The sequence below is a fragment of the Helianthus annuus genome, chromosome 17 (genome assembly GCF_002127325.2).
Source record: "Helianthus annuus cultivar XRQ/B chromosome 17, HanXRQr2.0-SUNRISE, whole genome shotgun sequence".
NCBI classification, from domain to species: Eukaryota; Viridiplantae; Streptophyta; class Magnoliopsida; order Asterales; family Asteraceae; genus Helianthus; species Helianthus annuus.
Window position 1 is genome coordinate 191,424,785 of NC_035449.2, and position 72,089 is coordinate 191,496,873.

Consider the following 72,089-nt stretch of genomic DNA (forward strand, 5'->3'; position numbering starts at 1 on the left):
GGTGGGTGGAAGATGCACAGATAGAGAGAAAGAGAGAGATGTATGTGTACTGATGTATGTATGTTAGAGATGTATGTGTAAATATGATATATATTATTATATATAATAAAAGAATAATCATTAGTAATATTATATATATATATTTTTTTAAGAATCGGATCAAAATGGCAACTGAAAAGATTTAAATTGAAAATTCCCAAAATACCCCTGGTTATAACTGGATTTTTAGATGGAGTTAGGCAAAGTGATCAAAATGGCAATAAAAGGGAAAAGTCGGGGACCCAGATGTAAAAAAAAAACTATTTGGATCGAAATGGCAAATTTGGACAAAACTCAGGGACTAAATTGGCAATTTACTCAAAAGTAAAAAACAAAAAGAGATGGTCCCCCTCGTCTTTTTCATTCTTCCTCCTCTCTCTCTCTAAGCCCACCACCACCACTCCCACCTTCAACACACCACCACCACCTCAACCGCCACCTTCTACCCTGCAACCACCACCACCACCACTTTCACAAACCACCACCATAACGCTTTTTCAGTAGACCAAGACCCGAACCCAACCATAACATACCTTCACAAACCATCACTGTATCTCTTTCGCCGGTGGACCAATGGAGATTTAACAACGGCGATTGTTCCGACCGGTGTTACTCGTTTGGAGACGGTAGGGATGATGTTGTCGCCAACTATACTCCATGTTTCGCTAGTTCGGTGTTACGTGTTTGGAATCGTAAAACCACTATAAAATATTGGGGAAAAAACAAGGGCAATGGAGCATGAACAATAGTTCAATTGCAAATGGTGGTCGGCGGTTTAAGATGATGATGTGTGGTTAATAGAGAACAAGGGCATTTGGATTTACAGGGATGCGTGGGTTTTAGTAGATGAAGACTAGGGCTGTTCATGAGCCGAGCCGAACCGAGCAGACCTTTGCTCGTGCTTGGCTCGTTTACAAACCGAACCGAGTGGAGCGGCTCATTTAAAACTGAGCATCAAATCAAGCGAGCATTTTTCGAGCAGTAAAAATTTCGAGCGAACGTCGAGCGAAGTTCGAGCGATTTGGACAACCGTGTCACCCAATTTAATTTTTGCTGAGAGAGATAGTGACAATGTTGGGTCTCAAGTTTTTATGTCTTTGAAAACATGTACATTTCATGGCATAATATTTTTCTTATGGATAACAATGTTGTGGCTGACGAGGCGATGATCATATTGCACGAACAATTAAGTTGAGAGAAGCAGACTATCGACTTAGGGTAACGACGACATGAAACATTGAGGCGATGAACAGACTGTCGTTTATTGGTTTAGGGTTTAACTTTTAGTTTTGATTTTAATTTTTATTGGCATTGTTGGGCTAGTACGTATAGATATAGCTGTAAATTTGTATATAGTTGACCAAAATATAATAGATTGGTACATATAAAACTATAAATTTAATTTATATTTAAGTATATATGTATGTGTAAGTGTGTGTATATATATATATGTATATGTGTATATATATGTATAATTTATATTTGTGTATATATATGTGTATATACATTTTTAGGGGAAGGTTCAAATGAAAACCACTAGTTATTGTGAAAACTAGAAAACTAACTAAAACCCACTAAAAAGGAGGGGGGAAAGACTTTTAATGAAGGAGGGGTAAAATTGGAACAAAAAATATATAACTTTTCAAACATTTCCCATTTCTCCATACTTTATCATTTTAAAACAAAAATGGCACCATAAGATCACAAATTTTCTTATCTTTCATTCAAGTATATTCGAGCATATTTTTTATGACATAAAAAAAGATTTATGGTGTCGTCTTGTTTTCAATACTATTATTATAGTAGTGCACATGTGCAATATAACATGTACTACAATGTGCATTACATGCTTAAAATTAGCTTTTTGATTCTAGTTTAGCTTTTAGGGTTAGTTTTTTTGGAGGTTTAGGATTAGGTTTTTGGGTGTGGGGGGGGAGGGGGGTTTAGGTTTTTGGGGGGTGGGGGTAGGGGGGTTAGGTTTTTTTCGGGTTTATGTTTAGGGTTTAGTTTTAGGGTTTCGGGAGGGTGGGGGGTGGGGGGGTTTAGGTTTTGGGGGGGGGGGTTAGTCTTTTGGTGGGAGGGTGAATTTAGGTTTTTTTTTTTGGGGGGGGGGTGGGGGGTTTAGGTTTTTGGGGGGTGTCGGTAGGGGGTGGGTTAAGTGGTTTAGGCTTTCCGTATTAGTGCACATGTGCAGTACAACCAAATATTTTTTTTTTAAATTTTTTTCCATATATAAAAAGTAGCGATTTTTCTAAAAAAAATTGTAAAAAAAAAAAAAAATTTGTATGTTTTTTAGGTTTTTTTAGGCTTTTTTAGTTAGTTTTCAAGTTTTCACAATAAAAGTGGTTTTCATTTGAACCATCCCCTACATTTTTATAGATGTATATATATATATATATTAAAATAATAATTCGAGCCGACCCGAGCCAAGCGAACCTTTGCTCATGCTTGGCTCGTTTACAAACCGAACCGAGCAGAGCGGCTCGTTTACAACCGAGCGTCAAATCGAACGAGCATTTTCCATTTTCCGAACGAGCGACGAGCGATTTGAATAACCCTAATGAAGACTATGATTTGGTTTGAAGAAGATAGTTAGATCACCCGTAGTGGTAAGAATTCTGGCGTTTTTCTCCCCCAATAACACCCAACAACGTCGAGCCCCCACCCTCGGGGCGTTTTACGACGTGTTTTTGCCAAAAAAAAAAAAAGCCACCGGTGTGATTTGAAACACGCTAGATGAATTTTGAAACCACCAGTCACAGCTATCTTTTTTAGGTTTGACCAATACCTTTTTTAGTTAGTTTTTTTATTTTATTTAATTGTTTACACCCTTTTAACATGATGCCCACATAATGCCCAATAATGCCCCTTACTGACTGTACTGCCACATGGCGAAAAACGCCCAAGGGTGGGGGCATTATTCACCATTCCACTACGCATGGTCTTAGGCATTATATGTGGGACCCATTTATTTTAGGGTTATTGGATTTTAATAATTCTAAGTTTCACCAGTTGGCTGATAATAATCCCAACTTTAAAAACTCCCTCCAATAATCTCAACTTGTAAAAGTTTGGCCGCCATTGATCCTTTTCTAACATAGGTACACTTAAATCAATTAAGGAGTCTCTAGGTGTAATTGAATCTATTGAGGAGACCAAATTCTTATATGTTTGAAAATGATCAATGGCGGCCAAACTTTTACAAGTTGGGATTATTGAAGGGAATTTTTAAAGTTGAGATTATTATCGGCCAACTAGTAAAATTTAGGATTATTAAAATCCAATAACCCTTTATTTTATTGTTTTATCTTCTAACATCAGGGGTAATATAGTCATTTCGCACACACTTAACTGATAAAATTAACAAAGGTTAGTGATAAGAACCAGCCGAGTTTAAAAATTATAACCACCGGGATCAAGTGTGTAATTATTGAACCACTAGGACCAAGTCTGCAATATTAGCAAACCATAAGGACCAACCAGACATTTAACTCTAATGTTTTATATTATGAAAGTTCATGTTTATAAACTAAAAAATGAAGTTGGAAACAAAAAACTAAAAAGTTCATGTTTATACCCATCCGGATTTTTTTTAATACCCGTCCGGGTTTTTTTTCATACCCGGATATAGAAAACCCGACTCCAAACCCTACCCGAACCCGAGAACACTAGGTATGGTTTCCCTGGCTAATACCCTGACCCGAACCCGACAGGGGTATTGGAAATACCTGGAAAACCAATACCCCAATCCAGATATTTAAAAAACCCAGTTTTGTGCAAGGATTCTGCGCGAGTTTGTGTAAGGATTCAATAGCCCCCTTGAATAAAAATATGTTTTCTACCTGTAATTCATTGGTAGTGGTTATCAAGGATTCGAGGGCGTGTTTGGAGCCCTGGTGTTTAAAAGTTCTTTGACGTTTAATAAGTATAATTCTTAGAGTTAATTGCCCGGGTAGTTTCTGTGGTTTCACGTTTTTTCACGTTTAGTCCCCACCTTTTGAAAATAGCAAGTAATCAGAGTAACAAAATGACAAACCATAGGGAGCATACCGGCTATTTCCAAACTAACTGACATTTACTCAGGGAACTATCCGAGTAACAAAATAAAAAACCATAGGGAGCATACCTGCTAGTTCCAAAAGGTGGGGACTAAACATGAAAAAACGTGAAACCACAGGGACCATCCGGGCAATTAACTCTAATTCTTATGTGTTTATGATGTTTGAAATTGCACTAGTAAAATAAAATCAGTACATGAAAATAATATGATACTATTGTAGAAACATGAAATGTTACGAAATAAAAGTATAATACAACTTACACATATTTCATCCTTGTCTTGGTATATTTTGCTACAAGTTTCTATATCCGGGGGGATATGTTTGTTTGGAAAAATGAAATGGATGGGATACCCTCTTTCCTGCTTTCGTGGCTCTTAGAAAAAGGAATACCAATGTGGGAGCGGTTGTGTGCAAATTATGTGATGATTATGGGGAATCGAGTGAACTCTTATTCCCTTCGTGTTATGTGGCAACACGGGTTTGGCAGTTAGTGTCGAGCTAGTATGGAGTCCCTTCCATTTTCAATTTCTCAGTGCGTGATCTTATCACGATACACACAAACGGTGAAGCCAGGTCAACAGAAAAACAAAGCTCTCCAAGGTATTATTTTCTCGGCTTGTTATGCATTTGGAAAGCAAGAAATCAAAGCTTTTCCCTAATAAAGAGGCGTGTATTGCGAAAGGCATGGAAGATACCAAATCGCTTGGCTTTCTTTGGTAAATAAAAACACATCATCGTACAGATCGTTGTTACGAAGAGTTTAGTGTAACTTTTCTTTGTAATTTGTGTCGTTAGTTCGCTCTAGTACCCTTCTAGTGTCGTTTTCTAATGTATGAAAAAAAACTAAAATTAACTATTTAACTCTTTATTTAAGCAGAAATAAAAAGAAAATATTATTGGTTATTAATAAAATAACATCAATAATAATTAAATATTAGCTTTAAAGTGAGGTTTTCAAGGAAACAAACTTTAACTATTTTTACCAATTTGACTTTCACCAAAATTTCCACAAAAGCCCTCTTGGTTGTTGATCCATAACATCAACAAAACAGCATCCTTAAATACAGATTTTAGCCCTGCTTTCACACTACTATTATACTAAAAACACATCACTATATAAACACCATTTTAAACCCTCCACTCCATCAACACATGAACACATACTCCACTCATTAAAAGAAAGGTGTCCAACAAGTAACTTTTTTTCTTTTAATTTAGCAGAGATTAATGTTAATCCAAGCTTCTGAGTTTCCAAGGTTGTTGTTGGTAACCTTAAATCTTTACAAACCCTTTTCTTTTTTTTTTCTTTTTTTTTTCTTGATTTTATTAAAAACCCATATTTTTTCTTGAATCAAGATCTGATTTTTCTTTTTCCTTTTCTTTTTCTTTTTGTTTGTACTTTATTATTTTTGCATTTTGTTAGCTTATATCAAGTGGGTTTCTTGTAATCACAACTAACACTTGTTTTTTTTTTTTTTTTTTTGGCTGATTGTTCATTGATAATTGATTTCATGAGCTGGGTTAGTATCAAATATTTAAATAATCAAGAGTAAACTGCCATTTTGGTCCCTGAGGTTTGGTTACTTTCGCTACTTTAGTCCAAAACTCAAACTTTTTGCATCTGGGTCCCTGTGGTTTCAGTTTTATTGCCATTTTGGTCCAAAAATGAAATCAGGTCATATTTGTCTTATAAAATCCTGTTATTTTGTCATTTTCCGCAGGAGCAAAATGATCATTTCTTTTTTATAAATAAATACCATATTTTATAAGACAAATATGACCGGATTTGCCCCTGAGGAAAATGACAAAATTGCAGGATTTTATAAGACAAGTATGACCTGATTTCATTTTTGGACCAAAATGGCAATAAAACTGAAACCACAGGGACCCAGATGCAAAAAGTTTGAGTTTTGGACTAAAGTAGCAAAAGTAACCAAACCTCAGGGACCAAAATGGCAGTTTACTCAATAATCAAATAAAAAACCCTTCTTTGCAGTCCACATTTTTTATAAAGAGTTAAATGCCATTTTAGTCCCTGTAGTTTGGGCCATTTTGCCAGTTTAGTCCAAAGGTTTCATTTTTAACCTGTGGGTCCAAAAAGGTTTCACGGTTGCCATTTTAGTCCACTTAGTTAACTTCATCCATTTTTTCTGTTAACGAGAAGGCCAATTTGGTCATTTTGTATGTAATTCTGTTAACTAAAAGGGTAATTCAGCCATATAAAATGACCGAATTGGCTTTCTTGTTAACAGAAAAAATGGATAAAGTTAACCCAGTGGACTAAAATGGCAACTGTGAAACCTTTGGACTAAACTGGCAAAATAGCCCAAACCACAGGGACTAAAATGACATTTCACTCTTTTATAAACTTATATTTTTGATCTTTCTTGAAGCTGTTCATATCTGCTAAAATGCGCCTGCTTTCATCTTCTTCACCCCCTCCTTCATCAAACACTAATCCTCATATAAATTCAAAAAATAATTCAACTTTTCTCTTTGTTAGAATTAGAACCATTGTTATTGTTATAGCAGTTATGTTCGTTATATGTGGATTACTTCATTTACTTGTGAAATATTTAATAAAAAAGAAGAGATTATTATTATTATTATCTTCTTCAAATTCCCATTTTCAAGAAAGCGGTGTTAATCAAGAAGAAGATGATGCATATGAGAGACAATTGCGACAGCTTTTTAATCTGCATGATTCGGGTTTGGATCAAGGTTTCATTGATGCATTACCGGTGTTTTCTTATGGGGAATTAATGGGATTAAAGGAGCCTTTTGATTGTGCGGTTTGCTTATGTGAATTTACACAAAAGGACAGTTTAAGATTGTTGCCGTTATGTAGTCATGCTTTTCATGTGCATTGTATTGACACTTGGTTGCTTTCAAATTCAACTTGTCCTTTGTGTAGAGGAGTACTTTTTGCGCCTGAGTTTTCTGTTGAAAATCCTGTTTTTGAGGTTAGTGATTCAAGGGAAGAAGAGGAAGAAGTTGTTGATGATAGTGGTCAGGGGTATTTTGGTCATTTCAAGCAATCTGAGGGGAGTAATGGTATTGAAAAGAGGGTGCATCCGGTTCGACTTGTTGGGAAAAGAGAAGAAAGGGAAGTAGGAGAGACAAGTAATAGTAAATTTGATGATGGTGATGACGGTCAAGGGCATTTTGGTCATTTCAATCAGTTTGACGGTAGTATTGGGAAAGAAAAGAAGGTGTATGGTCAAGGGCATTTTGGTCATTTAAATAACCATGAGGGTAGTATCGGCAAAGAAAAGAGGGTGTATGGTCAAGGGCATTCTGGTCATTTCAACCAACATGAGGGTAGTATTGGGAAAGAAAAGAGGGTGTATGGTCAAGGGCATTTTGGTCATTTTAATCAGTTTGAGGGCAGTATTGGGAAAGAAAAGAGGGTGTATGGTCAAGGGCATTCTGGTCATTTCAACCAACATGAGGGTGGTACTGGTAATGAAAAGAGGGTGTATGGTCAAGGGTATTTTGGTCATTTCAACCAACATGAGGGTGGTACTGGTAATGAAAAGAGGGTGTATCCGGTTAAACTTGGGAAATTTAGAGCTTCGAATGTCGGAAAAAGAGAAGAAAAAGGAGAGACAAGTAATAGTAATCTTGATGCAAGAAGATGTTATTCAATGGGAACTTATGAATATGTTGTGGGAAATTCAGAATTAAGAGTGGAATGTGTTCCAAGTAATAGTAGAAGGGGCAGTTTTGGTAATAAAGTGGATAGTTCAATTGATGGGGGTAATAATGGAAAGAAAATTAGTAACAGAAGTAAAGGTGAGAGCTTTTCAGTTTCTAAGATTTGGCTATGGTCAAAGAAAGATCATAATCATCAAAAAAGTCAAATCTTTTCAGGTAGCCCATATGGTTAATACATTTGTTAATGTTAGTTTACCTTTGAGTAATGCAAATAGTAGTTATTGTTGTCCATTTTTATAAGTCAATGGTTCTTTTATGAAGTTCTTTATATATTTCTTTGGGTTATTGGATTTTCATAATCTAAAGGATTTGATTTTACTCTGTAAATCGTTGTTAAAAAAAAATATACTTTTGTTAGCTTTATATACAATTTGCTTTATATGTTAAAAAGATTAGAAACTTTTTTTTTTCTGAAACTTATAGTGATAATATATTATTTTTATCTTATTCTAATTTTGAGCTAGTATGTAATAATGAAGTGTGGATCCATGAAAAAGTGACTGAAGCGTCAAGGTTATATGATAAATAATCATAAAGGTTGACAAGATTAATGCCCCTGGGCTTGTTGTCCATATATGAATTCAATAATTTGTTTAGCTACCAGCTTCTATTTTGCCCCCATAATTTTATATGTTATTATTTTGTCATTTCCCTCTTGTTATGCACCTTGAAAACAATTACAACACATGAAACAAAACCAAATTTCAATATTTAAGTTTTTTTAATTTAGAATATCACCATCATAACATTTATCATATAACATAATATATTATTTATGTGAAACTTTGATAATTTTAATCATACATTACTCTCTTTACTACTAAATAAATGATATTGGGATGCTAATTTATTGATAAAAGGCAAATTGGAAAATAATAATCCCAACATTGTGAAATTGGCCAATAATAATCCCAAGTCAGGAATTAGCCAATAATAATCCCACCTCGTCCATTTTTGGAAAATAATACTCCAAATGCTGACGTGGCACTTTTGTCGTTTAGTGACTGTGGATTATTATTTTCCAAAAATGGACGAGGTGGGATTATTATTGGCTAATTCCTGACTTGGGATTATTATTGGCCAATTTCACAATGGTGGGATTATTATTTTCCAATTTGCCTAGTATATATTTTTTTAGAGTTAAATGTCATTTTAGGACCTGTGGTTTGCGCTATTTTGTCAGTTTAGTCCAAAGGTTTCATTTTTCGCTTGTGGTTCCAAAAAGGTTTCAGCGTTGCCATTTTAGTCCATTGGGTTAACTTCATCCATTTTTTCTGTTAACGAGAAGGACAATTCGGTCATTTTATATGTAATTTTGTTAACTAGAAGGACAATCCGGCCATATAAAATAACCAAGTTGCCTTTCTCGTTAACAGAAATAATGGATGAAGTTAACCAAGTTGACTAAAATGGCAATAGTGAAACCTTTTTGAAGCCACATACGAAAATAAAACATTTGGACTAAACTGTCAAAATTGCTCAAACCACAACATGGACTAAAATGGCATTTTACTCAAGTTTTTTAGTAAGCAAATCCCTGAAACCTTTGTGATTTGTCACCAAAAGAAATAAAGAATCAAATTGTTTCGTAACTGGTAGACATATAAAGACAAATAGAAAGCAGCCCTTTTTGTATTAACGAAAGACCAAAATGTCTCACTCTCGCATAGTCACATTCAAAAAAACTACAATAAACTAATTTTTAATGCATTTAAAGTATGTTACAGGATATAAAGTGTATACGTGACGGTGGATTCTTGTATTTTTTATTGATTGTAAAGATATATGTGTTGTGATTTTTCTGTATTTTTCATCACACCCAAAAAAAAATATACTTTGATGATTTTCTGTATTTATAGCACTTGAGATTTGAAAAAGAAAATCAAAATATGGATATTTATATTCATATACTATTAATTTGTAACATGTGCATCTTTGGTTGTAAATTATGTTTAAATGTGTGTACCTTTAATCAAATAGTATGCATCTTTGATTGTAAATTATGCTTAAATGTTTATACCTTAATCATATAAATTTGTATGCATATTAGGTTGTAAATTGTGCTTAAGTGGGTGTACCTTAATCAAATAATGGTTTCATTACCTTACCAAATTCATTCAATTTTGTATGCATGTATGGTTGTAAATTGTGCTTAAGTAGTTGTGCCCTAATAATGGTTTCATTATCTTACCATATTTAATCCGTTTGATCCATTCAAATTTGTGTTGTTTTATTTGTAAATTATTATTATTATTTATAATAATCTGATTAATTTAGCCAAAATCTTATATAAATATAATTTGCAACATATTGATGCAATGATTGTTGTAATATATGTATTATGGTTTGTATAGTGGTAATGATATATAATATATATAGATTACGATGAACCTGTCAAATCGGAAAAATAGACGCGGGTTAACGCGCGAGTCCTAGATCAACTTAGTTATTTTATTCTATGTTTTACGTTTCGGTTTAATTTCATTGCAGTAACACGCCCTAACTTCAGTGTCGGTGGTCGCTAGCAGTAGTGTGGCATTAGTGCTCGCCCCCGCCGCAACGCCGGGGTGCTTAATACTAGTTAGATTTAAATAACCTCAACTTTCATCAATTGGTCGATAGCAATCCTAATATTTTATTTGTACTACACACTATCAACTTTCAACTTGCTGGCCGATGGCATCATCAAACTAATTGAACCCTAACCCAGTTAGTTTTTTGCTGATGTGACACTTGTGTGGTGACGTGGGATTTTTGATGACGTGGCATCTGACTTGGTTTTTTGATGATGTGGCAACTGACGTGCCATCTGCCTTGGTTTTTTATGACGTGGCAATGGTTTGGTGACGTGGCAGCTAATGTCAGCAAACTGAGTTAGTGTTGAGTTAGTTTGAGAATGTTATCTGGGAATAAGTTGAAAGTTAGGAGTGATATGATACAATCAAAAGTTAGGAGTGTTATGGACTAATTTGTATCTTTGAAAATATACATATAGCAATTGGGATTGAACAAGAAAATCACAAATATACATGTACATTTTTTTACGTATATGACTATTGAATACTTAAATGAATTTTCATGCATGATGCATCTACTTAATTTGTATGAATCGACATATTCCAGTATCATATCTTAAGCACTTGTTAGTTTCTACGCTAACTTTTTAAAGTCACATGCATATATTTCTTCTTTTGCTTATTTATTTATGTAATAAACTATTTGTTTTATATTTAATATGGAACAAACTAACGTGCTAAATTCACGAAAAAGCCGTTGTCAAGTCTAGGGCTGGCAATTCTGACACGAACATGATAACACGACACGGACCTACATGTTTAATCTTAACAGGTTTCGTGTCTATAACAGGTCGACACGATAAGGCCTGTTTAATTTCGTGTCGTGTTCGTGTTTACCTATTTCGTGTCCGCGTCTTAACATGCCGTGTTCATGTCTTAACGGGTCCTGTCAGACACAATATGACCTGTTAAGACTTAATACCATTATACAATACCTGTTAAGAACTGTTAATTGCTAAATATCAAACATGTAGTAACGGGCCATGTTCATGTCTTAACATGTCGTGTTTGTGTCTTAACAGGTTGTATTATACGTTGGTAAATTTTTCAGGTCTTAACAGGTTGTTTCGTGTAACCTGTTTATTATCATGTTCATGTTCATGATTGAAAATCTGACACCATAAAATTTCGGGTCGTGTTCGTGTTTACATGTTTCAGATTCGTGTTTGGGTCTTAACAGGTCGGATTGACACGATATGCCAGCCTAGTCAAGTCACCTTGTTCCTAATAGTAACTCATCAATTGCATCAAAGGGCATCACAAATGAGAGTTTGTTACATCAAATGAAATAAAAAAAATATGAGTTAACTGCTATTTTCGCCCCTGTAGTTTGTCTGATTATGCTAGTCCAGGCCAAATTTTAAATTTGTATCATTTTCGTCCCGACATTCTTGAAACATGTCAGTTACGTCCAAAAACTTAACGTTTGTTAAAAACCTGGAGTTTAATGAGGGTAAAACCGTCATTTTCCTTTTTTTATTTTCCCTTTATTAAACCCTATTAAATGGAAAATAAAATTAAAAAAAAGTAAAATGGTGTATGAAAGGAAACAAAAAAAAAGGAAAATGACGCTTTTACCCATCATTAAATGGCAAATTTTAACAGTTTGGATGAAACTGACATGTTTCAAGAATGTTAGGGACGGAAATGATACAAATTTGAAATCTGGCTTGAACGGACATAATTGAATAAACCTCAGGGACGAAAATGGCAGTTAACTCAAAAAATATTATATATGGTTCATTTATATAATGACAACATTAAATTCAATTGCATTTTGATGCAATACAAATCACTACACAAGTGTAGTATTCAATGAACAATCAATGCCTATGATGGCAAAATTTGATTCTCACAAACTGCATACAAGAACATATTTGTCAATAATATACAAAATCCCTTTTCGAAAGTGAACAGCGCGATCAAAGCTCATGTTCTCAACTCGATACTCCAAACCCGCTATAGCCTAGAACTCCAAATATATGAAAAAGGGAAAACAACAATAATAGTACTGAACCAAAAATTGCACTAAATGCTACCAGCTGATGCACAGTCTTCACAAATCGCGCGGAAAATTACTTATTTGCCCTTCCTCCAACATATCTTTGTTATTCAACTTGTAGCTTATGCGAATGCGCATGACAAGCGATTTCTGGTGAAAATGGGAATATATCGTTTATATCACTTTACATATTTTTAAAGAAAATCATGTGAAATGACAATAAATGGAAGCATAGAATTATACACATACAGTGATATTATAAAAAAAAAAAAATTAATTGGCAATTCGGGTAATTCCGTCTTTTTTGTTAACTTAAAGGGCAATTCGGTTTTTTTCCACTTCATGTACAACAATTTAACATAATGTACAAGTAACCCTTAACGGATAAAAAAGACAAAAGTACCCCTGACTTAACGGAGAAAAATGGATGGAGTTAACAAGCCAGATAAAAATGGCAAGATTTCAAACCTTTTGGATTCAGATGCGGAAAAACAAACCTTTGAACGAAAGTCGCAAAACTGGCCAAACCTCAGGGGGACTAAAATGCCATTTTACTCTTTAAAAAAGAAATACAATGATGGCAACATGACATATGTTCAATTCGACAAATTTACCTAAAAAGGACATCATTTTTTTTTTATATTTTTATATCCAACGGGTTAGAATTAAAAAAAAAAAACGTTAATAAAACAGGGACAAGTTGAAAGTCAGCTGAAGGTTATTCAAACGCTCAAAGGATTTTGTGAATTTTGTGGGCCCCGTAAATACGGAGAAAGATGAGTATGTAATTTGAAAATGAAATTGGGACCCACTAAAGCATAAAACCTAGGACGTTCAAAATGCGAAATTGCTGAATATGTAGAAAATAGAACAAGAATATTGTACTTTTATATACTGAATAAAAATAAGTGTAAGTGAATACCTTGCCATGTTGATTGTTGGTAACCCGTAATTTCTGTGTTATTGACCCGTTGCCATTTCCAGGAAGCGTATTACTGCTAGCAGGCTCTAAATGTAACTGAAGAAACTGCGGAATGAAAAATACAGCATATCAGTAAATACAAATCAAGATGCAAATAAATTCCCAAATACAGCATGTCAGAAATGATCGTTTTTAAATTAAAATGTTAAGCTCATGGAGAAGCGTTAGATATATGTAAATAGAAAGGTTAAGCTTACGGATTGCAAAATGACCCCGTAGGGATCCTGTACATTAATCCAGAAGTGTGAGAAGTGTATTATAACACTATATATAACACTATACAACACCATATAAACACCGTATAACACTATGTAACACCATATAACACCATCTAACACTATATAACAAATATAACACTATACATCTATCATAGACATGCTATCAGATAAAATATAGTGTTATATTTGTTATATAGTGTTATATAGTGTTATATGGTGTTATATGGTGTTACATAGTGTTATACAGTGTTTATATGGTGTTATATAGTTTTATATAGTGTTATAATACACTTCTCACACTTCTAGATTAATGTACAGGATCCTCTATCTGGTACACAAACCATCTTTAACGAGTCGGTACAAAAAAAGTAAAATCACTAAAACAGGACAAATGAAAAAGCATGGTGACATTTTAAGCATAAAAAGTTGAAAACATTAAGAAAGCCCGACTATAAATTTATAGAAAATTTAAAACTAATATGTAGATTTCACGTAAATACTTGTTACCTTTGGTACTGCTGCCTGGAAGATGAAATCTGTATACACCTCGGAGGACTTATTTGTAAAACTGGCCTCGATTTGGGTTATTTGCGGGCTTCCGGGTTGCTTAGAGAATTTGAAAATTAGGCTTAATGAACTGTTCTCAAATGCAACTAATGGCGGAAAAGTAGGACCGTTGTCTTCTGTTCACATAGATTAATGGTTAAAAATATCCCAATGATTTGAAGAGAACTTAAACATCAAGCATTTGGTTGGATGAAATCGAATGGAACAAGTAGTTATACTTTATTAATAGAGTGAATTTCAAGGATTGTCCTTTATCTTTATACCAATTTTCAGGCGCTGTCCTTTATGTTCAAAATTGACGAGTTTTGTCCTTTATGTTTTCATATCATACACGTTTTGCCCTTTAGGCCTAACCCAGTTAGTTCTTTCAGTTAAATTTGGTCATATGCTTTGCACATGAGGGCATTTTTGTCAATTCAAAGGTAAGTTCAACGGCAGATTTACATCTCAAAGCTTCTGCAACCTTTGAATTGACAAAAATGCCCTCATGTGCAAAGCACATGACCAAATTAACTGAAAAAACTAACTGGGTTAGGCCTAAAGGACAAAACGTGTATGATATGAAAACATAAAGGACAAAACTCGTCAATTTTAAACATAAAGGACAGCGCCTGAAAATGGGTATAAAGATAAAGGACAATCCTTGAAATTCACTCTTATTAATAATTGTGTTTTATTTGCTTTTCATACTAAACGTAAATATGCGTAATTTCATTTCAAGTTAATAAAAAAAGTTTAGGATTAATTTAAGTGCCAAGGTACAAATTAGTTAATAAAAAAAGTTTAGGATTAGTTTAAGTGCCAATACACAAATTAGGACTGTGATAAAAAGATCGCTTTTATTTAGTTATCTTTGGAAAATAAAGAATGTTAATTTAAGTTTATAAACTTTGGATTAATTTCATGCAGGCTCTTTTGAAAGTTTTAAGTTTCGCAATTACACGTCCAAATTCAATAATATCATATTTACGATTATAAAAACTAGAATTAGCATATTTATCCCTTCCATAGCAAGTAAAAAAGATCAATTGTTTACAACATTCTGTTTCACTGAATAAATGAATAAAAAAAATAAACGTTATCATGATAGGGGTGTAAACGAGCCGGGCCGGGCCCAAGCTCGACCATGCTTGAGCTCGGCTCGTTAAGTTTTTATAAAGCTCGAGCTCGGTTCGGTTCGAGCCTACTTCTTTAAGCTTGAGCTCGGCTTGCGAGTAAAACCCAAAGCTCGAGCTCGGCTCGAGCTCGGCTCCAACTATCTTGAGAACAACCTTAAACGAGCTAAAAGCTCGGCTCGAGCTCACTTCAACATCGCTTAAATGAGCCAAAGCTCGGATCGAGCTCGGCTCATCAATGTTATCATCATTATTACTATATTATATATAAAAAAAACTAAAATTTTGTATGGGCTCGTTTAGGCTCGCGAGCCTAAACAATCTTTGTATTTCAGGCTCGAGCTCGGGCTCGATAACAAAACGGGCTCTATTTCCGGCTCGAGCTCGGGCTCGTTAAGGCTCGGCTCGTTCGAGCTTTTAACCGAGCCGATCACGAGTAGCTCTCGAGCCTCTGGGCTTGTTTACACCCCTAGTTATCAATGCAAAACATATACAAGATAATACTTACTAGGCAATGTAGGGTTAGGACCGAATCCATCTAACAGATCCATAACAGGTGATGTATGTGATCTTTGTGCCGATGTTACCACAGGTGATGAAAGCCCATTTAAAGCATTGACTGTGGTTTTATTATTATTATCTTCACTTATGGATAATATATCAGCTGTAAATGACCCGTTTTGAGCAGGGGGTGACCCAGTTGACAAAAGATCCAGCAGAACATCGGTCCCACTTTTTTGTGTCTGTATTCTACCTGAAATGATAAAAAGTAAAATTGTAAAAAAAAAGTAACAAGTTAATGATATTTTCATGCGTAGATAAGTGTTCTAAAACTTGGACCAGGTCACCAAGTCGCTATAAGACTGGCCCGGTTCACACAACAGAGCCATTAAGGTGGCGTTTTGGTTTGAGTCAGCAATTACTATTAGTAAGGGTTCGATTACATATTAAATCGGTTAAGATGGTGTATTTTTAATGGATAAAACTTCCCAAATCAATTTATTAAAAAAAGTATAGTTAACACTGATTATTTATATAATTTAATAGACTAATTTGCATACTCTTAATTAGTAACTTTTGTATGCATGAAGGTGTTGTTCCACATGCTATGGATGGTTTAAAAAGAAATTTTGAATTTTTACTTTAACCCAAAGCTTTCTATTTCTTGCAATTTTAACCTCACAAAATTGTTTTTTTTTTACTTTTAACCCAAAACTTTTCATCTTTTACAATTTAACCTCACAACTTTTTTACTTTCAACTTTGGTCCTCTATACTTTTCATCTTTCGCAAATTTTCGTTTTATGTTCCGTAGTCCGTACTAAATTTTGCGAGTTAAACGGCGCAACGTGCGTGTGGTTCAACGTTGTTGCGTCTATTTTTTCCCCATTTGACAGGTTCGTCGCAACGCGCGGATCCTAGATCAACTTAGTTGTTTTTTATATGTTTTACGTTTCGGTCTAATTTATTCGCATTAACACGCCGCAACTTCAACTTCAGTGTTGGTGGTCATTGGCACTTGACGGTGGCATTGGTGCTATTTGGCATGGTTTTAAGCCCCCGCCGCAACGCGGGGGTGCTTAATGAGTTAATTCTAGTTATATGTAAAAAAAACAAATCTCCTGGACAAAAAGTGTTTCAGGTTGACCCGCCCCACACCAGAATTACACGTCTTGTCCAGTTACCTAACCGGCCCATTTGGCACCTTTTAGCAGATAACCATTGCATCAACCGAAAAGTAGTTTCACGAGTATTGAATTTAACCTGATTGTGATGAAGATGACAATATATCATCACCAAGGAGGTCCTGAAGGAAATTTGCACTTGAAGAGGTGGGTGGCGCAGGTTCATCCGCACTTAAATCAAGCAAGTCTAATAAAGGGGCATCAACGGTTTTGGGAACACCGTTTGGAAGCTGAAGTGGATTGCCTTGTGAGGTGGAAGCGACAGCTGGCAGAGAACCAGCCCTCCTTCCACTGTAGGTGGCTTCATCAAGAACAGGCATCCTTTCAACCAGTGCAGACCTTCAAATTGATTAAAATAAATAAATAAATAAAGGGGAATTGGCCTGTAATAATCTCACCTAGACCTTATTTGTCATTAATAATCCCACCTCAGAATATTCCCCCCACCAGTCCCACCTTTCACCTATTTTTCTACAATGGTCCCCCGTTAAAAAAACTTAACGGAGTTAAGCTTTTTTTCCAAATTACAAACAGATTTTTTAGGGCTTTTGATCAGAACGATGATACGAGTCCTTTGATGTAAAATTTACTTCGAAATGGTGCCCCAAGTGACTTGATTTTGGTTAATTGGAAATTTAAACACCCGAATTGAAGCGTCGTTTTCATCGTTTGGAGCACCGAGGCAAGTTTTAAATCAATGGACTCGTATCATCGTTCTAATCAAAAGCCCTAAAAAATCTGTTTGTAATTTGGAAAAAAGCTTAACTCCGTTAAGTTTTTTATAACGGGGGACCATTGTAGGAAAAATAGGTGAAAGGTGGGACTGGTGGGGGAATATTCTGAGATGGGATTATTAATGGCCAATAAGGTCTAGGTGGGATTATTACAGGCCAATGTTCCATAAATAAATAAATAAATAAGATAAATATTAGCTGCGAATCACATAAAGATTCTGATAAGGATATTTAAAAGAGAAAATTGCATGTAAAGGTAGTTTTTAGGGCAACATAACCATCAAAAAACTTGATCCAATACAGCCTCCTAGATATTAGCCAAAATTCCAGGTGATAAGTCAGAAGAAGAAAAAAGGTCACCTTGGTCAAAGTTACAAACATGACAACACCATGTCAAAAAAGTCAAACTTGGTCATTATTATTGTACTAATACATGAAATCAACTTTTTTAAAAGTTTGGAGGGTTTTTATCAATATTTTGAGAACCGGACCGGACGTCGAACCGGTCTCCTACCACTGGTCGGGCCGGTCGGACTGGATGTAAAAAACGGGTGATGCTTTAAATATTATAAAAATATATAGGGTAAAATTCAAATACTTTAATATAAATCCGGTTCCACCACTAAAAAATCTGGTTCAATCACCGGTTCCCTGTCGCTCGACTCAAAACAGGTCTAATAGGGCGAACCGGACAGGTCAGACCCCTGATTCCCAGCCCGACCGGCCAGTCCGGTTTTCAAAACATTGGTATTTATCAAGAATGGAAGTTTATGGTTTTTTCTTGGAAAAGAAGCCGGTTACCTTTTAAGTGATTAACTATTCTAAAATACATTTGTGTATCAACTATCAAGCAGATGCCAAAGCAATTAACAGAAGGTGATTTCATACCTTAAATTTTGGTGCTTTTCAATTATGGAATCAAACTCAAGTGATCTCTGCTGCAGTTCAAGCAGATGACTTCCTTTAAATTGAGTGACAATGTCTTTTATTCTCCTAAAATGAACAATTATGATATCAGTATATTATAACTGCCCTAAAATGTTATATTAACAAATAATAAATATTCCAAGACTATGACACATTAATAAGTAACAACATTTGCCCATAGAAGATCAGACCAACACACTTAAAGGGGCAAGTGGCTTTTTAACATAGTATATATGGGTTTTAATGAACATTCAATTTCCAGCCCGGACCCGTATGTCAGTTCGTATTGAAGCTTGAGTAAAGCTAGTTAACCGAAACCTGAAGGTTAAATAATGAACGGGTCGAGTGGCTTGCCTAATTGGTCAACAAGTTTGGGCTAAAAATAGTTTCTTTTCATATTGCTACAAACACGTCAAGTTGGGTAGGGTGACCCATCAACAGTATTTGTTGTCTCTTTTCTTATATCTTGTAAATAACTAATGTGTTGAAAAAGATTTAAAAAACTATATTGTTCGAATAATAATCCAACTTCCTTGAATAAAATGATTTAGAAGGTATCAAGCATTTTAAAACAATTCGATCGACTTTTTGAGTTTTGACCGATTTTCCCAATTGCTATTTCGCTAAGTTTTTTTTTTTAAATTTGACCCGTTCATGATAAAGTACAGCCTAACTCAGCACATATTAAAGTAAATGCTAAAAGTTGACTCCTCTACCAAAACCTATTGTTTTCAAAAAATAATAATAATAATAATAATGTCTTACTGTGAACAAGAAGGGAAACGTGAAGACAGCTTCAACAAAGCAACCAAACACATTGACCTAGTGGTAAGATCAGATGCATGGCGTTTACTAGCAACCTCTATAGCATCCACTACATCGTTCTCAGTTACCTGGGCCGAAAAACTCAAATTAAACATGGATTTAGACAGAGTGAGATACTGAAACTTACTCATATAAAAATATAGGGTAAAGTTCTTGTACAAATAATCTTAACATACTAAACATACAAATTGAAGGAAAACTCAAAAAGACAAGGTGGCATTTTTGTAATTATCAATAACTATCAAAGTTACTCTACAAATATACCTAAAAAAACCTAACCACTCCCCCCACCCTCAAAAAAAACCTAAACCCCCCACCCCCCCCCCCCAACCACCCAAAAACCTAAAAAAAACCTACCCCCCCCCCCCCCCAAAAAAAAACCTAAAAAAAAACCTACCCCCCCCCCAAAAAAAACCTAAAAAAAAACCTAACCTAACCCCCCCCCCAAAAAAAAACCTAACCACCCCCCCCCACCCCCAAAAACCTAAAAAAAACCTAACCCCCCCCCCCCCCCCCAAAGCTAAAATGCTAAAAACTAAACCCCCCAAAAAACCTAAAAAAATCTAAAAAAATAAAAAAAAAACACACAAGTTATTTTATTTTATTTTTTTAACATTTTTTATTAAAAATCGCTACTTTTAGTAGCAGCCAAAAAAAAAAAAAAAAATTTTTGCTAACGAAATGTAGCGATTTTTTAATAAAAAATGTTAAAAAAAAAAGTTTGTGTTTTTTTAGGTATTTTTGGTTGTAACTTTGATAGTTGGTGGTAATTACAAAAATGCCACCTTGTCTTTTTGGGTTTTCCTTCAATTTGTATGTTTAGTATGTTAAGATTATTTGTATTTGATCTTTTGCCTAAAAATATATGATATGATTTAATGGACAATGATGATTTAGAAGTAGCAATTTTGGCCCATTTATAGACAAATGGGCTGAATTCGGTTAGGTCTCATCTCTAACGAGCCAGCTAGGTTAAGCTAAAAGATTTAACTAAAAAGCAGATGAATTAAATGGGGTAATGATCATTCCAGATGTATTCAGATGCATGGAACCTTCAAAATCACTTTTTATTAAAGAAAGTTTAACTTGTTACTATAATAATATAGTTTCATAATCATGTTTCACACATTAACTGATAATTGTTTATAAATCATTAAATCCTAATTAAAATAAAAAAAAAAGGTGTTTGTGAGTTGGCATGACCATTTGACCCATATTATAAAACTTCCTGTTTTGACTAGACTCCATTTTAATTCACTATTTAACCCATCGGACCCACCCACCTGCTTTGCCACCACTTATTGAACATATGCAGAAAAATCAAAAGTCAGAACTGGACCATGTGTCACGCATACACTGTTTGGGGCATTTTGGGTGATTTGGAGCTCATCATCATCATCATCATCATACTCAGTAAATCCCACCAATAGCAAAGCAAAGGTAGGGTCTGAGGAGGGTAAGATGTAGACGGCCTTACCTCTACCCCGTAGGAATAGAGAGGCTGCTTCCAGTGAGACCCCCGACTCGATAGTAGTTTTGCATCAAGCCTTGGACATAAGGCACATAACACTCAGCAATCGGGACAAAGACCGATTAGTGCATGTACCCTTTTGTCTTTCAGCTATCAACGCCACCACATGATGCATGATTAACCGTCCATGTACCCTTTTGGGTGATTTGGAGCTAAATGAAGCAAATCAAGAATAGTAATGTAGATTAATTCAATTACGAAGAAGCAAACTCACAGTCATAGGTTCCTCAAGATCAAGCATTCCTATATTGTTTACCAACAAGTCACCGTATTCTCCTATGCACCATATTGCAACCCTAACAACTGCTTCCTGTTTTAAGAGCAGGCAAATAATATGTACATTAATACCATGTGAATATGGGAAACAAAAGTAAACTAAAAGCTGAGACTAGACCAAACAGACAAGCTTATTAAGAACATCTCCAATGTATGCATCAAAACACCTAAACGGTGTAAATTATTTGTGCTACACTATTCAGCCCGCCATGTTACACCAATTTTAGTGTAACACTATTCGCCAAACCAAATATCTATATTTTCCGTTTAACCATTTTGATTATAAAAAGTATAACTATTTAAAAAAATGTATTATCAACATGATTCAATGATGAATATGGTATTTAAAAAAAAAGCATTATCAACATGATTCAATGATGGATATGGTATTTAAACTTTTTATATTTATGAGTATAGTACACAGATGGTCCCTGTGGTTGACCAAAATTTTGGATTTGGTCCCTAGCTTTCCAAAAGTACACGGATGGGTCTCTGTTGTTTGCACTTTGTAACACATTTAGTCCCCAACTTTTGTCAAAAGTACATGGATGGTCCCTGTGGTTTGCACTTTCTAACGCATTTAGCCCCTAACTTGACATGTTAAAACCTTTAGGTGCTGTTTGTTTTTTCAGAGGTAAAAGGTCTGCAGTCTGCAGACCACATCTGCAGGCATCTACAGGAGAACAGGTAGACCAAATGTCTGCAGTCTGCAAGGAGAAGAGGGTTTGTTTTTTTTCTACAAAAACCACTTCACACAACACACACACAACAGGTCTTCAAAAACTTCAAACTTTGTATTTAGTAGAATTGGTTTTTCTATTCAAAAGGGGGTGGTGGCGCAACTTGTTGCCCGACTACCTGCCATTGCTTTGTAATTGCCCTTTTTCGTGTGGAATGATATTTTTCTTTTTAAAAAAAAAAAAAGATCCCCAATTTTTCAAACCACGTCATTACCATTTCAAGTTGGTTTTTTTTCTTCAAAAGTTACCAATTTTTTTTCCTCAAATTGACAAAAATTGAGGAGAAATCAAGTATTCCGATCGATCGGAATCAAATCTAGACATACAGATTCATTTGTGTATATAATACACACAACACACATAACATATACAGATACATATAGATAGATAAATAGATACAAAGTTTTGTAATTTGTGTGCTTGTGGTAGCAATGGTGATGGCGATCGGTGGAGAAACACGGCGGGCACACGCAGCGATGACAATGGTGCAACTTTTCGCCAGTGGATCTCATGTTATTACCAAATTAGCCCTGAATTTTGGCGTTAGTCAGCTTGTTTTCTGTGTTAATCGGTAGGTGGAGGTGGTGTCGGAGGTGGAGGTGGTGTCAGAGGTGGAGGTGGAGGTGGTGGTGGAGGTGGAGGTGGTGGCGGAGGTGGAGGTGATGGCGAAGGTGGAGGTGGAGCTAGGGTTTTGGATGTTTTGAAGAGGGAGAGAGGGAGAAGAGGTTGGCAGAGGTTTGAAGACATGGGGAAGGATCTGCTTGGGGAAGAGGTGAGGCAGAGGTAAAGGCTCTGCAGATCTTCAAGAAAACAAACAAGCGGCAGGACCCTTATTTCTGCGCGCGTCTGCACGACGCAGACATAAGTGCTCAGAAGAGCTTTTGGCCAAAAAACAAACACCACCTTAGATTTGTTAGCTGGGGACTAAATGTGTTAAAAAATGCAAACCACAGGGACCATCCGTGTACTTTCGAAAAGCTAGGGACCAAATCCAAAATTTTGGTTAATCATAAGAACCATTCGTGTACTTTACTCTTATAAGCCAAAAAGTAAAAGTAAAAGTAAAATAAACTACAACATATTATAAATATTACTATATTTACTTTAAATTAATATAAAATCATTTGCTTAGATTCATTTGTTTTCCTTATTATAAACAAACACATTAACAGGGAATTCATGGTACCTGATCACCTGATGTTTGGATTGCTCTGTAGAGTGCCCTAACTGTATATCCATGGAGGTTAGATGCATTGGTTATTACAACAATTAGAGCATGCCAAACTTCATCTTTTACATAGTTTCCAGCCTGTTATAAATCAGTACACAACTTGAGTATTTCATTAAACAAATGAAAAAATAGTTCTAATCCAAACATACATCAAAGATTATATAAAAGTCAAAGTTGGTGCAATCCAATATTTGACCATGATTCGCGGAAAGTACTAGAGGTGGCAAGATGGGTGGATTGCGTAATGGATAAAAACAGGTTAGTGTGGAAGTAGGTTAGTTTTAGACTTTCAGTACGTATTGAACTGGGCTGGTTTGGTTTGACCCACAAACACGCTTTTGTCCTTTATATAAATTTAAATAGTCAAGGTAAAAATTTATGATTTATAATAATTTTAGAAGTTCAAATGAAATGATTTAGGAGGGTGTATCCATTAAAAAGACTATGGGTACCCATTTTCCAGTCTAATATTTACCTAAAATAAAGAATGAAGTCCTAAAAAAGTTGAAACCGAGTATATCATGGATTATACATGAGAGATACCACAGTAACAAACAGAAAGTCAAAAATATATATGTGTGTGTACATATATATAGGGTAGGGTTATTTTGAGAACGCTAAATATAGCGAGAACCGTGAGAACGAATGAAAAAACCACAACAACTTGGTAAAAAACAATTTAACTTCAAAAAAAAAATTTACACTTATCATTATTATTTAAATGCAATATTAGAAATTATATTTACACGTTTAATTTTACATGTATTCGTATATAAAGAAAATTTACAGCCATTTACACGTGTAAATTTGTTGTATTTACACGTGTAAAAAAGTATTAAGAGTGATTTTGAGAGACGAGATGAATTATTTAAAGAGTAAATTCTTTTTTAAATGTTGTATTTTAATTATAATGAGGTTTAAATTAAAAAAAAAAATGATTCTGATTGGTTTTTTCATTCGTTCTCACGGTTCTCGCACTATTTAGTGTTCTCAAGATAACCCCTCCCCTATATATATACACATAGTTGCCTTTGTTTAACTTATTTGTGAGCATTTGACAAATCAAAATTTCAGAATGAAATAAGGAGAAAAATTATTATCAGTTGGGAAACCTACTACAAAAGTGCATACCTCACAAAGAACCTTGAGCATCTGATCAATGTACCAAATTTTCTCTGGGGAAAGCCTAGAAGAACAGATTATCATTTAGCACGCATAAGATAACTTTTAAATATTAAAATAACTTATCAAGTATGTAGTGATTTTAAGTTCTTACAACAAACCATGGATCTAATTATTATTATTAATTATTATTATAATAATAATAATAATTAGATAAAAGACGATAAACCTTAAAAAAATTGAATTTAAAACTTACTTTTCCACAATGGAGCAAATTTTGACAGTAAGATCTCCCTTGAAGTCATTATCACTTACTTCTAGATAGTCAATTAACTCCTTGGTCAAAGGCTTTACATTGCTCTCATTGACCAGAAGAGACACAAGTTCAAGGGCTCTTTTACGAATTGAAGCATCTGAATCCTGGATTTATTTGAAAAGGCAAATTCTGAGATACAGATTTAGCTCGAATATAAATAGCTTTTATTGTGCAGAAAACTATCAGTACTGTTATAAATATACTTTTTATTTATAGATTATAAGATTACCTTAACGCATTCTAAGATTGTTGCACGATGTCTCTGCACGGCTTGACCATCTATTGATATTGCTTTCATCAGCATGTTCAACGCAACATATCTGCCATGTAAGACTGAAAAAGTTTACAGTACTGAACTAAAAGTCAACAGACAAAGTTGACTTTGGGCCTTTTCATTATGGTAGCACAAAGGGATATGTAGAAGTTAGGCATTCATATAATTAGGTAGTGTTTGGTATGCAAGAATGGGAGGTGTAATGGAATGGATGATTACGAGGGAATGAAGAAAAGGGTGTTTGGTTGGTCAATGGAATGGAATCACCCATTCCAAAAGACATTCCATTCCCTCAAAATCATTCCTTCCACCACCCATGTTTTTTTTCCATTCCATCCCCTCTTGCACCATTCATCAACAAAACCACAACCCACCACCTTCGCCAAAACCCACCACCACCCACCCCTGAGGCCATCGCCGCCACTTGCCACCACCTCACCCCGACAGCCACCGTCGCCGCCGCCACCCACTCGCCACCGTTATCACCCACAATCGTGACCAACCGCCAACGCCACTTGCCGCCACCGCCCACCACCATCGTCGACGCCACCACCACCAACCGCCGTCGCCGCCGCCACCCACCGCCACCTCTGCAGCCGCCCACCACCAACAGCCACCTTGCCGCCACCACCACTCGTCACCGCCGCACCGCCACTCGCCGCCACCACCACCACCCATCACCGCCGCCGACACCCACCACCGCCACCTATAACCACCCACAATTACTACCACCGACCACCACCGCCACTCACCACTTATTTTATTACTCGGTTTTTCTTCCCTACCGAACAATACACAATAATAATTCATTCCATTCACGCATGGTAACCAAACAAGACATGGAATGGTAATGATCCATTGCATTCCCTCGTCCATTCCATTCCCTCGTCCATTCCATTACCCCATACCAAACAGACCCTTAGTATTTCATATTTTATTTATCTCCATGTAAACGTGAATACTTGCATCATTTACTCTAAGTAATCACTCATGTAAATCATTTACTATAACAAATTTTCAGTTTTTGATATTTCAGATTTGAAAATATTTAAATCTTCATGTGACTCGACCAAAAAAGTGTGCCTCCATATAAAGACTAAACAAAAATAAATAATGGCCCTTGTTCCGACTTCATATAGATATAATATTTAATAATATGGAGATAAAGACACTCCACCTGATATTGTTGTCACGGTTTGACAAGAACCGCCCCAATATATTGATTGCAAGAACACGCAAGCCACCACTATCTTCAATACTCATAATAGTTTCGACGCATTCATAAAGGATGGCATTTCCTGCGTTCTTATTGGATTCGGTTTTTGTTGCCACCTAGACAGTGAATTCAAGTAACAGAAGCATAGTAAAGACTAAGCAAACCATATATACCCTTCTACGAATTAGTACTTATATTTTATAACTGTTGAAAATTCATCACCCATGTTTAAAATTTAACAAATAAAAAATATGTTAGGTAAGATAATAAAAACTATATTGTTAAAATAAGGGATAATGTATGTGGATGTCACTCAAGTATTCACTTTATTCCATCAAGACCACTCATATTTAAAGTTAAAAACTACTTTATAGGACACTTAAGTATTTATTTGGTTTCATCAATACAAACTTCGGCTAAAAACATGTTGAATGATGTAAATTAAAAGACAACAATTTTTTACTCTAACATGTAGTGAAAGGACAACCGTTAACTTAATAACATGTAGACACGTCACCAAAGGTATTCTTGTCTTAACCAAAATTTGAAGGAAGTTTTTGGCCAAAATTTGTAAAAAAGAAGCTACATACATATTGTAGCTTCAATAATTGAGTTCCTTAATAGAAAAAATTTTATCATCCCTTAAAAACAATAAAGAGTAAATTACTTTCTGAGTCCATGTGTTTTAGTGGTTTTAACCACTTGAGTCCAAAATCAAAAAGTTTAACGCTCTGAGTCCCTAACCGCTCAATTTAAAACGTTTTGAGTCCCTGTGTTTTAGTGGTTTTAACCACTTGAGTCCAATATCAAAAGTACAAGTGTTAAAAATTGGACTCAAAACTTTATAAAATGACCTGTTAGGGACTCAGGACGTTAAACTTTTTTTATTTTTGATTCAAGTGGTTAAAACCACTAAAACACAGTGACTCAAAAAGTAATTTACTCAACAATAAATTATTATTATTAGTTTTTTTTTTTTAATTTAGGGGGTTTGAACACTTAGAAACACTTTAAGTGAGTTTTGAACTATTTGACACAATCGACCAATTTCCATTTTTATTTAGCAAAGTTTTACAAAAACAAATTACCCGTCTAACCCACTGTAGATTCAAAACAACCCAAACTAACAAATTTTTAGGCATACAGGTTAAAATTGCCACCATTAAGTTATCATGAGAACTCAGAAGTTTTCAAGATATCACAAAAAACGGAAGCTAGCTTGAGCAAGGCATCATTCATGAAAACAGGATCATAATAATACATTATCTATTTAACTTCAGCAATAAATTGATCTATTAAAGAAACTACATTGTTAAAATAGTAATAGTAATAGTAATAGTAATAGTAAGAGGAGGAGGAGAAGGAGGAGGAGGTGAAAGTGATTTGGTAGATATTTAACAAAAGAGTAAAGTACATGGATGGTCCTTGTGGTTTAACAAATTCCAAAAGTACACGGATGGTCCCTGTGATTTGCACTTTGTAATACATTTAGTCCCCGGAAAAATTATATAAAGGTTTTAGCATGTCCAAGTTGGGGACTAAATGTGTTACAAAGTGCAAACCACAGGGACCATTCATGTACTTTTGAAAAAAGTCAGGGACTAAATGTGTTACAAAATGCAAACCACAGGGATCATCTATGTACTTTTGGAAAACTAGGGACCAAATCCAAAATTTTGGTAAATCACAGGGACCATCCGTATACATTACTCTTAACAAAAACATTTTGGGTGACTTTCGTACAATCGTACCGTTGGGCCCATTCGACCCAAATCTGTTCAAGTTAATTTTGATAAATATCACATGTATGTGTTTACACACTTAACAAAGTGTAGATATTAGAATATTAAATAAACTACTACCCAAATCAGTCCATTTAAGACAAATGGGTCAAATGTGCCACCTCTACTCTATATTAGACATCATGACTTATCATAATTTGACATAAAAGACGAAAGCTGACCTGAGCAAGGATATCATTCATCAAATCGCTAGCATCGGCATCTCCATGGCCTAAGATGCGTAAAATACGCAACAATCTTATTTGCAGAAAAGGATCTGAAATTCCAGAAATGTCATATTCAGGAGCATATGGACTGTTCACTGCATCCTTCAGAACTTTTACCAGTCCCTCTGTGCATTTCTACATCAAAGGAGGATTTAGGGCACTTTAAATCACATTGCATATTTGCATTTGTATAGCTAGACAGATATGCATTAAAAATCAAGGAAAGATACAAAAGAAAGGAAGAAAACTAAGTTTTTATGAGGTTGGCTATATTGATGTTTTATCTTCGATGTGGCGCGCAAATCTAGTTTTGGTCTTCCTCAATCTCTAGAATAAATTGGATGTTTAGAATTACATTACTTCTGGTTGTAAACAAACTTACTATTGATAAACGTGTTAGTCATGTTGTTGCTGATTCTCAAGTCTTTTGACATGAGGCACATTCACTATTAACCGTCAACTTTGACAACATTCACTATTAACCCTCAAACTTTTGACATGAAACACTATTAACCCCCATCTTTAAGTTACATATTCACTTCCTTGGTTTAAAAAAGCGCGCCTTAAGCGCGCTTAAGCGCAAAGCGACCCTAGGCACAAAGAGTTGCGCCTTGTGAGATATGAAGCGAGCTCTGTACAAAAAGCGCACAAAAAGCGAGCTTTTTTGGAAAAAATCCCACTGAGGCGCGCGCTTTTTGTCCAAAAGGTGTTTTTGTGCTTTGAAGTGTTATACATGCAGCTAAAATGGTTGTACATTATATGAGTTATACATTAAATCATATATAAACCTTATTTATCACTATATTTTGGGTAAGGGATGCTAAAGCCTATAGGATATATATATATATAAAAAATATATATAAGCACCTTGCGCCTCACGTACGAAAAGCCCACCGCTTTTGCGATTTGCGCTTCGCGCTTTGATTTTAGACCTTGTCGCTTTTGTGCACTTCACGCTTTTTTAAACCAAGTTCACTTCTAACTTTTGGTAATTGACAACTTTCCAACCTTTTCTACTTAATAACTTGACACCTCCTTTTGTTTAAATTACACCGCAACGACACATGATTATACTTTTTTTATCTATGCCTAACCACGTTAGTGTCTAAATTACTTTTACGACTTTACACCGCAACGTCCGAGACATACTCTTTTTTATCTCTGTCTAATGAATGCTAATGTAACGAACGTAACGTGTGTAATAAAGTAAAAAATACGTAACATCACGTGCGCGCACCACACGTTAATGTCATCATCATTACACGTGTAACGAAGTCACTAACGCGACTCTGCCGCCGCAACACGTGACCCCGGTCAAAATTTTAGTTTCTCCTAATTAACAATGTTGCATGCTTAAGAAGACAGGGACGTTTGGATCCTGCTTTTGAATATCTGATTACTTAGGAGTCAAATAGTTTTGGATAATGTGTTTCATATCATCTGCAACAAAATTAATTTGTAATTATCCAACCAAAATTAAAATCAACTATTCACCCATTTTTAACCTAATTTTGAGAGACTTTTACTACCCCTTATTTCACAATGATGTCTTTTTGGTCATTTTATCTATTAATTCCGTAACTAATAGACTTTCCAAACACTCTTTAACATCTGATTATCTAATCATTACAACATCAAGTGGCAAAACATATCTAATGACTATCTCCTACAGCCTTTTGTATTAAATCCGGTTACCTAATTATGATTATTAAATATCATATAGTTAACCCTCAAGGCACACATCCAAACAACCTCTTAATAGTTAATACTATGTACTTAAATATCATATAGTTAACCCTTAAGGCACACATCCAAACACCCTCTTAATAGTTAATACTATGTACTACCACTTGATGTGTTCAGATAGCCAGATAAGTATAAATCATAAATGTATAATGATTGTAGGCTGTCTGGTATATACTCGGGTAAAAGATATCAAACAAAGAAGGTCAACATACCTTCCTAAAATATTCAAGGGCCTCCTCACTGATCATGCACAAATCTGCACAAAGCTGGATTGCAGTTAAAAGAACTCCATGATGCTTTTCTTTGAGCAAGGAAGCAACAGGGTTTACGAAATTCTCTGCAAGATCAGGGACCTTTTTTATTATCCTTATAGAGCATAATGCTGCCTGTACATGATGAAAACTTAGGTAAGAAAGAAAGACTCTTAACGGAGTCAAAACAGAAATCAAATAAAGTTACAAAGGGACAAACTGAACAATGTAATTGAAATTAATAGAATAAGTCATCATCCATCAAAATTGACTCAAACATAGTTGAGTTTAAATTTTAAAAAATTATGATGTCACGAATATTTTGGTTTATTATATAAAGGCCAAGAAAATGGGTATAAAATGAATAGCAATATAGCAGTGTTATTCAACAAGATATTTCTGGACAACCTTTTTAAGTATGGAATCACTATAAACCCATTTTCATTAACTTACTTTTTTCCGGACATTTGGATCTCGAAATTGCAGCAGTCTTTCGACTTCAGGTGCAAGATCACGGGCCATTTCAGCAGAAGATATGTTGCCCAAAGCACAGAGAGCAAGTCCCACAATATACTGGTTGGTATGGTTAAGATCTCTGCAAAATGACAAAAAAAATCACTGGATATCCTTTTAGAAAAACACAATTTCACACCTATAGATGAGCATTTAGTTGCCAGAAGGCCCAGAACATGGGGTCTGTTTGGTTGGATGTAATGACAAATGAAGGGAATGAAATGAGCATTGGGATCGAATGAGTGATTGCATAGAATCATCATGTTTGATGGACCGACAGCAGTGGAATTGTCATTCAAGGTATTGTTTGAAATGAATTAAGAAAGGTATGAGTTTTAAATTGGCAACCGAAGTGCAAAATGTTCTCTAATGTTTTTAGTAAAATTTGCATGATGCTATTAAATAATAGTTTTATATATTGATTTATCATAGTATATGTAAATACGTGTATGACTTTAGTTCTTGTTAGTGTATAACTTGATCAAATATATCAAAATTTTAGTTCACAAAAATAAGGAATTGAACAAGCAAAACGATGAAAAAAAAAACTATCAGATAAGATAACAATAAAAGATCAACTTATAACTAATTTTCACAATAACAAGTAATAACGTTATTAGGGCTCCCACGTCACTTTTATAACTTTTTGGCAAGTATTTGCCGAAATCAGCCTAAACAAAACCAAACTGATACTTGGGTGGCCTCTAAGACCGTTTTAATAGTTAAGCGGCCTTAATGAAAAGAATTTAGACTTGGGTGGCCAATCAGATTTTATAGAACACATTGATTGTGTGATTAGGGTTACATAATGAGGTGGTATTTGTAGACCACAATGTTACACTCCTAACACTATACTAACACGCTATTACAATTGTCTAATATGGCCTGTGTATACTATATATTATCCCTTTAATTAAAGTACTAAAAGTACAAAAAGATTTTGTAGTTACTGATAATTACATAAGAAACGTAGTAATGTGTTTTCATTCCATTCCAATATTCCATCATGGAACTGGAAAAAAAACATAGCAAAATGAAAGGAATAGAGTTTTTCCATTCCATTAGACAAAACAAACAGCTTTTTTCCATTCTAAAAGAATGAACCATTTCATTCCTTCTTTAATTCCTTCATCTATGCAGTTAATGCGGTAAAATATCGGATATCGGTGACCGATATTTGAAATATAGGTTATCTCGGTGAGATTTCGGTGGGATATCGGTAATTTTAATATAATGCAGAATTTATATATATAGCAATTTAACACCAATAATTCAGTGATATATCAGTGATATATCGGTTATATCGGTCAAATATCGGTGATATATCGGTTATATCGGTCAAATATCAGTGATATATCGGTTATATCGGTCAAATATCGGTCAATATCGCCGATAATATCGGTACCGATATTTTGACCGATATTTGACACCGATATTTTACTAAGGGATCGATATAACCGATATATCACCGATATCTCACCGATATTAACTGCATAGTCCTTCATACCGACCACCACAGTGATATATAAGAATTAGGGTAAGTAGGTGCATACTGCTTTAAAGAATTGGTGACTAGCATTAAAACTTCTTGTCTTTCATCAAGAAGCAACATAAGTCCAAGATATCCTATTCTCTTCTCTGGAAATCCAGGAGCTGCAATTAACTTGAGGCATTCCATTTGACCAAAATGTGTGGGATATCCTAACATGTGAATAAACATAAGCTTTGCCAAATTACGGTGTCTATAATCATTTTCATTATCACTAACTGCTGCGCGAATAGAAGCACACTCTTTTCTAACAACTGCACGTTCCTCTGCTGCTGTTTTACAGGCACGTATAGCCCGAATCATGTCCCTGCAACAAACAAGTAGTCAAAAAATTATGTCCCCATGGTAGCATCATTGTATGACAAAAGCATGTAAAGAAAATTTACAACAAATCAACAATGAATCAAGTATGTTAAGAAAAGTTAGGAGCTCCACAGAAAAAATCTGTAAGCAAGATTTCACTCATGACCTTGGTTTTAAAATGCATGATGCGCTCCGATGCATTTTGGTCCCAAAATCCGATGAGTGATGCATGCGCATCACGTATGTGATGCATTTATAATTCAAAAAATATACTTGAACATAAAATCATACCAAACAAACATAATGTGTAACCAATTAAGCTCGATAACATACAAGGGAAAAAATGGAAGTATAAATAAGTACAAGCATGAGATGAGGAAAAAACAACCAAATCAGAAAAATGTAATGTTTTCACTGTTGCATGGTAATACTACTGCAGCACACTTGATGCGTTTTCAGCTTTGCATCATGCGCATCCCGCATTATGGGCGCATTACCAAGCACATAACTAGAATAGAACCATGAACGATGACATACGAATTCCATCAGTTCCACTTCTGACATACCTAATGTAACACCCCAACCCTTTTCAGTATCGTTAGATTCGTTACACCTAATGACCTAAAAGTAGCTGTAACACAACGCCTGTTATGCAAATGACAAGACACGCTCTTTAGCATTCAATTATTTCCAATACGTTCTTATCAACCATACTTCAAGATACACCATCAATCCAACTAATAATAAATAACTTAACAAAAAAAAGACAATCATGACCCCTAGGAACCTTTACCTACGATTGCAGTCCTACTATGATAACTTTTGCTGTTAAATGGTGAAATACTGAATGATCATTATTGAATGATTAGGTTACAATATATAGAGATTAGTCAATTACAAATGACTGCATAATGGTTGTATTCTATAGGCATTCATTACATTCCATCACAAAAGAACCTGATAAAAACTGTGAGACTGATAATGATCCTTAGTAATCCGTTACCAATCATCCAATATCTTCTATTATAGTTTATTAAGTGATTCTACAGGCTTGAGGGTTATAAACTGTACCACACTTAGTTTGATTCTGTAAATTGCACTTTTGTTTAACCAATGAGTTGCAGTAATGAGATGATTCTAGGTCTATGATTTTAGTTCATTAATACACCTTACACTCAACATGTTCTACAAGTATTGGTATCATCATCGATCATATTTTAGAATCCTAATCCTAAACATTCTAATAGATCATCACAATGTCAAACACACAGTTCATGCCTCTACAATTCAATTACAACACTAAAATAAACAATTTCATATACTCAACCAGTAAATAATCGCACGCTAGCATTCAATCGAGAACAAACTCAAAATCACAGTTATCCGAATTAGGTTAAAATCGATAAAACAAAACAAAAGCAACATGTTCAACAAGTATTAGTATCGTCATCAATCATAATCTAAAAATCCTAAACATTCTAACAGATCATCACAGTGTGTGAATACACAGTTCCATTACGATAGTAAAATGAACAATTACAGATAACCAGTAAACAATCGAACGCTGTCGCTAACATTCAACTGCGAACGAACTCGATATCACAGTTATCCAAATTAGGTCAAAATCGATTAAACAAAATAAAAGCAACATGTTCTACAAGTATGGATATCGTCATCAATCCTAATTCAAAAACCTAAGCATTCTAACAGATCATTACAGTGTCGAACACACAGTTCAATTACGACAGTAAAATGAACAATTTCAGATACTCAACCAGTAAACAATCGCACAATAACATTCAATCGAGAACGAACTCAAAATCAGAGTTATCCTAATTAGGGCAAAACTGATGAAAACAAAACAAAACAAAACAAAACAAAAGCAGCATGTTCTTCAAGTATTAGTATCATCATCAATCATAATTTTGAATCCTAAACATTCTAACAGATCATTACAGTGTACAAACACAGTTCAATTACGACACTAAAATAAACAATTTCAGATACTCTGTTAACAATCGCACACACCGCACGCTAACATTCAATTGAGAACGAACTCAAAATCACGGTTATCCGAATTAGGTCAAAATCGATCGATCAAATTACCACATATGAATAAGCAACATTTTGTTGCTTTTGTTGCTGTACTATATGGATAGGGAGTGTTTCAAAAAAAAATTGATTTTTCATTTTCAATCATAAGGTTTTTATCTTTTTATTTTAATCCCTTTAAGTTTTTAACTTTTAACTCAAAGTTTTCATTATTTGCAATTTAATCCCAACACTTTTTTATTTTCAACTTTGATCCCCTATACTTTTCATCTTTTGCAAGTTTTTCGTTTTACGTTTCGTTTAAAATTTCGCGAGTCAACACGCCGCAACTGTGTGTCTCTGTGGTTTAACGTTTTTTCTCTGTTTTTCCCGTTTGACAGGCCCGTCGCAACATGTCTATTATTCTACGTTTGACAAGTTCATTCCAATGCGCGGGGCCCTAAGTCAACTTAGTTTTTTCTTTCTACGTTTTACGTTTCGGTCTAATTTATTCGCATTAACACACCGCAACGGGTGTGCGTGATTCAACGATTTTACGTATGTTTTTCGTTCAGTGTTATTTTTTTTTACGAGCTCTTCTGTTGTTGGTTGTGTGGCATTGGGGATACTTGGCCCGATTTTACAAACGTATATAACCTATTAATTTTTTACTAAAAATAATTTGTTTCGAGTTCACCCCTATATCTCCTTTACTTAAAAAACGTATTTTTACGTGCATATTTTTATGATGTGTCGGTATGAATTCGATTTGATCTACGTTTTGACGTAAACTTTTTTCTGGAAACGAGTCAAATCAAATATAATACTTTTTGTTTAAAAAAACATCTTTTATGTGCATATTTTATGTACGTTTTGGTATAAATTCGAGTTGGCGTATGTTTCAACGTAAACTTTTTTGGGAAATGAGTGATGTCAAATATAATTTGTTTCCGTGCTTATTTTATGAATGTTTCATTAATTTTGTTTCGAACCGAGTGGAGTCAAATTGTGGTTTCTTTTTTTCAAAAGTTCTAATTAATCTCTTTTGATTATACGTGTCAGCTTTTCCGTTATACCCATTACATTTTCTATGTATGAGTCGGATCCTATATAATACGTTATGATTGTACGGTACAAATTTGATTTACTTTATGCTTTGATCTAATCGGAATGCTTATATAGGTTACATTGAGTTCGATCAGATATGCCGAAATGCACGTTTTCATATGGTTAACGCATCACATAACGTTCAGACTAATCCATTCGATGTTTGCAATGTACCCACGCCGCAACGCGCGCAGGTGTTATTCCTAGTTACATTAAAAAAGCAACATGTTCTACAAGTATAGGTCATTATAGTGTACGAACACACACTTCAATTACGATACTAACATGAACAATTTCAGATACTCAACAAGTACACAATCGCACAATAACATTCAATTGAGAACACACTCAAGATCACAGTTATCGGAATTAGGTCAAAATCGATCAACCAAAACAAAAGCAACATGTTCTACAGGTATCGCTCATTACAGTGTACGAACACACAGTTCAATTACGATACTAAAACAATTTCAGATACTCAACAAGTGAACAATCGCACAATAACATTCAATTGAGAACGAACTCGAGATCACAAGTATCCGAATTAGGTCAAAATCGATCAAACAAAACAAAAGTAACATGTTCTACAAGTATCGGTCATTACAGTGTACGAACACACAGTTCAATTACGATACTAACATGAACAATTTCAGATACTCAACAAGTGAACAATCGCACAATAACATTCAATTGAGAACGATCTAGAGCTCACAGTTATCGAAATTAGGTCAAAATCGATCGATCGATCAATGAAATTACATAAGAAAAAGCAACTGACCTTAGCCGAGTTCCAGACGAAAAAGGATTCATGATCAGGACCGTTTGGGAACCACGAGAGAACTCGATCAGATCCAGATTAGGGCAGCACGAAGGTGAATAAAGTTGAATCCGGTTGAGATCTGAGATAGATCAACTGCAACAATGGGTGTGTAGCTGTTTAAGATCTGATAACTGAATGATCTCTTTGTGCTGATGTGAGTATGATGATGATGGTTAATTACTTAATTTGGATGCATCAAACTAGTGTTTAAGCCCCACGTTGAAGGCGTTCGTAAAACCGTGCTAAGTAGTAAGTAAACGGTAAACGACAATCAAAACCGAAAAATATCGTAAAATTAAAGCGTGAATTTATACCGTCACATGACGTAAAATGCAGACAAAGACAAACATGAACTTATATTGTGAAGTAGCGTAAAAAGTAGACAAATTCGAATCTATACTGAGAAAGTTTTAACTTAAAGATTAAAAAACGCAAAACAACAAGAGCTAAAAGTAAATCATACAAACTTGAGGGACTACAAACATAACCGCCTAAAAGATAACAAAACATTGTTCATATCATAACAACATACCCAAATTGTTATATATAGTAATTCTTCGTTTAGTTGGAATTCTTTAACGTACTAGTTTAATTCTTTAGCATGTTCCGGCGTGAATTCGATTATATCGGTTCGGCTTATCACGGTATCGGTGTGGTACCGGCACTCGGTGTAGCAATCGAATAGAATACTGAAAAACTAAAGTCGTGATTTGCCAAAAAAGATTTCAACACCGATGACACGTGCAAACGAATATTAGTAACGATTCCGATAGTAGTCGTAGTACCGATACAGATACAAATGTTGTTCGTTGGAATAGGTGTTGTGTCGATGTTGTTGGGACGGTATCAATTTGGTCTGTCACGCTCTGTACTCGCTAAAACTTAAGATACAGAAAAGGTTTTCGTAAATACAACTTCATTTTCAACGTAATTTATACCGGAAACCGTAAAAACCAATATTGGTACTGCTACCAAAGTTCAGACGATATCGGTCCAGTTCGTCACAGTAAAGAACATAAAAATCAATTATGTTTGATCCATTTGGTTTTGAACAAAACTTTTAATTGAAACATTAAATAACAATAAGCACGTCGCAAAAGCATATTTGATATTTTATTAAGCATTACACTATATTATTAGAATAATGAAAAGAGTAAACAACGTCAATTTATAAAATAAACATAAAAAACTAGGAGCTTTTATAACATGTACGTTTGTGCTTCGATTACTTGTATATTACTACTCACAACTCCATTGTATAAATAATTATTTTTTGTCAAGATCTAGATAGAAATGGGTATGTCACAGTGACATAGCATTTATATTTATAAAATGCGTTTTTAATAAGTTATAAGATAAAACAAAATGTGCTTTAAATTAATCTTAATAATAAAATAAATATTGGAAGGAAAAATAACAGAATTTAAACAAAAATAAAAGAAATATCATTCGAGTAATATTTCCAAAGGAGTTGCAAACGGATCTGTTGGTTCACCAATCATTAATGGTTCTAGAACCGCTAAGCCTACGTTACATGCAATCGTGCCTAGAATTACTACCGGAAAAATATATAAAAGATCGTTCGGCCATGCGGGCTCCCCGTAATAATTATGACCCATACCTTTAGCCAATTTAGCTCTTAATACAGGATCATTCAAGTCAGGTTTTTTTGTTATTGGGATAGGTGAATTCTTATTGATCCATCCCCCGGAGGAACCGGACATGATAATTTTTCATCATCCGGGTCGAGCAAGAATAAAAAGAACTAACTGAATCCATATAAAATATATGTATCTAGACACCCGCATATATGATATATGGATGCTTTTATGTAAGTAAATCAAAATTTGACTGGATTCTTTTTCTGGAGTTGAAACTCTCGAGTGCGAAAAATTCAGTTCTTAAAAATAAATACTCAATACCCAAGTAGGCTTATAAAAGAGATCGTGATTTGATCAATTGCTTTTTGGGTCGTCTTAGACCTTAGGATTGGTGTTGATCCCCAAAATTTTTAGAGACCTTTTATAAACACACAAAGGATTTACTTGTTACTAATACAGCCCAGTCTATGTTCTTCTTTAGACCCCTTTTTCACTCCGACGGTATCATAAATTGCGTCAATACAGAGGAAATGAATGCATTTTATACTATACTATTAAATAATCTGAAGTTAAGTGAACTAGATCTTACGAAGCCTGCTCATGTATCACATGATTCGTATCTGATCATAGAAAAGATTCTCTTTAATCTGTTCCCGAGTCTCATTTAACCGGGGGGAGGAAAAGAGATGAAAATATGAAAAAGCCATGTTCCCGAGATTTTTTAAGGATCGGAGGGGAGGGAAAATGGAAGAAAATTTGTCCATATATTCATCCTCCCAAACTGGAGAGATTAGGAGAGAAAATCCTATCAATTACTAAATTACCCTCCAATCTAATTAAAATGTTTTATGTTTAAAGAGTATTAATGGTAAAATAGTTCTTTTCTTTTCTTTTCCTCCTAACTCGGGAACACATAAAATGCTTGATTTCTTCTCTTTTCCTTTACATTTCATTAAACTTGGGAACACGAAAAAAATCACATCTTTTCCCTTCTTTTCTCTCTTAATTCATTTTCCTTCCCCTCCCCCTGTTAAATGAGACTCGGGAACATAGTTAAGCGAACCAGCCTATCCTCTGTATGGGCTTACGTGATGGTTGGAACAAAGACACATTTGGTTGTGAATTCAAATGTGGCAGATAAATATAAATAAAGGCACAGATATGCCCACACCAATCAATAGTTCAAGTCACACACTCCCATAATCCATTTTCTCTTCACAAAATTCCCTTCAACTATTGATGCCAAATCCAAAATATTGCGGAGGGAAATATCCAAATACATGTCTTATTATTTTCAATAATAAAAAAATGCGTTAAATTAATCTTAATAATAAAATAAAACTTGGAAGTAAAAATAACAGAATTTAAATAAAAATAAAATATATTTACTATTCACCGATTGTCAAAATGTGTGTGAATTTGTATATAAGGGGAGTGGGGGTGGTCACTAGTGATAGAATTCCATCACTCACAAGCATCCAATCAACTCCTGCTATGTCATCAGCCACTATTCTATCACTCACAAGTATTTTGTAGTGGCGGTGGTCACTAGTGATAAAATTCTATCACTCACAATTTTTTTTAATTTTTGTTTTAAAATTAGAAAATAAAACACTAAATTATAAATTTCATTAAAACTAAAAAATAAATTACATTGCAAAATAAAAAACAACTAAACATTGGAAAAAAAAAACTTAAATTAAACGGGTGGCGTCTCCCAACCCCACCTTTCGCAAATCTCGCGCATTTGTTACGTTTGGGGTTGAAATTGGTGAGGTTGAAACGGTGGAACGGACGGTTGGTTTTGATACGTTTGAGATTGAAAGGGTGGATATTGTTGGGGTTGAAAAGGTGGATATTGTTGGGTTTGAAAATGTGGGACTTGCTCGGTTCGTCTTGCAACCTAAAGCGCGTCGGCTCGCCAAGATTCGCTCGAACCTTGGGTCTTACGAGATTTTTCTTCGTTCCCGAACCTCTTTTTTTCGAACCCCCACCTCTCTTGCTTGAACCTTCCATGTTTGTTGTAAAATTATTTTTGAAATCAAATGGAGAATTGTTTGATTTTTTGAAGTGAGTTGGATAAAATTTTTGATATGAAATGGATTGGGTTTGATGGATTTTATATAAACATTCAAAAAAATAAATACCCCAACATTCAAAAAATCCCCCCCAAACGATCACCTTCAACGTTCCTTTTTTTTTATTTTTCCACGCGTGATACTTTCGGTGGCGGCGGTGTGCTTATGTTGTTTCACGCGTTATGGAACGTCCATAACAGACCGCCCCCAGTGGCCTAATGGATGCTATATAACATAAGAGAGAGATATGTATTTGCTAAAACATTTTTTTGTCACTTGGGGTTTCGAGTAAATACTCCATGGATATCGGGTGAAGAAGGAGATACTCTTTCCATTTAAATTCATCTTGACAGGTGTGTCATTGACACTATTTTCACTAATGATCCACGACCAGCTTACAAACACATAAAACTCGTTAGAGGGTCTAAGGGCGTGAAGCCCCATAGACACTTTGACACTCAAGTTAAGTCGGGGACACCATAATAGTAACAAATATAAATATGTATTCTTTTTTTAATGACACTTGATATAAAAAAAGGAAACTGTATCTATTCACCGGACATTCCATACATACAATACATGAACATTTCTTACATACATTAAGCGATAATGCAGAATCAATCAAGTTGTCTAATTAAAAATCTTATCATGAAACTCAGTGGGACAAGTGTTTTGGGGGGAAAAGTATACGAATAAAACATTCTCCCACAGTTTAACATAAATCTTTTGATTTGAGCCTAATCTTCCCTGACACCTGTTTGACTTGGTCTTTGATGCGGCCTTCTATAATTCGAATGATATATGTTGCATTACCTTTTTCACATTTGCTTATATATGTTGTTGAATCATTTACCTTCGCCAAACATATCCTTGTCAAGCATCATATATACAATGATTAACTCAAAGTTGTCTCCTGACGACGTTACTTTGCTTTGGTGATCACCATGAAATTAGCATACCTCCCAAGTAAAACGTATGCGAATTGATATCGAATTTTGTGAGGGTTTGTATTCTACATTAGCGTAACTAGCTATTTGGGACTTCGAGTCTTTTGTACCATATACGACTAGATTACTTAGAGACCATATAAAATATCGCTTGAGATTTATAACACACAACTCAGGGTGTTAAAATATCGCTTGAGATTTACATTCATAAATAAGACACACCATTCTAACCCTTATGTTCAAATAACACTACTACTTGTCAAAAGGATATAGTTCTATACTCAAATTTTGGTTAGCAATAAATGAGTATGTTGGAGCATTACCCTAGTTTATCTTCGATTTTCTTCCTGTTATTCTTCAATTTTAAAGTATTATACTTTGGCAATTCTACGTAATCCTTAAAAGATAGTTAAAGCCCGATTATGTAGCAACAGAAATAACATTGACGACTAAAGACGTGTGCATGAGACCCATATTCCAACAATCACAACTAGATATAAAGTGATCATTGAACAAATAAGACTAAAGGGTATGGAGAGGATGGGCTTGGAGGGGATGAGCCGCCACGTAGGCGCCACGTAGGCTCGGCTTGAAGGGGATGAACCTAGGGGGTGGGGGATGAACCCCTTTAAAGATGTATGTGTGTTAGGAGAGAGGAGAGAGGATGGGCTAACCCGGCTGTGGGGAGCCGCTTGAGCTGGGCCGGACATGAGGGGGGTGGTGTGGGGGACCGGCGCCGGTCCTAGCCGGGCCTCAGCCGGCCCCCATACCCATTAGTCTAATAAAATTTGAAGCATAACTATTCATACCCTACGATTTGAAACAAGTTCCAACCCGGTATTGCCTGGCCCGAACAGTTCAAACCCCAAAAAGAAATCCAAACCAAAACAAAAAAAGACGATCGCTTTCTCTTCAAAACCCTGTTCCATACCCAAACCAATTATTGCAATACCCGTTTTTTACCCTCTTGACCATACCCAGAAGTCCAGAACCGGCTTCATACCCAATACCCAGAACCGGTTTTGATATAAAACCAGATTTGTGCACCTATAGTATTAAGCCTACATAAAAATTTTGACCCATTTACCTATGATTTAGATTATTTTTATCTCTAACATGTGAAGTGACACATTGACCAACTCGATCCAACCCATAACCCATCGGACACTATTTCAAACAATTTAGTCTTCTCGGCTTTGTCACAATTAGCCGATATTAACATATATATTTTCGGTCATAAAATGTCAACCCAATCTTTTCAAGACTAATTTGGAACGTTAGAAAGAAGGGATTCCCTACTTAAATAACTAAAAAACCATAGAACCAACTTGGGAACTCATATAAAACCAAAACTTGACTAACAACAAACTTAACTAACAAGAAAGATTCATCGAGCTCACCAAATCCTAAATACCGAGAACAGAAAACTATACAATTTTCTTGGTCATGTTTCTGTACCTTAAAAAACCGCATCAAACGTTACCTGAAACCGAGGTGGATTATTACTAGGTTTAGGATGTGATGTATTCGCAAGCCCGGATAATAATTTAACAACCTCAGTTGTATCATCAAGGTAATATTTTGCTTTGCTCGGTTTCCTTCCAACTGTACACGCGAATATATCTGATGCGTTTGAAGCCGTGTTTGTAACAATGCTTTCAAACATGTCTTCATCTGAACGGTCATCTCCGATACATGTGATGAAATCTGGCGGTTCTCCTTGTTCTGTCATGACTGAAAGAATTTTTTCCGCTACTAAGCCTTTGCTCACACCCTGAATAAATAATTTGTAGAATTTTAGTGTTTTTGATTATTTTATGTAATATGTTCACAAGTGCTACAAACGAACTGAACGAACACGAACTGTTCATGAACACTTACCAAAGAAGATTTTATGTATGTGTTTGTTTGTTAATTTTAGGCAACAAACGAAAACGAACGTTGATGAACACAAATGAGTAGGGATGAGCAATTGGTATAAAATACCGTCCCGATCCCATCCCGATCCCGAATTTTTTCGGTACCGGAAACGGTATCCACATTTTGGCATTTTCGGTATCGGTACGGTATCAGTAAAATACCGAATTTTACCCTCAAAATACTGATAGCGTACCGATACCGTAACAACATATTTCGGTATCGGTATCGGTACCAAGTTTACAAAAAATTCGGGATCGGTATTTTTTGGGATCGGGACGGTATCGGTATTTGCTCATCCCTACAACTGAGCACAAATTAATGTTCATGAACACAAATGGGAACAAACGAACACAAACAAGCGTTCATGAACAAAATATATACATTGACACTAATTAAATATTTTATTTCAATTATTTGTCAGAATTTGAAGTATTTAAATAAAGTATAAAACCTAAAAACACTAATGAACTATCGAACGCGTTACTGAACGTTCCAAAACATAAATGAACGAACGCGTCCTATGTTCATGTTCGTTCATTTAACTAAACGAACGAACATAAACGAACTTCCCACCTAACGGTTCACAAACTGTTCACCGAACGTTTGATTCGTTTGCAGCCCTAGAATAGATCACTAGCTTTGAGACCTTTACTCATGAAAAAGGACAGTGGTTGTACCTGAGGTTTAACTTCAACTATGTACCGGCCCCGTTTAACCAATGCGGGCTCATTGGCAAGCACATTCTCTAAATGAAGCACTAGTTCATTAGCTTGACACGAACCAAAGTCAGGGTCAGCATCTTGATGGTGCCACACTAGACCACTACTTTTGATCTCAATTGTCGAACCATCTGTCGCCTCTTTATAACGTTCCATCACTGGTTTTGCAATTTCCTTCCATTCAAAGTCTCCACCCACTAGACCAGGTTGCCATTCTGAATTTCGGTTCCATCTGTAAATAAAGAGCGAATAAGATTACATTTACAACTAGCAATTTCATAACAAAAATGAAACTAGATTGTTGACATAGGTCACGCATTGCGGCGGGTACACCTTAGTTGTTTATAGCTGGCAACACGTTATACGATGCGTTAAGCATAGGAAATCATGTGTTTCGATGTATCTGATCAAAAGCATTGCGGTTACAAAAGAAACGGAATCGAACCCGAGTTGGTTCGTTTAGTGCCTAACCACTACACCACCCTTACCTTTGAATGAAGAGTTAGGGGGGTGAAAACGTACAATAACTTGAATTTATACTGTCGAATGAAAACGTATTATATTTGACCCAACTCGTTTCCGAACACATTGTACGTCAAAACGTAGACCAACAAAAAACGTATCATATTTTATCAGACTCGTATGTCAAAACGCGAATTTATATCATTTACGTTGAAACATGAATTTATACCGACACATGCATTAAAAAGTCGATACGCAGGCCAACCGAAACGTACAAAAAAATAAGCATGAAAACGCATTATATATGGCCCAACTCATTTCCAAAAAAACTTTCATCAAAATGTGAATTTATATCGACACGTACATAAATAGTTTTTTAATTTAAGCTAAAGAATGATAATACAGGGGGTATATTCGAAAAGTTAGCACCCAGGGGGTGAAAATGACATTTTCTAAAGTTTTTAGAACGTTTTCTAAAGCGTAGTTGCTGTTTTTGTCAATTTAGAAGGCCCAAACTATCTACACACTGTGTAGATAGTCACCCCAAAAAGGTGGTTTTTGTCCTTATATGCACACCCTGCAGTGTCGAACTGTGGCCAAAACGTGACGTTTTGGTCCGGTTAACCAGATAAAGACTGACGGGTGTCTGATGGGTCTGTTGACCGGACCAAAACGCCGAGCTTTGGCCGCGTTTTGGTCCTGCAACCAGACAAAAGACTCTTTTTGTCGGTCCATTTGTTTTAAGTATATATAGAATGGACCGAGAGGTGCTTCGCGGGTCAATCCGGCCCGGACCTGTTACCCAACCCGTCTGACCGACCCATCTTGCCATATCTAGAACCACTACCAGTTCAATCAAACACGAAGTTTTCATACCTTATGAAATACCCATGTTCAGCGGCTAGGCCCAGGCGCTCACACGAGTCGAGCCACTCACTCAACGTATCTTTTCCTCTTCCACTAATAACAAACACAACGTTCTTTGGATCATCACACAAAGTATTCAAAACATTAATAAGTTCCGGGCCAGGCGTTTTCACAATAGAAGAATGCGGTACGAGCGTCCCATCATAATCCAAAAATATAGCCCGTTTGTTCGACCGTTTATATGCAGAGACAATACAGTCACCAGATAGTTTTCTAAAACTCGGAGACAGAGAAACAACCCGAAAACCCAAACCGAACCCGATACCCCAACAACGTTTGTTATAATGATCTTTCGATGCTCGTTCTAAATCTTGCATAAAGCTACGGGCCCAATATGCCACATCATGTGAGCTTATATACCGGTAATGTTTTTCATGTCTTAATTGTTTTTCGGGTTCTTTCATAACTACAGCCGAATTTATAGCTACAGCGACGGATTCTATATCCCACGGGTTGACCCGTATAGCCCCGCTTAAAGACGGTGAACACCCGACGAATTCCGACACAACTAACATGCTCGTACGGGCTGAATTTTCATCAAAATGAGGCGAGTGTTGCCTGCAAACGATGTATTTATACGGTACCAAATTCATTCCGTCTCTCACAGCGTTGACTATGCAACAGTCAGCCATGGAATAATAGGCTGACTTTTCGTAACGGGCCACGGGCCGGTCGATTATTACAACGGGCTGATAATCGGGTGACCCGTAAGCCTCGTTGATTCTGTTTAGAATCAAATACGTCTCCCGTTTTGCTTCTTGAACGTCTTTCCCCGCACTCCTTGCAGGATTCACAATTTGGATCAAAACCAGTTTACCTCGAAGTAAAGGGGACGACTGTAAAAGATACTCGAAGGCGAGTAATTTAAGACTTAAGCCTTTAAAAATATCCATGTCATCGACCCCAACTATAACTTTTTTCCCCTTGAATCTTTCCGCTATTTCTTTGAATTTTCTCTTCGTGATTGGAAGATCTAAAACGGATTGAAGTCGACCCATATGGATACCAACGGGTAAAATCTTGATATAAACGGTTCGACCCAAATAATCAAGCCCGATATGCCCTCTTTTAGATTCATAATCCAAACCCATCATTCTACTACAACATGACAAGAAATGGCGCGCGTAGTCAAACGTATGAAACCCGATTAAATCACAGTTAAGCAGCCCTTTAAGAATCTCATCTCTCACAGGTAAAGTTCTATATATTTCCGATGAAGGAAACGGGCTATGGAGAAAAAACCCGAGTTTGACCCGATTACATCGGTTTCTCAAAAATGTAGGTAAAATCATAAGATGATAATCATGTACCCAAATGTAATCTTCTTCCGGGTTCGCAACTTCCATAACTTTATCCGCAAATATCTTGTTTACGGATACATACGCCTTCCATAATGCCCGGTCAAACCGGTCAGCGTGATCTGGTGACATCGGAAGCATGTAATGAAAAAGCGGCCAGAGTTGATGTTTACAGAACCCACCATAGTATTTCTTGTAAAGATCATGAGGAAGAAAAGTGGGTACACAGTTATATTCTTCTAGAAGCTTCTGAGCAACTTCTTCTTGCTCACTAGCATCTACTTCAACCTTGAGTGAACCTATATACACAACTTCACTTTCGGGATCAAACCCGTCTTTTAATTGCCATAAAAGTGAATCTTCGTCGAAACTGAAGGTCAGTTTTAGAGTATCGGGATCCCGTTGTATATGTAATGGTAGCATATTTGCCACAATGATTTTTCGTTCTCGACAACCAGATGGTATTTTTTCTGAATCAACAACGTTGTTGTCGTCTACGCCAGCTATGATTCCGGGCATGGTCAACACTCGTGGAAGACTTTTCGGAGTTTGAGGGATATCCAAGAGCTTATCGGGTTCCAAATCCAAAATATTTGCATAAGATTTTGATGCCATATTCTGTAAAGTAGATTTGAAATTAAACAACAGATTTATGTAACTAAGTTGACACTCAATACTCAAAACTCATATATAGACTCTTGTAGTCTTATGTCAAGATTTACTTCAAGATGAAATGAGTAACTCTACATACATTTTCTAAAATGGAGGGAAGGGATGTTTAAACGTAAGAAAAATAGCTATTCAAGTTCTATAAAAGAAAATTAATGGCATTCATTCATGGTTATATAACTTCAAGCAAAAACTTTTTAACTTGTTTCACAAATAAAATAAAATAAAATAAAAACAGAAAAAAGGCAAATATAAACTCAAGGAAAGCAGATTTTTAGTCATTCATTCAATGCTTTTTATTCATATAAGCATCTCAAAAGAAAGAAACAAACAATTAACAAGCAGCAGTGCAACACAATGTTATTCGCATCCGGCATTACACAGATGGTTAGCTTTCCTTTACTTCCTCAATTTTACCAAAAAAAGAATAGTAATTCCTTATGTTTATGAAAAGATCAGTATTTTAGGTATTGAGTACTTTTACTTTGGGAAGATATTCAAATAAATTCAATCAATTCGATCACGAAATGCTAATGGAAACTTCTGTTACAAATTCAACAGTTTTTTAGGGTCCAAAAGGTTGTCCACAGCAGTTGCTCATCAACAGGGGGCATGGGTTTGTCTTTAATAGGCTAGGGTTTGCTATTCAGAAAGGGGTAGCGGCGCAGCTTGTTGCTCGCTTACCTGCGATATTGATGTAACTCGGCCAGTATTTTATATATAAATAAAAATTTCAGCTCTAAAAAAAAAAAAAAAAATTAGATGATAACCGTATCAATAATGGAAACTTACGCTACAAACTCAACAGTTTTTTAGTCTAACTTTAGATAATAACCGTATCAATGAAGCCTATAGTGATTTTCTTTTTTATTTGTAGTTTGAAAATCATAAATGCTAAATCAACATAATTGCTTCAAACTACAGAAAACAGGCTTTACTTGCACTATTTACCATCCAAAACTAAATTAAACTTTAAAAAAAACACTAACACAACGTTAACAAGCAGTAGTGCAACATAATGTCATCCGCATTACACAGATGGTTAGCTTTTCTCTAATCATCAATACTTCCTCAATTCTACCAAAAAAAAAAAAAACAATTTCTTAAGCAATATAAACATCAGTGTTTTAGGTGTTAATTAATCACTTCTACTATAGTCAACAAATTCAAATAAACTCAATCAATTCGATCACGAATCGCTAGTGAAAACTTCCATTACAAACACACCTATTTATCATCCTAATTTTAAACAATAACCATATCAATCAACCTTATACTGTTGTTTTTCCTTTTTTTGTACTTTAAAATAAAATCATATATGTTAAAATCACATAATTGCTTCAAACTACAAGAAAAAAAAGGCTTTTCTTACACTATTCACAATCCAAAACCAAACCAAACCAAAATAAAACAAATTAAAAACAACACTCTAACAAAACAATAAAACATTCCATTAGCATTTCGTGATCGAATTAATTAAAAATATCCAAATCTCTAGCCTAAATTCAACTTAATTCATACCTAAAACAAATTATACCTTCAATTTCCGTAAATTAACAAAACTATATGTTCATTAACCTTTAACCGTCACAAATAACAATAATATCATCTCCGTAAACACTTTAATTCATACCTAAAACAAATTCTACCTTCAATTTCCGTAAAATAACGTAACTATTTGTTCATTAACCGTCACAAATAACAATAATATCATCTCCGTAAACACATTAATTCATACCTAAACCAAATTCTACCTTCAATTTCCGTAAAATAACGGAACTATCAGTTCATCAACCTTTAACCGTCACAAATAACAATAATATCATCTCCGTAAACACTTTAATTCATACCTAAAACAAATTATACCTTCAATTTCCGTAAAATAACAAAAACTATCCGTTCATTAACCTGTAACCGTCACAAATAACAGTAATATCAATAATATCATCTCCGAAAACACTATAAAACTTCAACAAAGTTAAAAAACTGTAAACAGACGATAGAAATATAGAATATAGATCACGGAATAGTATTATTATAGAAAAGTATACATTTCACGTAGATACTTACAGTCAAACGATACGTATAAGTGTATAACCGTTCGTGTTGACGGTGAACCGCCGGTACGGTGTATCGCCGGCGATGAGAGAGAGTTTTAGAGAGAGAAAGTTAGAGAGAGAGAGTGCGTGTGTAATCGCGTGGGGGTTAATATTGAAACGGGGAGGAGAGAGAAAGGATAAAGTTGACATTACTTAACTATGGTTAGTTAATGTTAACAGTTTAACCATGGTTTAAGTGTTGGGTTTAGGATGTGAAGTTACGTGATTGCCTTTTGGTTTGCTGGATTATTACGGATATGCCATTATTGTTGAAGTGAAATATCTAGTTTGTTGGATAGTTGTATATCCAAATATGGATTTATAGACATGTGCTCTAAATGTTCATTTAATGTGCCGTTAATTTTGTTCAAAGCCTTGTTAAAAAGGCTTATTCTATTCCCACCCCCCTAATTCCTGATTACACCCTCCCCTATTAAAAACATCACATCTATCAACCATTTGGTTTTGTTTTTAGTCTGTTTTATCTTTTTGTTGTCTTTTTTTTATTCATTTATTTAATTATTAGTTATTTAGTATTTGTTTGTATTTGTTTATTAATTAGTTATTATTATTATTATTATTATTATTATTATTATTATTATTTTTATGATATAGTATTTATTATTAGTTTTTATTGTTATAATTTATCAAATTATATTTATAGCTGTAACAAAAGCTATATAAAAATAAGTACTTTTTTACAAAATTATTATCATTTAATAATTTACATACCGAGGTTTAATCTATACTCCCCCCAAATGTAGCAGGTTGTGCTATCCAAGACTTATACATATTTTGACGTGATTCAAATATATTCTCCCAGCCAGCTGCATCATTTTCTCTCATTAATTTCCATAGGTTGTTTGTGCTGGCAATTGGATACTCTCCTTGCAATTCTACCATTATAAAATGGTTACCATTCACGTGTGCAATTGTAATTATTTTTTTCTGGGAACTCGTGAGGGCATCTCCAAAGCGAAAAACAAGTAGAACTGTTTCTTTTTTCTTGAGATAAAAAATGAACGATCACATTAAACTTGTTCGCAATCAAGAATCCTGCCTCTGGCATAATCATCCAGTGTTTTTCAGGTGCAAACCCCGATCCTGACCAAGCCAAGGACGTGAACACATCTTTGAATGAGCCTAAGAAAGCCTTAGTGTACTTATTTCTAAACTCGAGTAGCTCTTCCATCAGTGATCTCCGGATAAATAACCATTCATCTTCACCGTAGCCGAGAGCAGAAGCTGTCGCCCGAAACCCACAATTTCCATCACCTAACACGTTATGTATGCGTGTAACATACGCATGGAAGATTTTTGGAATTAGATGAATATAGTTGTGTATCACCTGTGATGCTTGATCTTGGTTCAACCCCATGAAGTCATAGCCTGGCGCACTTGTAGAGTTGGCGAAAGAACTTTGTCCGACAATATCTTGGTTCAACCCCATGAAATCATATCCCGATGTGTTTAAAAGGTTGGTAAAAAAACCTTGTCCATCTGTATCTTGTGTCATGAACGGACTTGGTTCACCAGGATCGTCCTTGAATGGTTTTTTTTTTTTCCGTAAATATCTTGATTTATGAACGGACTTGTTTCACCAGGCACTTGATAGTTCACGTCTGGACTGATGTAACCAACATAATCATCAGTCTCTAGATACCCGAATGAACTATGTCTCCAAGGCTCTTGAGTGTAATCCTGCTCTTGATAGTTCGTAAATGAACTATGCATTGCAGGCTCTTGAGTGTAATCCTGCTCTTGATAGTTCGTAAATGAATTATGCCTTGGAGGTTCTTGATAGTTTTAAACAGTTTAATGCCCAAAGATATTTCTCCTCTGTTTCTTTACGCATAACTGCAAAAGCTATGGAGATTGTCTTGTTGGTAGAAGTTACACCAACAATTTCAAGAAAATGCAATTTATACTTGTTCGTATTGTATGTGACATCCATAAGCAACACATGTGGAAAATCAAGGAAGTACTTGTATGAGATTTTAGGAACAAAGAATAAGTCTTCCAACATGTTTGAAACTCTATTGGTAGAAATTTCAAAAGTATACCCTTTATCATTTAAATGAGACATTAGCACCTCCATCAAAGATTTCCCTTTATGACCCGTTGCTCGAATTTTATCACGTGCGTTATATATGTTTTTAATTGTAGAGACATTATTTTCATCACGCTCCTTGATAACACCTAAAATATCTTTTGGGAACACACCCTTCCCCGTCAACTCTGCCACCAATTGGTGTTCATTAGGTGTCAATCGTTTGAGGATTGGGTGTCCCTCCATATATTCTCCGGGTGGATGATTATGCTCACCAGGTTTTACTTTTAACGTCCAAGAACCATTCTTTTTTGAAAATTTCGCTACCATTTCAAACGGGCAATTTATCTTTCTAGTGCAGGTCTCTCTACTTGAATCTTTATCTGATTTATACACACCACCACGATCACACATAAGTACAACTTTAGACACGTAGCCATTTTTAGCTTTCGATCTTTTAGTCACAATAGCGAACCAAGACTACGTCCGGTGTTTCTAACCCATTCCATCAACTCTTCACGAGACTTGAACACCTAAAAGTGACCTAATATTAGTTACAAAATTTAGGTGAACAAGCTTGAGTAGTTACAAAATATATATTATCCAAACAAACCCATTTAAACTAAAACAAGACCCTTAACCTAGCTAGATTATATAACTAAGTTGAAACTTGAAACATGGGAATTAAAAACTATACCTGATCTGTTGAAAATCCAGACATCTCTTTAACTTTTCTGAATGCTATGATGAAACATAAATAGATCACTCTTTGAACAAGTAAATTTATGCAGCTCTTTGAATAGCTTTCTCAAGTATATGAAGCGAATGCACTGAAGTTCCCAATTTTGGAGGAAACTGGTGATATTTTGGAGGAAATATCAACTATTTAATATCACCACATAGAACTTGCAGCAATAATAGCACGGCTCATATGAGCTTTTTGTGTTCATTATTATATCACCACGAGACAGTTGTACACCAATAATTTGAGCACTAAAAAGGTAAAAAAAAAGTAAAAAGAACTAATAATTTGAAACCACCACCACAAATATTTTATCAATTTTAATAATAATAATAATAATTCATTACTAATAGTAAATAATAATAATAATAATAACAAAAATATAAAAAAGACAATAAAATAAAATAAAAAAGACAACAAAAAGACAAAAAAAAGACTAAAAACAAAAACCAAATGATTGATGGATATGATGTTTTTATATGGGGGGTGTAATCAGGAATTAGGGGGGTGTGTATAGTATCACCCGTTAAAAATTATTTACGTAGTACTAGTTATTTTTTAAATCGTTTCTAAAAAGTATTTTTTTTTAATGAGTAAATTACGATTTTAGCCCTTAGGGTTTAGTCAATTTAACATTTTCAATTCAAAAGGAAACTTTTTAACATATGAAACCTTTAGGTTGCATTTTGTATCAGTTTTGGCCCATAACATTATTATGTTAAGTGTAAGGGTATTTGAGTACTTTTATGTCTTAGTGGTTTTTTATGTAAGATAGAACATTCACATTGGAGACTCTTTATTCATTAATTATATTTAATATAAAGTAAAAAATAGAGAAAACAACAAAAACACTGCTATATTAGAATCTCTATAATAATAGAGAAAGATTTATAGAAATCAAAGTACAAACGCTATATTTATAGGCTCATATAAACCTTCCATATTTTTATTACGAGTGTGTATGAAAGAGAAAAAAATAATAAAATAAGTGTTTGTGAGTATGATAGAGATTGATAGTTGAATGTGATAGGTTTTTGAAAAATAAAAAATAATATAGAGGAAGTGGTTGTCTGTTTACCTTTTAATGGAACTCTTAATTGTTCAGACTTCTTACTTATTCAGCAATTAATGTTCTTACTGGTTCAGACCTCTTACTAGTTCAACACTTAATGGTTCAGATCTTTTACTAGTTCAGCGCTTAACTATTCATAAGTTGTCAAACGGCCCTAAAAATTTTTTTTAGTTGAATTATATAGATGAAGATAGAACATCCAATCCAATGTGAATGCTCTTATACTGTTTCTTTCAATGTTCAAAAAACTATTTATGTAACTACTCGCACTAACAAAAACCAAACCACAGTCCCATTCTTCATTCTCCATAAAATATGAGTTTTTTTTTTATTTTAATTTTTTAACCTTCATTCTCTATTGGATTTTTTTTATAGAGAATGAAAATAACAATATCCATAATAGGAACTCTAAGCCCCTACAAATCGATCAATTTAGGGAACTCCCTCTTTTAAAAATCCATAACCTTAACCTTAATCCTATATCTTCATAAACCCTCATCGTGTACCATGTCTTTATAGAGGTGCAACTCTAACAAATAATGCATAATCTGCTCACCCCAAGTAATTTTGGGCCTACCTCTATTCCGCCTCCCCTCCATAGTCAAGGATTCCACTGTTCTAACTGACGTTGTCGACTGTCTCCTCTTCACATGTCTAAATCATCTCAATCCCCCCTCTTGTATTTTATCCGATATATTAGTTCTAGTTACAATTTTATATTTTTTATCCAATGTTCTATGTAGTTTCACTTAAAACTTATATTTATACAAAATATTTGAGAAAAATGCCCGTATAGTCCCTATGGTTTGCCCATTTTTCACCTTTAGTCCCTAACTTTCTAAAATTACAACTATAGTCCCCAACTTTTGCAATTTCGTTCCCGGATAGTCCCTGGTGCGGATGAGGGTTAGTTTTTTCAGTTAAGTGAATGTGAAATGACCTAAATATCCTTACTATTAATTTAATAACTATTATGTGGGAGCCACCACCCACCTCACCCCACCCAGTTCATCTTCCCCACTATTCACCCCACCACCATTTCCACCTTTCACCACCACCATACCACCAACATAACACCTCCACAACCTCAACCCCGCCAGAAATAAAAATGCCACTACTATACCACCACCCACTCTTCAACAAGCTCAATATTCACTCAACTTTTCCCCAATTTTTAAACCTAATTTGTCAATTGTATACTGCATCTTACCAGAAGCAACAACTCAAAATCAATTGACTGGGTTCATCTCCCCCACACTACTCGTACCAGTTAATCATGTTAGTGATCTTATCTTCTTCTGTTTCAACTTCAATAATTTGAAATTACATGCGAAAATTGACCATTCAATGAACTTGAAACTTGTTTTAAGTTCATAAAAACTCAGACTTGAGCTCTTGTTTAGCTTATCTTTGTGTTGAATTGTAACCGGGCCTGCCCTTCTTTATTGAAAACACAAATTGGAGATAGATTCTGCTCACTATATAAATAACACAGATTATACCTCTACCACTACAACAACCATCGCAGCCGCTTCACGAGCCGTCTTATCCAGTTGAATCAAACTCCTGGTAGCCAAAATCGCTTGTGGAACCAAATCAAATGGATTTCAAAATTAAATGGATTATCTTCTCTATTCTTTCGCCCTTTCTGTCATGATTTTCTACATTCTCCACTCTCTCTGTGTTTTTTACTCTCTCTCTCTCTGGATATATGTATGCAGTGAAGATGAGGATGGGTGTTTGATGGTGGGGTGAGATTGGGGGTGGAGTTGAAGATAGGTGGAAGACAGTGGTGGGTTGTGGGTTGAAGATAGGTTTAATAATATTTTTTATTAGTGAGGGTATTACAGTCATTTCACACTTATTTAACTATGAAAACTAACCCTCATCCGCGTCAGGAACTATCCGGAAACAAAATTGAAAAAGTTAGGGACTATAGCTGTAATTTTAGAAAGTTAGGGACTAAAGATGAAAAATGAGCAAACCACAGAGACTATCCAAACATTTTTTTCAGAATATTTGTTCAATTTGTATTCTACACGAGTAAGGGGATACGGAGTGGCAGCGGCAAAGCAGCGGCAAAGCCGTTTGCCGCGCGGCAAACACCGCCGCCAACCAACATCGAATGCGGCAAAACATCAACGGCGGTGAGGCATTACCGAAGCGAGAAGAAGAGAGAGAGGGTAGTGAGAGAGAGAGGGGGTATTGTGGGTGGGGTCCATTCCTATCTCAACCAATCACACCTTTTTCCTTTTTTTTTTAAAAAATAGTTTACCACTTCACCAAGTGTCTAAACCATTGCCAACATTTTTCACCAAAGTTTAAACACTTTTGCCAAATTGACATGGCGCGCTCTGATTGGTCAGTTTTTTCTTTTGCCACTCTAAACTGTTTAACCACTCCTTATACCCTAAGTAAGCTATTTATAAATATTGAAAATATAGATTCTATTCTAAAACTCACCAAAAATACACATAGATGGTTTTCAACTAAAACTCACCAAAAAATACACATGGATGGTTTTCAAGTGAATTGAGATTACCCTTTAAATTAAAAGTATGTATGTTTTTCCTATAATCGATGTAATGGAAACAGAGTTTATAAATAATTAAATTGACTTTAATTATGGAGCAAGTAGTGCAAGATCTGTCTTTTTATAATATTCTTAATTAGTTTATTAATAACAAGCTAATAACAATTTTTCCTTCTAATCTTGCCTTTTTGTAATATTATTTTAATTTGTTGGATAAGGTGCTCAAACCAAAATAATTAGTTGAATAATACTTTGTTAAATAATTTATATTGGGTTTAGGTTTGAATAGCAAACAAAGAAGAGTAGAAGACTACGGATTATATATATTGCCATTGACCAAGCCCAAAACCAATGAAATTAGGCAACACCCACTAGCTACATTATATTATAGTATAATAATTTGGGATTATATTTAGCTGACCATGCACTGCTAAATATTTTTTTGGTTATATGTTTTAATAAAACATTTCATAGCGTCCTTAACAGGATGTTATGTAGGGATGTTTAAGCTCTAATTCGAATGGTTTGGATCAAAATTCAAGGTTGAACTACTAAATATGGTTTTAAGAAAAGACTAATCGAACCACCAATGGGTTTCACGGTTTTATGTTTGATGGTTAGGTTTTGACGGTTACTTGTTATAGAAAAAAAAGAAGAGACACATGATGTGAGAGTGAGAGAGAAGTTTAAAAAACAAAATTTTGTATTAAATTTTAAAATACAGTAAGGACTTCCCATGAATAATATTTACACACACTTTTATATTTATAAAATAAAATTCAATAAAAATGTTATATTTAGATTTAAAAATTACATAATTTTGATAATGATATTTTTGAATTAAACTTAAATAACCATATTTCTATGAAACTTTCTATATTAGATTTATGATGATAAAAAACATATTTCTATGAAACTTTCTATATTAGATTTATGATGAAAACAACAAAGCTTTTTTTTTTTAAATAAATACTGATCAATATCATTCCACACGAAAAAGGGCAATTACAAAGCAATGGCAGGTAGTCGGGCAACAAGTTGCGCCGCCACCCCCTTTTGAATAGAAAAACCAATTCTACTAAATACAAAGTTTGAAACCTTTAGCGACGAAGAATTACTATTAACGACTTTTTGAACCCGATTCAAAAGTCGCACAGCGTCAAGAGCGAGACCACCAAAGGTATCAAACGCAAACGGGACAAACACATGTTGATTCTCCAGGCAGGCTTTCTCATGTTTTGCCACTTTGCTCGCCTCTGCCTTAAGCACCGCTTGCCCTACGACAAAGCCCTTGTCCTTGAGCCCGACAAGGGGGGAGACTCCAGTTAGATCTACACAAGCGTGTTTCCCCCTTCCTATCCAAACATAAGGATGTCCGCAGGGCGTAAAGTGGACCTCCCCTCTAAGGGGTCAGTCAGAAAATTTACTGGAGCCTCTTTTTTGGCAGAGATCCCGGCCCGCTTAAGAACATCACATAACACATCTCTCACCAAATCATGCCGATATTTATGATGATACTATTACTGATATTAGATTTATAACAAAACAGTTTTCATCATTTAAACCTAAGTTTGACATATATCAACCAACTACCGTAGATATTTTTTTAACTTATGTTTAAACCTAAAGTTTAACATATATCAGTCAACTACCGTGTATATATTTTTTTAAGTTATGAATTATTATTTCTGTTACGTAGTAATTGATAGAAAACTTATCATTCACATTCATTTCTACACTCAAATTTTTTTCTTTTTTATCTAATTTTATTTATTTTTATTTTTATAAAATGCTCTACACATCACCCTGGGTACATAAAGTATATTAATGTAAGCCTAAATAAAAAATATTATCGTAGATGTAAACCTAAATAAAAATATTATCATTGAAAAAAGTTTACACGAGACTTTCTAAATCAACCTAAAAGGCCAAAAATCAAAACTCTTCGTGTTTACGTTGTTTTTTACAACTTAGATGCTATAAGTTACTTAACTATTTACAGCCATATCTATTTGGTTTGGTTAAAATTTACTTTTTATCATTGTATTTAATATATACTATAAAATATTACATTAGTTATATATTGCTGACTAGGGTGTTCGTAAACTGCTAAAGCTAACTGAACCATTTAAATTTAAGCAAGTCGCCCGGTTTGAGATTTACATGATTTGATTTTTTCGGTTAAACGATTCAGCCAACAATATGAAACATAGAAACAATGTTTAACCTCTATTATTTACCTTTTTTTCATTATTTAGAATAGTCCATTTGTTTGTACATATATTAATCATGAGGCATCTTTTAATTTTTAAAATAAGTTATTATAGACTGACATTTAAAAAAACCGGTTCAAACCCTCAAAACCAAAACCGTACGTCTAAAACTTGTTGGTCCGCTCGACCCACTCAACACAACCCAATTGGGTTTGTCGCTTTTCCGCAATTTATAGTTAATGGTTTACTCCAAAATTTGTTTAAGGTGACCTAATTAGATAATGAAAATCTCTAATCCGATCCGGGGACATTAATTTATATTGTTAATAAGAAAACTTTTATGTAGGGCGTATGGTTTTATAATACAGTGACATCTTAGGGGTGTGATTAAGCTTTGGGACCAATAGAACAGGTCATGGGTTCGATTTCCACAAGGGGGTTTTTCACATATTTATTGGGTTTTTTTTCTGAATTGGTGTATAGACATTATGCCTGATGGAGATAGATATGATCGGATGGTTTCAATGGTAGCACGATGATACTCTAGTGATCCGTCAGTTATCCAAATTTACCTTTAAAAAAAACCTTTTATGTAGGTCATAACTCATAAGTGATATTATGAAAGGCTATAATTTTTAGGCTTAAATGCAAATAAATTGAATTAATTAATTACCCCACCAAATCTAATCTTGAACATTGAAAGACGCTCCTTAACAACCATATCCACTTTCTAGTTGATAGTTGATAATTGAGACCTATACGGGCCATAAACGAAACCTAAGGGTATAAGGAGTGGTTAAACAGTTTAGAGTGGCAAAACATTGAACCGACCAATCAGAGCGTGCCATGTCAATTTGGCAAAAGTGTTTAAACTTTGCTGAAAAGTGTTGGCATTGGTTTAAACACTTGCTGAGTGGCAAACTTTAATTTTTTTTTTATATTTATGATAAAATATAAAAACATAAACTTTTTAAAAATAAAAATAAACCATTACATTTTAATTAAAAAAAAAGCATTACATCTTAAATAAAAATAAAACATTACATTTCTAATAAAATCTAACTTAAAAAAAAACTAAAAATCACAAGGCCATCCATATTTTTTTGCGATCTCCCGTTTTCTAGCGAGTGCGACTTCCAACATCGCCGGGTTAAGGTCGTCGGTAGGCCGATTATACCACTCAAAGTCCTTCTCGTACATTGATTGTCGCAACGCCTCTCGTTGCTCATCGGCCAAGGTCATATATTTTTCTTCTCGTGCACGTTTAATTTCCATTATCTCTTTTTTCATGGCCTTGTACTCTTCGAATTTGCTTGTTATATCTCTTGGATCTTCGTTTTTTGAAGACGGCCCTTTGTCCTTTTTCTCCTTTCTCGTTTGTCGTCTTGGTGGTGGTGGTGAAGGATCCTCGTTTATGTCGGGAATAGTGAAACCGCTTGAGATTTCGACATTCGGTGATCCTCGGGCATAATTTCCCGAATCCGAAGACTTTCTTTTTTGACCCGAACCGGAGGTTTCTTCATTCAACAAAGGTACCGGCGACCACTTTTCACTAGTTCTAACAACCTCCCAAGCCGCAACATGAGCGAAGTCAATATTTTCTTTGCTTTTGTAATCCTTTAACGCTTGTTTCATTACATATGCGTCGTCACTCCCGCTAGGACGTAAACGATCCTATAAACCGTATAAAAAAATAAAAACGTATAAAAAAATAAACCGTATAAAAAAATAAATCGTGTAAAAAAATAAACCGTATAAAAAAATAAATCGTATAAAAAAATTACCGCTTGATGATATAGACCGTTGAATGTGTTAATTTTTGTTTGCATCGTCACCCATTTTGATCGAACTTGGTGGTGGGTTCGATTACTTCCGCCGACCGTTTCGTTAAAGTGGTTTAGAACTTTCTTCCAAAAGCTATCCTTCTTTTGTTGATTGCCTTTTCTTTTATTCAAAGTGCAATGAACAAAAGCCTTTGCCAACGCCTCTTCTTGTCTAGGCGACCAATTTTCCCGTTTGGCCTTTGCTTTTTTTTCCGGTTCATCCGCAACATCTTCATCATCCGCAACATCTTCATCAATATCATGTAACTCATGTTCTTGTGTTTCCGGCACGAACTCCTCATCGGCATCATCTTCTTCGTCTTCGGTTGGTGTTTGTGACATTGGGTTTTGAAAAGCAAACGGGTCAAAAGCATTTTGCGCGTCTTGGGAGTAATCATAATAACCGGCTTGAGTCATCCTCGGACCGTATTGCATCCAATTTTGGGTGGGTTGGGTATCATAACCGAAAGGTTGATGCATGGGTTGGTTAAAATAAAATGGAGGTTGGGTGTGACTCGCAAACCCAAGTTGCGGATTAAACGGGACACTACTACCACCCGAACCACGTTTATCTTGAGGCTTCGACTTTGAACCGGATCCTACCATTTTCTTCTTGCCTTCACCCTTCTTTGAGCCTTCCATATTTTTCAAAGTGTAGAATAGATTGAGAGAGTGTAGAGAGAAAGATGTATTTTTTTAAGAGTGTATTTGGAAAGTAAATGGTGTGTGATATGTATATAGAGTTTAATTTTAAAAAAAAAATTATTTTTTTTTTATTTTAAACGGTCATATGACCGTTACAGTGGGCCCCCCCCTTTTCCCTTTCTTCTTCTCGCGTCGGCATAGGGTCACCGACTTGCTTGTTTTGCCGCATGCCATCTTGGTTGGCGGCGGTGTTTGCCGCGCGGCAAACTGCTTTACCGCCCCAACCTCTCGACCACTCCGTATCCCCTAATTACCTAAATATTTATAATAAGTTTGTTCCATCATCTAATGATTTATTTCCTCAAAAGGGACTATCATTTCATCAAAAGAAAACTAGCAAAGATGTTAAAAGGGACTATCATTTCATCAAAAGAAAACTAGCAAAGATGTTAGATACATAAAATAAACATCAAGAGATAACAGAAAACAAATTAAGCTTAGATCTATTCCCCCATGGATTTTCGCCCAATCGAGTCTCTGACAACCTTAATATGGATGGAATGATTAAGATCAGGAGGGCTTGGATAGTGAGGCTGGTGGATGTGGAGGATGGTAGTCATTTGGGGATGATCCGTCACGTAGGTAGTCACGTCATTGGATGTGAGAATGAGCCACAAGGGATGGACCAAGGGTGTGGTGATAAGCTCCTTTATATATATAACATATATATGTATGTGTGTGTGTGTTTTGGATAAGAAAGCAAGAGGCTCGTCGCATGCGGCTTGGAAGGGACGAAGGAGACGGGGCAGAGCATGAGGGGGTGGTGTGGATGGGGCTCGACGGCCCTCCGCCGTCCCCCACACCGCATAGCCTGAAAAGGAGGGCAGGGATAGTGAAAAGGATAACGTTTTTAGAGGTACATTGAATGAAATCTAATTAGAGGTACATTGAATGAAATCTAAATTAATGCTAATATTTAGAAATATCATATTATAATTTGATGAGTATAAACATATTTGATACTCATCAAAATTATTTACATTTATTTTAAGGTTATGTCATATATATAGGCTTGTAGGTTTTTGGAAGCTTTGTCTTTACAAATTTTATTAACGAAGTCCTATGAAAAGCAACTTGTGCTAGGAGTATACATCCTACATAAAGAATTGAAACCGGTCAAACCCTTCAAGCCAAAGCAAGTTGATTGGTTTAACCGTATTTGACATCCAAATGGTTTAGTTTGGCGGTTTTTCAAATTAACAATCCTTTATGATTTGGGCTAATTTAACCAAAAAGAACCAATCATTTAACTTTTGTTATATATGTGTGGATGATTTTTGAAAACTAATGGTTAAACCGTCAAAACCAAATCATTAAACCACAAACCTACACCACCTAACTAGTTTGGTGTGTTATTCCACAGTTAGCGGTTTGGCCGAGTTTCATAAAAATATGCCGAACCAAATCGTGAGCACCCATAACTTGTGACACGTATGTGACCTTAATGAGAATTACCGAATTAAACAACATAATAAGGGTATAAGTTACGTTGGAACCTACAAATTATGCTAGGTACGTAAACAAATACCATGTTTGTAGTGTTTGTAAGCTTTAAATTGATCAGCGTATTTCAGTTCTTCTTGTTATATGTCACGAATCAAACATAATCTTAGTTAATTATCATTGCTTTCACTAACCTACATAATACATGTATGCAAAAGCTAAATTATTGCTAACAAATGTTGGATTTCAAAAATAAAAATAAAAGGACAGCAGGCAAATAGGTGGACGCATATTTCTCCCATAAAACGTGTGTAGTGTGAACATAAACCAACCCATCTTCATTGGGTGTATAATTTAATGCTCCCAATAAATAATTTTTTTTTATATAAAAAACTAAGATAAATTCAAATATTTTAATTATACATCAATGCCCTTGAACTTTCTTATAGTGTTATTGTTTAAACCCCCGTCTGTTAGTTTTTTTTTTTTTTTTGGAACGGCAACTCAATCAACACTGCTTTATTTCACACATCTCTGTTTTTTAGTGTTAAATAAATAAATCTTCCTTTTTGAAAAAAAAAATATATATTATCATGAATTGTTTTTTAATAATAAAGCTTGTTTAAATACCATTAACATATAATATATTATCTTGAATTGTTTTTTTAATAAAGCTTGTTTAAATACCATTATACTATCAATATAAACAACCACTACTTATACAAAGACTCATTCAATACTTAAACCACTTTTTAATAACCTTAATCGATATTTCTTATAATTCTAAGACCATGATAATGCCCCTCTTGGGCATGATGTGTCTTCATGTGACGGTATAGTAAGTATTGGGGTATTTATTTAAAATGAGTGTGGTGATATAATGTCCAATCATGCTCAATCTAATGCTTACTCAATTATTATTTTTTCCGTTTTTCTTGTAAAATTAAAACTAATAATATTCCATTAAATAAATAAAAATTACATAAATAATAAAACATACACACATAATATTACTCGTCTTAATTGGCGTATTCGTTTTCGCCATACTCGTTATCTTCGTCTCCCTCGTCATCAACTTCTTCTTCACCCTCGTTTGAATATACCCAACCGACCATGCATGTTGGACCAAAGCAACCTCTAACGCGGAATGTGCGGTTTCAGGTCGCATTTCATGTGCATTGTTCACTCTTTCTTCCATTGTTGTTTGCGGATATTCCTGAACAGCTTCCGGTACATAGTTTTGGCATATTGCTTTTCCTTCGTCCTCGAATATCATATTATGCATGATTATACAAGCGTACATAGCATCTCTCATTTTTTCTTTGGTCCATGTACGACAAGGATTTTTCAAATAATGCCACCGTTGTTGAAGAACCCCAAAGTATCTCTCAATGTCCTTCCGCGAAAACTCTTGAACTTTTTTCAAGTGAGCTCTTTTTTCATTGTACGGGTCCCTAAACGTCTTCACAACAATGGAATACCTAGGATAAATTCCATCACACAAGTAGTATCCGTGCGGGTAGTAGTTTCCGTTTGCATAAATAGATGTTTTTTGCAGCTCTACAAGAAAAGAAATCCTCGACCAATGGAGATTGTTCGAAAACATTTATATCATTACACGACCCCACGACACCAAAGTAAGCCGACCAAACCCAAAGGCCGTGTGAGGTAACCGCCTGAAGAATAACAAATGGTCCGTCCTGGTCACCTCGTGTGTGTTGACATCGCCATGCGGTCAGACAATTATACCATCGCCAATGGCGACAATCTAAGCCCCCGATCATGCCCGGTAAACCATGTCGATAAGAATGGACCTCGTAAATTTGTTGAAGATCGTACCATGTAGGTTTTCTCAGATAACGGGCACCGTACAAATTTATTATACCTTTAAAAACAAACATATATAATTTTAAGCTAACTAAAAAAATATGAATGCATGTAATGTTTATAGTATTGTAGTGTACCGTGACAAAAATGTTTCAAAGTATCGCGCATTGTTTTCTCGGCCATCGTTAAATACTCGCTGGTTGATATCGGTCGTGTTTCCATACGCAAGGACTCGTAGCGTTGAGGTACACTTTTGAATACCGGTAAATCCAAGTGTCCCTCTCGCATCCGCTTTTTGTTTAAAATAATCAAACTTGTTTTCCAAGTCTTCAACAATGCGTAGGAATAAACGTTTACTCATCCCGAAACGACGCGTAAAAACGTTTGGGTTTTGGTAAGTAGGCGCTTAATCGAAGTATTCTTTCATCAATCAATCGTTTGTCGAACGTCGGTCTCGTTCAATATATTCTCTTGGCAAAATTTCACGTTGAGGCTGACTACAATGTTTCATATACCGCGCCGCGAGTTCGCACGCACTCGTAACCGCCTCTTGATCGACCTCCTCATCGGTCGACTCACCCTAATCGGTTAAAAACTTTTTGTAATAAAAATTGGCAACGGACGACGAGGACGTGGGGGGGTAAAAAAATTTCGATCTAGCATTTTATTTAACGCGCCCTAAGGGGCGGTGTATGTGACATGTTTGGGCCTTTTTTGGCCCTTCACGCCATTTCTCATTACCACTAGAGGTGGTCTAATAGAAAAGACGGTTATGTAACTAACCACCAACTTTAATTTAGTCTTTAAACATACTCAAGCTCGTCTGGATTATATAAGGTTTCATTTGATTCAGGTTGTTAGTGACTTTAAAAGTGTTGTAGTAATCGTTAGTCGGGCGGTGAAGTAAGGATTAACGATTAATCAGGATTTATTGGGGGTTAATCAAAATTAATTAGAATTAATCGACATCTAGTCTGAATTTTTACAACCATGAAGTTTAAAGCGAACAAGTTTGTTTGCATCCACAAATAGTTAACATATAACTAAACAAATATATTAATCCGCCATATACTTGAAATATTTATCCACATTAAAAGAAAGCAAATAACATGAGCAGATATCATGTTTAGACAAGAATAAAATTAATGCTACACATAAGTTAAAATAATATTTAGTTTTTTTTTTTTAAGTATACTTTTATTCACAAGCTCACCCCCAAAACCGAGGGCAGCCAAACACAGCCAAAAACACCAACAACAGACTAATTACATGAGTTTAAAAGAACACCAATGTTCCCAAGAAATACCTCTATTTCTAGATCTATTACGATACCAAAGAAACCCCAACACTTTAACGTCCTGAAAGATATCTGCAATGTCTTTAGTTTTGTTATTGAATCTCTTTCGTTCCTAGTCTTCTAGATACACCAACATCCCACCATTATAATAGCTTGAAGAGCATTATTGGAAACCTTCTCTAAACCAGAGTAGTCGTGAATGGACAACAAATCACTAATAGAAAAGGCGAAGATCGGACTGATTCTGCACCGCCTGCTAATCCAAATATTTGATGCCACCGAACAGGAGCACAACAAATGCTCGGCCGATTCCGTTGTATCCCCACATAAAGAACACAAATCACATTCGGTGTAACAATTACGACGAATCAAAGCATCAATGGTAGTGAATTTTCCCATTTCGGCTCTCCAAACAAAAATATTACACTTATTCGAGACCCATTTAGACCAATTGAAGACGAAATTGCTGCTGTGATCCTCGCCGCTTTTGATGAATTCTTTAACAGCCTTTACCGAAAATTCTTTGTTCTTTCTGCTGATCCACTCCCATTTGTCCCGATTTCCGGATAAAACAATGTTTTGAAGCAAGAGAGCAACTCTCTCCATTCAATCATCTCTGATTCTGAATTCGGGTTCCTGTTCCATTCCCAGCAGCCACAGAAACTATTAGAAACCAGACACAATCTATCCCTAACCCAACACCTTTTGTTGACTTCTAAGCGAAAAAGAAGAGGGAAACAGTCCTTAAGAGGAGAATCGCAGGCCCAAGGATCGATCCAAAACTTGATGTCTCTGTCGTCCCCCACCGAACCTCTGAAATTGTGATTCAACTGCATTTCCCCGACCTTAACTTTTCCAACGGCTTGAACGATCCTTTTCCAAACCCCTCCAATCTTCTTATTCACCGGGACCGAGCACCAATTGTGTTTTGTGTGGTGAATGGATGTGATGACCTTTCTCCACAAACTCGTAATGTCAGAACGGAAATACCAAATCGATTTGGAAAGAAGCGCCAAATTAATACTACTAAGATCAAATAAACCCAACCCGCCTTTGTCAATGGAAGCCGTCACCCTTTTCCACGCCACCCAATGAATTTTATTGTGAGCATTTGTCACACCCCCAAAATCCACCATGCGGAGTACTACCGCTTAGAGGCGTGACGTGACCAGGATCGAGCCACCAATCATACTGAACAACGTATTTAAGTAATTAAAGCCAACCACAATACGATTGGTGACCAAAGGCTAGTTAACCAAGTTTTAATTTAGACAACGGAAGCATAAACGTAAAGTTCAAAACATAGTTCGTAGTTCATAAGTTTAATGTCCAAAGCTTAAGTTTAATAAGTTCATAAGGATTTAAATATTAAGCACGGAACATAACAGTCCGTATCCCACAACGACTCCTTCCTCGTGCAAGCTCCAAGCATTTAACGACCTGTAAGGCATGTAACAACGAGTCAACAACAAAGTTGAGTGAGTTCACGTTTGTATGTTTAGTTTTAAGTTGTTTCCGAAAACGTGGTTTGTCTTTCGTTGGCGTAATTGCCGTGGAGGGGGGGTTACCCCGTAGTTGAAAGAAAGATTAACCAGTTCATTCTTTACTACCCAAACCATTTCCATGTTTAGTGGGGGCTTCCCCATGTGAACCACTAGACTGTACCATATCGACCACTAACGCAAATAAGTTGTGCCCTACACCAGTGTCTATCATCACTGACGGTTTGCCATAGTCCATTAGTACACGCCCGTCCGACTGGCACGGTGTGAGGTTTGTTAAACCTAATAGCGCTATTAACTAATGACCCGCTCGCCATTGGCCTCGGCGATTAAGTCGATATAAAAATGAGGGACTTATGATAGAGTTTTGTCTAGTAAGTTTTAAGGTTGTTGTCCTGCCCAATGAGGACGAACGTACGTAGTTCTACCCAAGGAGAATACGCATGAGTAATATTGGCATCCTACCCAAGGAGGATGGCCGTACATATCCTACCCAAGGAGGATATGTAGATTCAGTTTTAAATTCTTTAACCCATTCCCAAACCACCGGGAATCCCATGCCTTAGAAAGTGTGTGAACTCACCTCGGTTTGCTCGGTTAGATTCTCAAAGATAGCTAACAGTCAAGGTCGGTCAATCACGTCCTAGTATGATTACCACTTAATTTATTAGTGACTTCAAATAAGCACAAAATCCCTATACGCATCTAACACATAACATTCATCACTTTAACGGTTTATGCCCATATAAACTTCCCATCTATCCCCACTCATAAACAAACATACGACATTGCACATAACACTTTTATAGACATATAACATGTTATATCACTCTCGGATAACCTACCCGACATTTAGACACGCAAATCACAACTCATGTCGTTTCAGCTTTTTTACTCAGAACTGGGCTGTTTTCGGGGATTTTAATAAAATAGTTATCTTATTTCAAAAATTCCCAACTTTTTACAGAAGATGCTAAACGACCCAAATATTATTTTGTAAAAATCTCGGGATCTAATTCATCACCAATATTTTATTAAGAATCATTTTCCGGACTGCAATCAGATTTATTATTTTCTGACTGCAGTCCACGAAATAATTTACTAAAAATTCATTGTAAGTCGGATTGACGAAATTCCAACGGGACAATTACTACGACATCAGTGTCCATGCTCTGTACAGATTTCATGGTCTGATTCAACACAGAACTCAAGTTATGACTAAAAACATATCGCCTATTTTCTGCAGTAAAAACTCAGCTTTAGCTGCTGTTACAAAATGACACTTTAAAAATAGTAAACGAAGTCCAAAAATTATGATTCCAGTGCCATTAGAACCGTATTTCATAATAGATAAGTCCAGACTTCAGAAAATACATTTTTCGTTAAGTTATGGTCTGGTTACAGCCAACTGAAGTTGGCTGTAAAAACCAACCAGCATTCTGTTTCAGCTTTTAACTTTCTAGTGCATGTTCGATTGATTCCGTTAACATGTTTAGCGATTACAATTTACAACAACATCAAACATCAATATTAACAAGTAACTCAGCAAGAATCAGCAAGAAATCAGTAACATCTCAAGATAACATCATACTAACATAAATACATCATGTTTCATCTTCTTGTTTAAACCCTTTTTAGTGTTCTTGTAGATTTAACATATTACATCTTTTAATCATGAAACAAGATGTACAAAGGTGACATAAGGAACTTACTACTAGCTTAAAGCTAGGGATGATTCTTAGTGAAGAAGATGGAGAAGGTGATGGTGAAAAGCAAGTGAAAGAAGCTCCTTAGAAAGTCCTTCAACTTGCAACCTCCATGGATCAACTTTGAAGCTTTGAATGGCACTTGATGTTGGAGGAGATGAAGATGTTGAGGGGTGGTGGTGGGTTCGGTTATGGTGTGACCGAAAATGAGAGAGAGAGGAGAGTGATGAGAGAGGTGAAAGATTACCAATGATCTTGTAAGAGGTATTGGCCGTACATATAAGAGATTCCCTAATTATTTTGTTCATACTTGCAAGCAACAATCAAAGAAGATCTAAACAAAATATATGGGGATAATCATGGTGATCTTTGTGGGGTCCACCTAGGACCGAAAATTAGATTGGGGGGGGGGGGTAAATTGTAAAATTTGAGGATTAGTGGGTAAATAATTAGGAGGTTAAGGGTATGTTCTAGAATGGTGAGTGTATGACATATTTCTATAGTGTGTGGGGAATTTTTGAGACCATAATTATTTAAGAATAATAAAATAATATTTCTGACAAAATTCCGGTGTCCCGGGTAATGTCCGGTTGTTCGGTCGGATACTGTTTCGTTAATTTGTTTAATTGTTCCGTAAGGTGTCTTATAGGTATATTTTTGTAACATAATTAATTCCTAACACTTAGGAAAATATTCAGGACTATTTAGTCAAGTTTTCTGCATACTACTAGTATGCTAACACGCACATGTAAGTATGACACAGTAACAGGAAACAGTTAAGTAATTCAACACCGTCACTAAGCACTTTAATTATCATTAAATAATCGTACGGATACATGCAAATACGAGGGTTGTCACATTCTCCCCCTGTTAAGAAAATTTCGTCCCAAAATTTAGCACGTGGTTACTGAGGAAGCTAGTTAAGTTGCGTTGGTTTCCTGGTTTTCCTGGTTTTCAGTCTCAGTAGTGTTTGCACTTTTCTTAAACAGCTGGGGATACTTGAGTTTCATTTGGTCTTCTCGTTCCCAGGTATACTCTGGGCCACGACGGGAATTCCAACGAACTCGGACGAGAGGTATTCTGGTGTGCTTGAGAATCTTAACGTCTTGATACGTAATCTCTACTGGTTCCTCGACGAATCGCAGCTTGTCGTCGATTGTGAGCTATTTGAGAGGAACTATGGGGGTCTCATCTGACAGACACTTCTTCAGATTTGACACGTGGAAAACATTGTGAACTCCGCTGACTTCTTCAGGTAGGTTCAGCCTTGTCACACCCCGATTTCCACGTGTCTCACCGGTGGGCCCGGTGGGGGATTATCGTTACGTAGTTGGCAACAATATAGTCAAACCACACAATATATGAATGCACAGCGGAAGCATAAAGATAAATATATTTCAACTTTGAATGTAATATCAAGTATCACCAGGGGATCAATAATAAGATAAAAATAATTGTTCAACAGACGTAGGCATCTTAAGCTTGCGAGACTCTTTATTGATGCTAAGGAGAAATATCCAGCCAATTACGCTTAGTACCTGCATTTAGTCTTTTTGAGAAAATACGTAAGTTTACACTTGTAAATACATTCAACCGACACTTTTGTAAAATGTTTAATAAAATTGATTTGAATGCACAAGGCACAAACTCTTTATAACTTGGGATAATTTATAATCAAATCTTGTAAAGAATTACATGTTTACTATGCGTTCGGTCGCCCGGGTCGTGCCGGGTTAAAGATTAATAGACACACCACATAGCATAAAGCCGTGGCGGGAAAACCAACGACTATACCTTTAAAATCATGGACATAATGCCGGGTGTACGCCTACACCCGGATGTCAAGGTCGTGGCCATTTCGTAAAATGCTGCCAAGGATATCCGGGACATGGTCATTAAGCTCCCAAAGGCGTAAAGCCAACAAAACAATTTTTAAACGGGTCACATTGATAATACCCAACTACTAATGGATTGGGGTCAATTGCCCGACCAAGCGGTATTTTAAATACCGTAACCCAAGCCCGTATAACGGAAAATAAGTTAAAAGTATTTACCTTTGCAAGTATAAATCCTTAATCGAATAAATTGCAAATAGCTTTTACTGGTCTCCTATTCTGGAACGAAGGTTTAAAATAACCTTATTAGAATCCTAACGGGTCTTTAATTTAGCCGTAGCTTAGACCGGTCAGTTTCAAAGGATAGTTACGGTTTAATCGCGTAAAAGGCGAAAACCGGGAATGGAATGTGATTTGGACCCAACAAGTTTGAAGACTTGTTTTATATGGGTATAATAACCACACTCTGGATTTTGGGGTCTAAACAATATGGTTTGACCCGTTTCGGCTAGTTTATGTAAACTAGTTACATAAGCCAAACCGTGCGCGCAAAAGGAGTAACGGTTAACCGTAGGAGTCCTACACAGGTTTCCTAAGTCAATATGCTTTAGAGAGGTTGTGGTATCAATAGGATACCTTCCATAATGCCCGTAACGAGTTTTAAATCCATTTTATGCCCCGTAGGGGTATTTCGGGTTCGTCAAAAGGTCACTCAGAGGTATAAATTAAACATGTTGACACATTTGACCCCTGTAGTTTGTAATCTCTCACTTTCTTCCGCATTTCGCTCCGTACGATCCATGATTCATTCGTTTGAAGGTACGTGCATCATTTAGGGTTACTATACAGTATATTTACCCCTCATTGACGTTTTTAACCCTCGAATTTACATACTTTCAAGGTTTGTCAACTTTAGTCCTTTAATAAATGTTTAATACCACGTGTAAACTCATGACACGTGTCAACACATTATTGGACACAAAATTTCGAGGTGTTACATCCTCACCCCCTTAAAATAAATCTCGACCCGAGATTTACTGAAACAAATAAGGGTATTTTTCTTTCATCGTGGATTCAACTTCCCAAGTGAATTTGGGACCTCTACAGGCATCCCATTTGACCTTAACAATAGGTACATGCTTCCTTCGAAGCTTCTTTACCTGTCGATCTTCAATCGACAAAGGTTTTTCCACAAATTTTAAGCTCTCATCTATGTGCACATCTGTATGTGGTATCACCAATGATTTAGCAGCGAAGCACTTCTTTAGATTGCAGATGTGGAACACATTGTGAATTCCATTGAGCTCCTCCGGTAAGTTTAACTTGTAGGCAACGGATCCGACACGTTCGATAACCTCGAAAGGTCCTATGTATCTCGGGCTTAGTTTGCCTTTCTTACCGAAACGCATCACCCCCTTCCAAGGTGATACTTTAAGCAACACTTTATCACCTACTTCGAAGTGAAAATCTTTACGCTTTGGATCTGTGTAACTTTTCTGCCTATCTCGGGCAGCCTTGAGACGGTCTCGAATCTGGACAATCTTGTCCGTCGTTTCGAAGACTATCTCTGGTCCTGATAATTGGACATCTCCAACTTCCGCCCAACAAACGGGCGATCTACACTTTCTACCATATAATGCCTCGAAGGGCGCAGCCTTAATGCTGGTATGGTAGCTATTGTTGTAGGAGAATTCGATTAATGGTAGGTTCTTATCCCAACTACCACCCAAATTGATCGCACATGCATGTAGCATGTCTTCCAACGTCTGAATAGTACGCTCGCTCTGACCGTCTGTCTGAGGATGGTAAGCCGTACTGAAATTCAAACGTGTGCCCAAAGATTGCTGGAAACTTTTCCAAAAATGCGACGTGTATCTAGTATCTCTGTCAGAGATAATAGACACAGGTATGCCATGTAAGGCTACAATCTTATCAACGTATAACTGGGCCAACATGTCGGAGCTATAAGTCTCCTTGATGGGTAAGAAATGTGCTGACTTAGTCAGTCTATCAACTATAACCCATATTGTATCATTTCCTTTCCTCGTCTTGGGTAACTTGGTAATAAAATCCATAGTTACCATTTCCCACTTCCATTCGGGAAGTTCAGGCTGTTGTAGCAAGCCTGACGGCTTTTGAT

At 35.6% G+C, this 72,089-nt stretch overlaps 4 protein-coding genes across 5 annotated transcripts; 1 reads left to right on the forward strand and 3 right to left on the reverse strand.

Moving 5' to 3' along the window:
* Positions 1–6,401: 6,401 nt before the first annotated feature.
* Positions 6,402–8,144, forward strand: LOC110923502 (RING-H2 finger protein ATL46). The gene has a single exon (XM_022167584.2). The coding sequence runs from the start codon at positions 6,512–6,514 to the stop codon at positions 7,988–7,990; it is 1,479 nt and encodes a 492-aa protein (XP_022023276.1). The 5' UTR covers positions 6,402–6,511; the 3' UTR covers positions 7,991–8,144.
* A 3,998-nt stretch (positions 8,145–12,142) lies between these two features.
* Positions 12,143–36,669, reverse strand: LOC110925390 (AP-1 complex subunit gamma-2). Of its 2 annotated transcripts, none has more exons than XM_022169347.2 (18): positions 36,440–36,669; positions 32,225–32,527; positions 30,612–30,753; positions 30,120–30,293; positions 28,117–28,296; positions 26,115–26,269; positions 24,893–24,983; positions 24,604–24,767; positions 24,357–24,411; positions 23,181–23,303; positions 21,193–21,288; positions 19,388–19,515; positions 18,584–18,688; positions 17,041–17,300; positions 15,786–16,031; positions 14,103–14,275; positions 13,318–13,422; positions 12,143–12,545 (listed from the first exon to the last, which is right to left on the reverse strand). In XM_022169347.2, exons 1-18 carry the CDS (start codon positions 36,469–36,471, stop codon positions 12,450–12,452), a joined length of 2,628 nt encoding a protein of 875 aa, XP_022025039.1. In that variant the 5' UTR covers positions 36,472–36,669; the 3' UTR covers positions 12,143–12,449. The 2 variants fall into 2 exon arrangements, with proteins under 2 accessions (XP_022025039.1, XP_022025038.1); XM_022169346.2 differs by having other exon boundaries at positions 14,103–14,278; positions 36,440–36,668.
* A 5,758-nt stretch (positions 36,670–42,427) lies between these two features.
* Positions 42,428–49,324, reverse strand: LOC110925492 (probable alpha,alpha-trehalose-phosphate synthase [UDP-forming] 10). Its single transcript, XM_022169440.2, has 4 exons — positions 49,173–49,324; positions 45,085–47,051; positions 43,705–43,978; positions 42,428–42,881 (listed from the first exon to the last, which is right to left on the reverse strand). Exons 2-4 carry the CDS (start codon positions 47,046–47,048, stop codon positions 42,567–42,569), a joined length of 2,553 nt encoding a protein of 850 aa, XP_022025132.1. The 5' UTR covers positions 47,049–47,051; positions 49,173–49,324; the 3' UTR covers positions 42,428–42,566.
* Positions 49,325–50,981: 1,657 nt separating this feature from the next.
* LOC110925458 (protein FAR1-RELATED SEQUENCE 5-like) lies at positions 50,982–51,665 on the reverse strand. Its single transcript, XM_022169412.2, has one exon. The coding sequence runs from the start codon at positions 51,663–51,665 to the stop codon at positions 50,982–50,984; it is 684 nt and encodes a 227-aa protein (XP_022025104.2).
* Positions 51,666–72,089: the final 20,424 nt, after the last annotated feature.

Bases quoted from the DNA above. Each gene is read 5' to 3' on its own strand.
- LOC110925458 (XM_022169412.2), bottom strand. From the start codon at position 51,665: ATGTGTGATCGTGGTGGTGTGTATAAATCAGATAAAGATTCAAGTAGA.
- LOC110925492 (XM_022169440.2), bottom strand. From the start codon at position 47,048: ATGGCATCAAAATCTTATGCAAATATTTTGGATTTGGAACCCGATAAG. The intron at 43,979-45,084 runs GTATGAAAACTT...CTTTATTTACAG, and splicing joins GAACATGGGTATTTCATAAG to ATGGAACCGAAATTCAGAAT. The intron at 42,882-43,704 runs GTACAACCACTG...TTATTTATTCAG, and splicing joins TAGTTGAAGTTAAACCTCAG to GGTGTGAGCAAAGGCTTAGT.
- LOC110923502 (XM_022167584.2), top strand. From the start codon at position 6,512: ATGCGCCTGCTTTCATCTTCTTCACCCCCTCCTTCATCAAACACTAAT.
- LOC110925390 (XM_022169346.2), bottom strand. From the start codon at position 36,471: ATGAATCCTTTTTCGTCTGGAACTCGGCTAAG. The intron at 32,528-36,439 runs GTCAGTTGCTTT...TGTTTGTTGCAG, and splicing joins TCGTCTGGAACTCGGCTAAG to GGACATGATTCGGGCTATAC. The intron at 24,984-26,114 runs GTGGAGTGTCTT...CTTACATGGCAG, and splicing joins AACCGTGACAACAATATCAG to ATATGTTGCGTTGAACATGC.